The 72,089-nt window shown below is 41.0% G+C and overlaps 1 pseudogene; it reads left to right on the top strand.

Moving 5' to 3' along the window:
* The first annotated feature begins 37,319 nt into the window (after positions 1–37,319).
* On the top strand, positions 37,320–40,392 carry LOC110287341 (nucleolar and coiled-body phosphoprotein 1 pseudogene; annotated as a pseudogene).
* Positions 40,393–72,089: the final 31,697 nt, after the last annotated feature.

Genomic DNA, 72,089 nt, shown 5'->3' with positions numbered 1-72,089 from the left:
CAGAAAACATGATGATCTCAATGTCTATAAACAAGCCCCCTTTACCTTACTCAGTGACTGACAGTGAAGATATTTGCCAGCACTTTCTTCCTTCAAAGACACAGTCCCTCTTGTACCTAGATCTTTCTTTACCATACGCATGCTGCGTATGGATTTATGTAACTCTATCTAGAAACAAAAAGGTTCTCTGGTGGTATCTATATAGACTTGAGGACATCTAGACATACAACAGAGGACTCAGTTCTGTCTCTTGCCAGGATTCTAGTATCACACCATCATACCAACACCCTTTCCTTGGGCTGTCTCTTTGTCTCATTTTGAAAAACTCAAAAGAAACCTAATACTTTATCTTGTTTTCTCTTATGGATCTGAATACATGGAGAAGGACATTAGAAGAAGGAATGCTGTTTCAAATGCTCAGACAAACACATAATGACTTGTCATTAACATCACAAAACATTGTAAAAATAGAATGAAGACAGGAGTATGGGATGGAGCGAACAAGTGGAAAAGACCAATGCCTCAGAAGAAGGAGATGGAGGAAGGATGGGCTAAGGGAAGAAAAAGGGAAAGGAGGACTGACAGATATGTAAAAATGTTTGTAGAATATCTGGGGATCACCAAATCCATGAAGAAATCTCGAAATTCCAAAACCAGTGATTGATTTTATGAAGTGAGGGCTGGGTATAGATGAGGGTTCAAAAAGTAATCATGAAACCAGAGACCCTGTTGTGCTCATAGCTTCCTGGGCTCTCTACTTCTTGATGGTGGTAGGAGGATATGACAGAGGCAAAAGTCAGTTTACCACAAGTCCTTCAAGTCAGATAACTCCTGGTCAAAGAACTCTTCTGCACCTTGGCAAACATGGCTGACACAGGAACTCTAAGCTTGTATTTCCTTTGGCGCTGTCATTTTTGCCTTGAGACAGGGCATGCCTCAGGGACTGGCAAGAGAGTACACCAACAGGTAACCTAGACCCTGATGTACCACAGTACTGTGAGGCTAGCTAAAAACTCCTTCATTTCAATGTTGGGACCAGAGTGACCCTGTATCCACACTTCCTCATCCCCACACCATCTAAAACAGCACACTTAAGTGTTCTCAGAAACAGGAAAAGAATTCTGCTTGATGGCGGTATTGCTCCATGAACACAAAGGGACCCTTATCCCAGGATCTCTCCTCCTCTGCCCAACTCTGAGGAAAAAAACAGGCCAACAATTTGCCACAAGACTACAATGTGGCTGAGTTCAATCCTGGATTTTTTTGTGCAATGGTATGACTTCACATTTTTCTGAATGGACCCTACTGCAGTTCTTTTTAAGTACACGCATGTGCATGTGCGTGTGCGTGTGTATGTGTGTGTGTGTATGTATGTATGTATGTGTGTGTGTGTGTGTGTGTGTATGTGTGTATCAAACCCAGTTCCTCAGTCCAACTATTCAGTCTTTCTACCACAGGCCCAGGTTTTGACCCTGAAGATATAAACACCATATGGGAAAACTAAATTGGAAAATCCACCACTAGATGCAAATATTGTTAGAGCCACAGAGATAAAACTTTAGGAAGAAACTGGACTCAGGGTTAACACAGTCCCATCGTCCATACCCCGGGAGGAACATAATTAGCACATATGTACAGCAGCTTCAGTTAGCATCATGACTCTGAGGTCAAGGGTGATCAACATGTATCCAGAACTTTCCTAGTTGTACAGATATCCCATAACTGTGATACACTGAGCTTCAGGTTCAAGGTTAGCTGCCCTCTCCTCCCCCAACTCACTCAGGAGTCTCCTGACAGGGAGAGGAATAGATTTTTATCTGACAGAGGAAGGTTCCAAGTTGCACAGAGGACAAAAAAAAAATACACAGGAAATTTCCATTATGAGGTCTTTGAATCCTTAAGGCACTGTTAGGAGCAGACTAGAGGGGGCAGCTGCCAACCTAAAACTTTGGTCTTCTTGTCTAAACATCTCAACTTAAGGAGTCCATGAACCTGGCTTTGCATTCAAGTGGATATTCTGGGACATTACCACATACTGGGAAAGTTTGGGAATCGAGGCTCCCTTTTCGTTTACTGAAAGTTAGGGCTCTGGAGGATCCTCATCACGGGGCATAAAAATATCCATGGTAGAATTCTAATTCCATCCCAGGGGCTGCCAGCCTGCTAGGCCCTGGCTGAGGCTACAAACCATCTCTTCAGACCCATCTTGTTACCATTATGGTCTCACCATCACTAACCATCCCACCTGTTACCCCCACATATTCATTGTCAATCATGGCTTTCTGGGTATGACCTTTCTGAAACCTCCTATTTGTCCATTGTCCTCTGTGCATGATGGAGTCTAGTTGCAAGCATGGTTACATTGTACATCCTAGACAAGTTTGGGTGGCTGTCTCTCTTATGCCTACTTCCCACCTGATTTGAAGGTGAAGCTTTGTTGTGGCATGGCTAGAAAATGTCCTGCCTACATCTTACCTTTACAGTTAATTTCCAGGTCACTGAGTTGTGCCTGGGACCTGATTTTGTTGTTGAACCTTGGCTTCCAGGTTCAAGACACAGCTCTTCCAGCAAAACTCCTGAAGTACAGCAAAAGAAGGAAGGGAATGGAAAGGAATCCAAAGACAGGAAATACAGAAGGCAAGGGGGAGAAACAAAGCATCCACAACAGGCTGAGCATCTAAGCATGGAAGGAACAGAGGGAATGAAAAAGATTGAGGGAAGAAAGGAAGGAAGGAGGGAGGTGGGAGGTCAAGAGAGAAAGTGGGGTAGACAATATGATGAAGAAAGTAAAGGACTGATACATTTTTGACCTCTAGGTGGCATTTCTGGAGACCCTGAAGCTCATGAACAGAGTCCAGAATCTCATGGGCATTGGCTGATTCCAAGAAGTGCAGTATAGATAGGTGCCTTAAAAACAGGTCCAAGGCAATTGGGGAGATTCCTAACCTTGATAAAATCAAGTTACCAACATATCTGCACCCCCAGTTAATGAATCCAGGGCAGTGTTCCTCATCACTGTGCCAAACATGGCTGCCTCGAGATCACAAAGCCCATATTCCAGAGTAGCTGAATTTATGACTAGGAAACCAAACCCTGGCTAATGTCAGAACCAGCCAGTTGGCTGGAGCTACCTTCACTTGTTCACTGGTTGTTCATGGATTGAGTATTTGAACCAGAAGCCCCATGTATCCCTCAGTCCCAGACCTGCTGAGGAAAGGCATGTGGAATTTTTGTCAGGAACAGCAAAGCAGTTCCACTGGATGGCAATGTAGTATCAGGAATGCCAAGATACCCTTCTTCCAGGTTCACTTACCCGGCTCTTCTCTGAGGGGAAAAAACAATCTGAAAAAGGTCAACTTAATACTACACTCTGAAATATCTTAGATATTTCTTTGCCTCTTTCCCAATTCCTGTGGATTTGTGTCTTTAGTCACCCACTTTGGAAGCCTCTCCTGTTCTCTTCTAACCATTTCCCCTCCCCTCACAGGTGCATATGTTTCATTGCATACCAATACTATTGACTAGACCACACATGGAAGGGTTTAGGTCCATTTCTCTTTTTCAGATTTTTCCCCTGCACCTATTATCAAACTTTCCAGCCCATCCATCCTTGTAGGAGCCAGATTCATAATTTCACCTTTATGCAGGCTAAAAACAATATGAAAATGGATGTTGTTATATTATTTTTAGGGAAAGAAAATAAACTTTCCAAATACAAATGCATTTCCATATCACCAATGCCGATGCTGGGACTTGGGAACCATTAAACATAAATGGGTCCAGGGAAAATACATTGAACATTTGTTTCTTAAAAAGTTTTATAACTAAAATCAGGGACTAGATAAGGCTGTCCACTCTCTCCCTACCTATTCAACATTGTACTTGAAGTCCTAGCCAGAGCAATTAGACAACAAAAGGAGATCAAGGGGATACAAATTGGAAAGGAAGAAGTAGAAATACCACTTTTTGCAGATGATATGATAGTATATATAAGTGACCCTAATAATTCCACCAGAGAACTCCTAAGCCTGATAAACAGCTTCAATGAAGTAGCTGGATATAAAATTAACTCAAACAAGTCAATGGAATTTCTGTACACAAAGGATAAACAGGCTGAGAAGGAAATTAGGGAAACAACACCCTTCTCAATAGTCACAAATAATATAAAATACCTTGGCATGACTCTAACTAAGGAAGTGAAAGATCTGTATGATAAGAACTTCACCTCTCTGAAGAAAGAAATCAAAGAAGATCTCAGAAGATGGAAAGATCTCCCATGCCCATGGATTGGCAGGATCAATATAGTAAAAATGGCTATCTTGCCAAAAGCAATCTACAGATTCAATGCAATCCCCATCAAAATTCCTACTCAATTCTTCAACGAATTAGAAAGGGCAATCAGCAGACTCATCTGGAATAACAAAAAACCTAGGATAGCAAAAACTCTTCTCAAGGATAAAAGAACCTCTGGTGGAATCACCATGCCCGACCTAAAGCTGTACTACAGATCAATTGTGATAAAAATTGCATGGTACTGGTATAGTGACAGACAAGAAGACCAATGGAACAGAATTGAAGACCCAGAGATGAACCCACACACCTATGGTCACTTGATCTTTGACAAGGGAGCTAAAACCATCCAGTGGAAAAAAGACAGCATTTTCAACAAATGGTGCTGGCACAACTGGCTGTTATCATGTAGAAGATTTTGAATTGATCCATTTCTATCTCCTTGTACTAAGGTCAAATCTAAGTGGATTAAGGAACTCCACATAAAACCAGAGACACTGAAACTTATAGAGGAGAAAGTGGGGAAAAGCCTCGAAGATATGGGTACAGGGGAAAAATTCCTGAATAGAGAGAGCAGCAATGGCTTGTGCTGTAAGATCGAGAATTGACAAGTGGGACCTCATGAAACTGCAAAGCTTCTGCAAGGCAAAAGACACTGTCAATAAGACAAAAAGACTACCAACAGATTGGTAAAGGATCTTTACCTATTCCAAATCGGATAGGGGACTAATATCCAATATATATAAAGAACTCAAGAAGGTGGACTCCAGAAAATCAAATAACCCCATTAAAAAATGGGGCTCAGAACTGAACAAAGAATTCTCACCTGAGGAATACCGAATGGCTGAGAAGCACCTGAAAAAATGTTCAACATCCTTAATTATCAGGGGAATGCAAATCAAAACAACCCTGAGATTCCACCTCACACCAGTCAGAATGGCTAAGATCAAAAATTCAGGTGACAGCAGATGCTGGCGAGGATGTGGAGAAAGAGGAACACTCCTCCATTGTTGGTGTGATTGCAAGCTTGTACAACCACTCTGGAAATCCGTCTGGTGGTTCCTCAGAAAATTGGACATAGTACTACCGAAGGATCCAGCAACAACTCTCCTGCGCATATATCCAGAAGATGTCCCAACCGGTAAGAAGGACACATGCTCCATTATGTTCATAGCAGCCTTATTTATAATAGCCAGAAGCTGGAAAGAACCCAGATGCCCCTCAACAGAGGAATGGATACAGAAAATGTGATACATTTACACAATAGAGTACTACTCAGCTATTAAAAAGAATGAATTTATGAAATTCCTAGGCAAATGGATGGACCTGGAGGGCATCATCCTGAGTGAGGTAACCCAATCACAAAGGAACTCACACAATATGTACTCACTGATAAGTGGATATTAGCCCAGAAACTTAGGATACCCAAGATATAAGATACAATTTGCTAAACGCATGAAACTCAAGAAGAACAAAGACCAAAATGTTGACACTTTGTCCCTTCTTAGAATTGGGAACAAAACACCCATGGAAGGAGTTACAGAGACAAAATTTGGAGCTGCAAAGAAAGGATGGACCATCTAGTGATTTCCATATCCAGGGATCCATCCCATGATTAGCTTCCAAACGCTGACACCATTGCATACACTAGCAAGATTTTGCTGAAAGGACCCAGATATAGCTGTCTCTTGTGAGACTATGCTGGGGCCTAGCAAGCACATAAGTGGATGCTCACAGTCAGCTATTGGAAGGATCACAGGGCCCCCATTGGAGGAGCTAGAGAAAGTACCCAAGGAGCTAAAGGGAACTGCAACCTTATAGGTGGAACAACAATATGAACTAACCAGTACCCCGGGAGCTCCTGTCTCTAGCTGCATATGTATCAAAAGATGGCCTAGTCGGCCATCACTGCAAAGAGAGGCCCATTGGACATGCAAACTTTATATGCCTCAGTACAGGGGAACGCCAGGGCCAAAAAGTGGGAGTGGGTGGGTAGGGGAGTGGGGGGGGGGAAGGTATCGGGGACTTTTGGGATAGCATTGGAAATGTAAATGAGGAAAATACCTAATTAAAAAAATGTGAAAAAAAAGTTTTATAAATGAATTTTGTTCCTCACTCTAGGATCTATTTCTGCCTATTGATCTATCTATCTATCTATCTATCTATCTATCTCTCTATCTATCTATCTACATATATAAATATAGTAGATAAATATATATACATATATATATATATACACACACACACATACACACATATTTATGACAAAGCTTTCTCATCTTTGTTAAAATCCAGTTCATTTTTTTGAAGATGTGAAATCATTTTCTGCTTGTTTTGTTCTTTGTTTATCCCATACTAGAAACCAATATGAAAAGCAGTTATTTAAGGAATACAAAACTACACATAGAAGCCATAATCAGGTTTTCAGGTGTAGCTGTCTCAACTTGCTTGGTCACTGAGCTTCTCTTGGGCTAATTCCAACTGAAGACACTCAGATGAAGCAGAAAGTACAGATCCAGGCTAGCACTTTCCACAGCTGCCTCTACAGGGATTTTAACTTCATTAGGCTTATATCTTATTAATTTAAATATTAGTCATTTTAGGTCTGAATTATTTGTAAACGTTCCAGGAGTCTGAGCAGTGGACACAATGGTTTATCAGGAACTGCCCACAAACAACTGCCTGTGATGAATCTCCAGGACAATGGAGTGCTGGATCCTGTGGAGACACTCCCCAAATGGCTACTCCCCAACCCCCCTGCTCCTCAAACCAAGACACCTTTTTCCCTGTGGCCACCAGCAAAGCTTCTAGTGGCCTCAAGTGGGAATCCAGTTTCTAGGAATATCCAGCCATGCTGTGTAGGTCATAAACCTCAAACCTTGGTGCCTGCAAATGAAGACCCTGGCGGACCCAGGAAGTGCCTTTTAGAAGGGAAGTTCGCAGAAGGGAAGTTCAGCAAGAGCATGGAATCTGAATCTTCCTTGCCACACAGTTAGACACACTGCCACATCCTCCAGTCATAAACCCCAGTGCCAGCAAAGGAAGACCCTAGTGGACCCAGGAAGTCCCTTTTAGAAGAGCACTTCCCCAAGAGCACCCTGAATCTGAATGTTCTGTGCCATTGTAGCCATAACGCCACGCCTATCTATTTCGCGGCAAAGAACTGCCTGCTGGGAAAGCGCCCCTTCAACTTGCTGTAATCAGAGAGGCAGAAAGATGCCCTGCAGTTAAAAGCAGTGCATCAGGCTGCCAAAAAACAGTGAAGCAGAAAATGGCTTGAGAATCTCTGCGTGGGCAGAGAATGTGAAACTGAAGAAGTGAATCCATTTGTGGTGGTCTTCCCTATCAGGGAAAGATGGAGGGAGCTGGAATCCTTTCTGCCTGCTTAAAAGGCACAGAGTCTAAGCTTGGGGAGTCCAGGTGGACACCCTCATTGCAGGTTGCACAAAACTACCAGTTTGACTTTCAGGAGGCATGGCCAGCAATCTCATTTTCTGCTTGAGCAACGTCAAAGTCCTTTGAGAGGTGCTCGCTGTGGTCACTGAGCCCCTCTGTGGATACCTCCTCCAGAATGCAGAACACATGAAGCAGAATGTGCAGAATCAAAACTAGCACTGCAGGGCTGAATTTTCCATTAAGGTTCATATCTAACACATTCCTAAATATTTCCTTTTAATGTATGAATTATTCGTAAAATTTCCGGGAGCCTGAGTTGTGGACAGATTTGCTGCTCAGCAGATTCAGCAGGCACTGAGCCTGAACATCTGAACCTCCAGGACCTGAGATTGTGCGACCCTGCAATTGCCACATTCCCCTCCCCTAGAACCAGGTTCTCTGTCCATGGGGCAACTTTTTTTTAATAAACTCAGGTGGAAAGCCACTTTCCATGAAGCGCTCCCTGTGTTATCCAAATTATAAAACTCAGCGCCCCGAAATTCCAGATAGGATCTTACCTACAAGTTCTTTTTCGCGGGATATTCGCCAAGTGTTTCCTACCGCGGTAGCCAGGCTGTAGGATCTATCCTTTTTCCCAGTAGAGGGAAACATTCGTCATGATATACCTTATTAGCAGCAGGCAGGTCGACTTGCGGGCTGGAGATGCCCTGGAATTGGACTCACAGCCCATGTTTGCCAAACAGGTAAGGACAAAATACCAGTAGAACCTTATTCTGAAGATACTGCGAGCTGAAAATTATGGCTGCTTTGAGCTCTCAAGGGAATGGTTGCTTGGGAGGGGTTTAACAGGACGAGTACACTCTGCCCCTAGCGGTGAGCCTCCAAGACACCAGTGTAAATTGTCTTCATTTCCTTCTCCAGCCCCTGTCCCTCTTTTCTGATGTTTGGGGAGCACTGCAAGCTGAAACCTGTAGATGGGGAGGTTATGAAAATCTCTTTTGCAGTGATCTGTTCTCAGCCCAGGAGAAGGTGTGGGCAGACCTAGATATCTACATTATGGCTGCTATGTGAGGCAAGGAATTTCAGCTTGGGACAATCAGGTTTTCAACCACTAGTCCTTGCGGGTTGCAAAAGAGAACCATTTGGCTCTGTGCAGACAATTTCCTTGCTGGTAAAAATGGGAGTGTATGAACAAAACAAAAGTGACAAACAGAAACTGTAAAGTAGGAAAGGGAAGAAAAGGGAGCCCCTGTCTTTATCCTTTTGCAAATATCAATTCACACAGATTAAGACTGGCATGTCTGGTGTTATTAACTAAGGCCTTGTTCTAGCTGGTTTTGTATCTACTTGATAAAAGCTAGAGTCATCAGAGAGGAAGGAGCCACAGTTGAGGAAACGCTTCAATGAGATGCAGCAGTTAGGCATTTTCTCAATAAGTGATTGATGTGAGAGTCCTCCCTTTTCTAGGTGGTGCCATCCCTGGGCTGGTGATGCTGGGTTCTATAAGAAAGCAGGATGAGCAAGCCAGGGCAAGCAAGCTAGTAAGCACAGACCGGAAGGGGGCATTGCCTCTGCTGTAGTCGCAGGTAGTTATGAGGTATGTTGGTATTGTAAAATCTACCTGTTTTAAACTAAGAAACCAGTAGCTACTTATTAGCAGTTACCAGGAAGATGATACTATCTACCACCCAAACCCTCAAGGGCCTTCACACTATCTTCCTTCTACAATTCAGAATAGTTTGACAGCTGTTTTGTAAAGGAAAGTTTTAGCTACTCTAAAGTAATTTTCCATTCTTAATTAATTTAAACAATTACTACATATGTGTATTGTGATCCTTACTCTGTCAGTTTCTCACTTAGCCTTGCTATTTCTTGTCTATTCACAACTATTGCCTCTCCCATCCCATGTCGTGTGTGTGTGTGTGTGTGTGTACATGTGTGTTAAACCTCATCCAGGTAGCTAGATTTCTGTGTGTTTGTGATTGCACAGCCAGACAAGACAGCATTTCACTGTGTTTATCCCTATTCTCTGGCTCTTAAGAAGTTCTCTGTCCCCACACCCATGATGTCCCCTGGACCTCGAATGGAATGATATGGATATCTCAGTTAGGGCTGAGCACTCAACAGTCACTCTCAGTGTAAGGACATGACATCCATCCCTAAACTTATGGCGCTGTGTTTTTTCCTGCTCAGAAATGTACTGCTCCAATCCAGTAATTAGAGTGCTCATATCTGAGTTATAATTCACACATGTCCCCTGTGATGACTAAAGACACTTAATAGGGAGCCAGGCATTCCATAAGGGCCATTGACTTTTTGCTCTGAAATGCCTGGAAGAACCTAGTACACTGTAGGTGAGCTAAGAATAGGACAATGGGCTGTGAGGTCGCAACAGCTGCCTTTGCTTCTGTAAGACTTGCCCATCACTATGGGAAAGGGATGAAATGGTCTTTTCATTACTATATAGCAGGAAAGTAAGAAAAACCTAAGGGAAGTAAAACAAATTTCTTACCCAGCTGTGGATTTCATGGATAATTGTAAATAATGTATATCTTTGTGATTTCTGCCCTTAAAACCCTCCAACCTCCACTTCTGCAGAGTATGGTTTATTGGCTCTAAGGTTGCTGCCCTTCAGCAACAGTAAGAATAAAATCATCTAATCTAAGTTTGACTTGGATAAAAGTCATTGGTCTTTCACAGTGGATTTGAACACCACAACATCTGTACATTGTCCAGCTGTGAGATTTTTTATTAACTTACAAAAAGAAACTTCACTGACCCAGGCTGAGAACAGGTATAAACATAAACAGCCTCGTAGGACCTCAGGAGTTGACCTATCTGGGAAAGTAAAGGAATGAAAGAAAAAAAAAAAGACAAATATATGGACACAGAAAATCTCAGATCACATAAGCTAGACTCTGATGGAGAAGTCATAGCACCCCAGAAGTGCAGTGTATTTATTACATACAGTTAACAGGGAGGTGGCGTTATTGCATATATCTGAACATGGAGGCAAGGTTATTACATATAGAAGAAAAAGCAGGCAGAGTTATTTTATACAGCTGAATAAGGAGGCAGGGTTAGTTAATCTTAGTATGGGAACAGTCTTCAGGCTGCAAATATGAGGAGGTAAGAAAGCTACAGTGGAATTCTCTGTATATACTGTCAATATTTGCATTCAGATCCAAGGAAGGATTTGCCATCCCTCAGAACTTCATCTGAGGAAAGCTTTGCCGCTCCCATGCCAAACAATACTCCACTTGCTTCCTACAGTGAAATATTTAATATTTTAAAAGAAAGAATTCCACTCATTCCATGATTTTTAAAGTGCAGATGAGTTCTTAACATTTCTTTTAATTTATATGTTTGTGAGTAGACTGTCTTTATGTGCAGGTGTCACAGAAGGCAGAAGGCTACGGAAGATCACTATCTGGAGATGGAGGACAGGAGGTTATGAGTCTCCCGACTTGAGTGCTAGGAACTGAACTGATGTTCTCCTAAGAGTACAGGTGCTCTAAAGCCCTGAGCCATCTCTCTATTCCAGATACTGATTGATTGATTGGTTGATTGATTAATGGTTTCCTTCGTTAAAGCATTGCTTGTAATTTTCCATTTCTAAGCATGACATCACTTGCTACTTGAAACAGAATGACAAGAAGAAACAGCAGAAACAATGAGTCGTTGCCCTTTAACAACCTAACCACACAAACTCACACCTGTCAACTAGATGTGTTTAAAACAACTTAACTGCCATGCTCACTTCCGTAAAATCTGTTGCCTAGTCAACTCACCTGGTAGTTTTAGAGTATAAAACGAGAATGCAAACTGGTTATGAGGCAGAGACCTTTCAGGAGCTGTCATGGTTTGGATGCACTAGTGAACACATTTCCTCTTTTTTCCTCTCATCGGTATTGGGTGCTTATTCTAGAAAGATTCCTGCATCAGAATCATAGGACTAAGGGAACAGCTCTGTCAGGAACGTGCTTGCCTCACAAGCATGAAGACGAAAATTTGCTTTCAGTACCCATAGAAAAGCTGGGTGCAGCTGTGTACATATGTTATCCCAGCACTGGCCAGGCTGAGACAGAAGGATTCTGTCAAAATCAGTGAGTTCCAGGTTCAGTGAGAGAACAAAGTAGTCAGGGTTCCTGAAGATGACATCCAAGGTTGTCTTCTGGCCTCAACACACTTACATACCTGGATGCATATGTGCACCTGCACACACACACACACACAAATGGATGTGTAAAAATTAGGTGAAGTAATTTGACCTTTATTTATGTACAACTACATAATGGTGGGGTAATATTGAATTATAGGAGGCCTTGATTCTCTTGGGTGTAAAGTTAACATTCCGTAGGTGGGGGAATAGTTTTATAACCTACAATACAAAGCACATTAAATGACAATTTCTAGTGACAGTCTGCATTTAAAATATGGCATGATTTCTAAATTCTTTTGAAGATTTAATTTTTATGTATATGAATGTTTTACTTATGTATTTCTGTTCATGCTTTGTGACCACAGAGATCAAAAAGGCTTAATATTCCCTACAATAGAAGTTACAGATGTTTGTGAGTGCCTGTATGGGAACTGGGAACCAAACCCAGATCCTCTGCAAGAAAAAACACTTTTAACCCCTTTCTCTAAACCCATCAATTTTAAAAGTACTTCTCTTCTCATACTTTTACAGTAGAACTGTGTCCTTGACTGGTACTCAATCACAGCTGTGTGTTCTCTTACATTCTTGGTTATGACTGTTCAGTTTCTCTAATAATTCTGTTAATATGTTGTAAATGATACAAATTTGTTTATGTAGTGTATATGACATAAACCATAAATTGGCAGGACCTAAGTAGTAATGTAGCAACATTTGAAGACATTAGAACTTGCTATATTCTTGTACAAATCTTATCTCCAAGTTTGAAGATGCAAGTCAACTGGAACCATTGTCTAAATAAGAAAGAATATACATGGCCGTTAGACTTCTTAACAGGTTTATTAACAATTGTATATTGATAAGTACAGGTTTAATGTCACTTTGACTTCTGAAAACATAGTTAGAATTGAGAGCAGAACTTGTAGTTTAAGGTACTTACTTTCCAGAATTACTGAAAATATTCTAAATGAATTGTTTCTTATTATTTTGCCTCTTAGTTTGGCAAATTGAAATATACTTCTAACACTAAAACCAACCCTTTCCTAAGTTATGAAAAGCATATCAAGTATGTATGTATTTATATCTGAATTCAGTTGGTGAAACTGCAATAAAAATGTGATTATAAAACTGAAAAAAAAAGAATTGTATTTTGAGTGGGGGAAATGGTTCACTATGTAAAGTGCTTGATGGACAAGCGTGAAGGTAGGGCTTCAGATCTCCAGGGCCCCCATAATTGCTAGGCAAGTGTAGCAGTCTGCCTATAACCCCAGCACTCAGGAAGCAGAAGAGGAGATCCCTGGAGGAAGCTGCCTACCTAGACTAGCTAACTGAATGGGTTAACTCTGGGTTCAAGTGAGAGACCCTCCCTCAATAATCAAGTGATCAAGGGAATAACCCGCCATTGACTTCCAACTTGTGTTATAGAATCACAAATGTCAACTAGTACCCTTTCTGCCTATTTTGAATATAAATGTTTTATGAATTTAGTATATAATCGTTGGACTTCTGATTGAATGAAATTATAGAACTTTGTCCTAATTTAGTTTTGATTATATACTTGCATATATAAATAATTAAAATGTTATATTAAATATTACATACAATATAATGTATTTAGAATTTAGTTATTCTTCCCATAGCTAGAATTTTTAAGTTCAAAATCAAAAAATTGTAATTATATTATCTTTGGGGGCACAAAAGGATGTTACATATATGTATAAATGTGGAGTGATTAAATGAAAGTAATTAACATATCTATCATATCAATTTCTTCTAACTTTGGTGATGCAGATGTGTAAAATTTACTCTTTTGGGTGGGTGAGATGATTCAGCAGGTAAAGGGGCTTGCTGGATAACTGGCAGCTTCACTCCTGGGACTCACAGGGTTCAAGGAGAGAACTGACCCCCGAAAACTTGTCCACTGCTCCCTCTCCATAGTTGCTTGTATGGACTCCCCAGTGCACATAATAAGAAATGCTTTAAGGGAGTTGGTGAGATGGCTCTGTGGGTAAGAGCACTGACTGTTTTTCCAAAGATCCTGAGTTCAAATCCCAGCAACCACAGGATGGCTCGCAGTCACCCGTAATAAGATCTGATGCTCTCTTCTGGCGCATCTGAAGACAGCTACAGTGTACTTATGTATAATACTAAATACATCTTTAAAAAATGCTTTAAGGACTAGTTCAGTTGTGTTCCAGTATATAAAATGTGACAGGACAAACATTTCTCCATCTGGTTTCAGTTGGAGCCACTTAGGTTTAACCAGAAACGGAAACTTTCCCTTTTTCATACCCTCCCCCTGCCCGGCCACACTGTTCCCATGAAAAGAGCTTAGGAAAATTCCCAACCTTGTTCTAGAAACCTGGAGTCAAAATGCTCCAGCTAACTGCATGGTTTTGGTTTTTATTAAACTGCTTGCTTGTTTTCCTTCCCCTTGCAACTTCCAACTAAGATGTAGTTTCTCTGTGCTCTGTGCCTTTAAAAGCTCCCTGTAAGATGCTTTCTGGTGAGAAGAGTTTCTCACCACAGAAACTGTCACCAGCCAGCTTAATACAGACTGCTCATGCCCAGTGGTTTTGGGGTCATTACCTGGAAAACAAAACCAAACCAAAAGTGAGAACATGTGGTATTTGTTACTCTGTGCTGGTGTAATTCACTTGGCATAATGTCCTCGGAGGCTAAGGGAAATGACAAAATTTCTCAGTGTCTATGGCTAGGGCTTTCAGTAGTATACTGAAGGGAAGTGCAGAGGATGCATCCCTGACTTGCTCCTCAGTGAACAGCTTTCAGTTTCTCACAACTGTGTTCTTCGTTACCAGTGAGCTTGTCACATATGCCCTTTACCATATTGAGGTACTTAAATAAACAAGTCCTTGTTCCCTGCTTTGCATTTGCAGCAACTTATAACAGCAGTGGTTGATAGAAAGGAAAAAGGGCACCTTTAAACTTTTCTTAACCCTGCCTTCCAGGATTAATTATCAGCTATGTTGCCTACACTGGACTCCGATGTCCCCCTTACTTCTGTTTCCCATGTAGCTGAGATTGTAAGTGCTCAATACGGAGTTCAACTTTAGTTATGACAAGCCCATAAACTGGGTTGTATTTCTGTGACTGTGTACCTGATGACATCTTCCTGGTGATTCCCGATCTTTTTTTTTTTTTTTTTTCTGACAGCTTCTGCTTGTCTTTGGGTCTGTCGTCAGTACGCAGTCTTCTCTTTGTAACAGTGTCTCTGTGTCTCAGTTGATATTATTTAGATGTGCATCAGAACCTACTAGTTCAAAGGAGACTTAATCTTCTGAGTACCTGCTAACTGAGCACTACACTAGGGCTTTAATATGCAAATGGACGACAGCTTTCAACAGAACCCTTTACTTCCAACGTAGACATTTTGCATATCTTTGACAGTTGGCTAACCTTTGTGGGAAGTCTCAAGAGGAAGCTGAGAAGCTGAGGGGGGATATTCTGTTTTTTAGTTGAGTCTTTAAATCCTGTTTCTCTGTTGGACCCACTAAGCCATCTCGCCAACAAGCGTGTATTCTGAATTCTTTGAATTTTTCACCATGAACGTGCAGTACATCTGGGACCTAGCCCCTCTTTGCTCAGGAGTGTGTGTGTGTGTGTGTGCGCGCGCGCGCGTGCGTTTACTTTCTCCCCAGACAGGGAATGCAGCTGCACAGATGAGCTTGTGCAGCTTATCATGCCACAGATTCCCTGTAACCTTGCATGAGCTTTTTATGTGCCCCATTTTTATGCAAGTGCCCACAGAGGACATTCCATATCCTGGAATGGAAGTTACAGGCAGTTGTGAGCCACCAGATGTGGATTCAGGGAACTGAACCTATGTTCTCTGCAAGAACAATAAGAGTTCTTCACCACTGAGGATCCTCTCCATCGATGGGAAATCTTTATCTTCCCCCTCCCCCTAGCTATAGAAATTATTGTTCTTATTATCTTTAGTCCTATCTGTGGCAAAGGAGGACTGTCTTTCTCTCCCCCTTTTTGTTTTGTCTTTCAAAGCAGAGCTGCTCTGTGTGTTTTGGTTTTCAAGACAGCATTTCTCTCTTGGGCTGTACTCACTCTATAGACCAGGCTAGCCTTGAACTCACAGAGAGTCACCTGCTTCTGCCTCCCATGTGCTGTAATTAAAGGTGAGCATCACAACCCCTGGACTTGAGAACTCTCTTTCAAAAGCAAGACCTATATTTACTGTTTGGAGGCTGTTGCTACCATTCTAACAACTTCTTCCAAAGAGAAAATGAGCCTAGCACCTCTAACACAGAGACTTGATCATGATGATGCCCCTGCTTGACTGGATTTTCAATGAAGACTACTTGTCAATGAAGACAGTATTTTAGAAGGGGGGGGAAACTACCAAAGATTAGATCTCTGATGTTCATAAAGATTGTGGACCCACTGGAATTGTTCAATTTTATGTCATAAAAGGTGGATCTTGTGTTGGGGAGGTGGCTCGGTGGGTAAAGATGATTGCCATGCAAATGTTAGGACCTGCCTTTGATCCCCAGTACCCATGGTGTGGTGGGTCATCTCTAGCACCACAGCTGTCTGTCGAGCAGAGCCAGAAAGATTCCCAGAGTTCACTGGCCAGTTTAGCCACCCCATTTCCACCAAGTTCAGTATGAGACTGAAAAAATAAGGTAGAAAGTAGTAAAGAAACCTGACACCCAACTTCTGGCCTCCACATGTGCACCTGTAGGCACATGCACCGTACACATGCACACAGACACCACACTGAGCACATACCACTACCAACAAAAATAAGCTGTCAAACCAGAGGAAGCTACCCTTAAGCTTACATTTAAATGAACTTCTGAAGTGAGTACCACCAGCGCCTCTCTTTAACATTTCATGAAGAGTTGAGATACTATCCAGACTGCTTCCCATTCTACTGATGTAGAATCACCAGATAAAAGGACAAAGCTGATATTCAGTTTGTGTCTACAGAAGGACTCTATCTGGACAGGCTGTTCCATTCAAGACCCCATGGAACAGACAGATTCTAGTAGGCTATGTGCTAGGCCATACAAATCTTAGTGAGCAAAGGTGATGGGAGATGGGTCTCCATGTAATTAGCACTAAATTTCTTTTTCCTCCCATCCCCCTCCCATGTCTCCTCAAGGCAGAATCTTGCTATCTTGTAGCTGAGGATGCCCCCCTCCATGTTCCTACTACTTCAGTCTTCCTTGTATTGATATTACAGACATATGCTACCATGTTTGGCTTGAAAATGATGTTTCCTATCCTATCTTCTTTGTTTCCACATCTGTTTTGTTTGCTTTTCTTTTTCTTTTCCTTTTTAAAAAAGAGACAGGATCTTGCTGTGTCAGTCAGGCTGTCCTTCACCTCTGGCCTAGGCTCAAACAAACCTCCTCCCTGGCTGAACCTGCCATGTAACTGGGACCTCAATTCGACACTATGCCCACTTCTGTGCACCACATTTATCCATATTGTGAGTTCTTGATGTGCCTGCTTTGGTTATCCCTTGGAGGACAACTTGATTTAGTCACAGAACTTTTGTATGGAATGCATCAGGATTTGCCAAACAAATGACCGACTCTGGGGTTTGTAGACATCTGCCAATTGGCCTCTCACAAAAGGAGGGAGCTGTAGCCATATTATTTTCTGAGAGTTTTAGGGAGTGCCCATAGAACACAGTCAAGAAACTCTGATGCTCTGATTATACAAGAGGGGATACTCCAGAACATGCAAGGCAAGTATAGCCTCTGTCTGCAAACAGATGAATGTACCTAGTGCTAGTGCCTTAAGCCCTGGTAATGTTTTCTTTCACAGGGCCATATTCATTCAGGAGAAACTTGAAGCAGTAAAACTGACAGAAAAAAAAGAAAGATTTACTAGGAAACTTACTTAGGAAACATTAAGTTACACATAACAGAATTTACCTAAAGGTGCCCTGCCTTCATTTGACTGGAAGATAACTAGTGTATTAGCCAGGCTTGTTAAAACCTGTAAGAACAAGTTGTACTACAATGGATGCTTAGGTTTGCTGAGGAAGTTTTCTGCTAATGATCATTCACCAAGATTGCCCTCCAAGGTCGCTACATCCCCATAACAAAAGGAGAGGACTTAGAACTTACATTCAGCCAGTCAGCTAAAAGGGGCAGGACAATGTCCCAACTTTCAACAAGTCCTGGTCTGCCTTTAAGTTCCCCTTATCTGCCTTTAAGTGCTCTTATCAGGAAAAGCATAATTTTGTCAGGTGGGCAAGATGAACCTGGTAACAAGTATAGGAAACAAAACCAAAACAAACCAACCCCATTGTGCTGAAAGTTTCTTGTTCTGCTCTGTTTGGTTAATATCTCTGGGAGGCCTGCTCTTTTCTGAAGGAAACAAGAGCAGTGGATCTAGGGAGAGGGGAGGTGGTGGTGGGGAGCTGGGATGGGTGGAGGAAGGAGAGGCTGAAGTCTGGATGTATTGTATGAGAAAAGAATAAATAAAAAGGAAGAGGGAGAGGGAGATGATTCTGATATCTTTGCTTTGTAAATCTCTCATCTGCTTAAGTAGGCACAGTTGAGTTTTCTGTCTCTGTTTAAATTGTTCATATCTTGAGGCCCAGATCTGAAAGAGATTTAAGGAGGCCAGCATATGTAGAGTGCAGAGGCCTAAGCTGCATTTAAGTTAGTAAAATTTTCTATTCATTGTTGGCTTTTCTTTGAGTGTTAGCCAGAAGCAGACATAAGCTACTACTATTAGGTCTTTCCTTTATGAGTCTCTGTGTAGAGTGATTTCTCACTGCAAAGACACTCTATATAACAGTACTGCCATTCTGCCTGGCCCTGCCCCACTGAGAGCCCTATTTCAGAAACCCAAAGCTCTCTGAATAACCTCAGACATCAATTCTAATATAAGCACTCACTCCTCCCCATTGTTCTTTTCCCGATTCATAATAGTGACATTTTTCATCTCCTTGTATTACAAACAAATATTTTCCTAAGGGGATAGTTGTTCTTTATATTTACTGTCCATCAGGATGCTAAAACTCTCCAGCAATTTAGGGCCCCTTAAGACACTAGAACACATCATTGTTTTGCACACCTATCCTGTAAGTTAAAAAAGGGATTTCTTTAGCCATGTGTGTGGGGGTATAGTCCTGTAATTCCAGCACTTAAGAAGCCAAGGTTAATGGGATAATGAGTTAAGGGCCAGCCTGAACTCCATAAAGAGCTCAAAGAAAGCCTAAGATAAATACAAAGTTCTGCAATATGTAGTCTGTGATAAATAGTAAGACACTGGCTAAAACAAAAGGCACAACATGAGAGCAAATTGTTTTAATCCCAGTACTTAGACATCAGAAGCAGGAAGATTTCTATGAAGCAACCTGGTCTACAGTGCAAGTTTCAGGTCAGCCAGAGGTAAAGTACATCCTTTTAAACACAGCATAGGATTGGTGGGATGGCTCAGGGTTTAAGAGCACTGACTGCTCTTCCAGAGGTCCTGAATTCAAATCCCAGCAACCACATGGTGGTTCACAACCATCTGTAATGAGATCTGATGCCCTCTTCTGGCATTTAGGTGTACATGCAGACAGGACATCCCTAGGCTTAAAAATATATAAATTTGAAAAATTGATACAGGGCATAATGAGACTCACATCTGGAAGATCAAGTTCTCAAGTTCTCATAGCTCAGTTAGAACATTTTTTTTTTTTTTTTTTTTTTTTTGGTTTTTTCGAGACAGGGTTTCTCTGTATAGCCCTGGCTGTCCTGGAACTCACTTTGTAGACCAGGCTGGCCTCGAACTCAGAAATCCGCCTGCCTCTGCCTCCCGAGTGCTGGGATTAAAGGCGTGCGCCACCACGCCCGGCAGAACATTTTTTTTTATATCAAGCAATTATCAGTAATGTGTGAGCCCTTTAGTCTCCACACACACACACACACACCCCCCTTTACTGGAAGATATGCCTTTTCTCCTTTGCCCAAGCCACTGTTTCCTCTCCTGGGAATCCAAAGTTTCAGGAAGTGAACCTGTATATCTTCAATAATAATGCAGGATGGTGAATATTTCATAATATTGTTATTGATTAAAACAAAGTACCAGAAAATGTGGACTTCTATTTTGTTGTTTGGGATATGTTAATTACTATAGTTAGAAGACCAATCATCAATCATTCCCCTTCCCAGTATTGGAGGTGGAACTCTGGGCCTCGAATATGCTAATCAAGTATTCCACCATTGAACCAGACTCCCTTGGTTCCAACAGTTTCCCTTTGTATCCTACTATCCAAGTACTTAGGCTGGCTGGTAAAATTGAGGTTTCAGCTAGTGGCTTTCAAACTTTAAAATCCTAAGTCCTTCCCAACAATGCTTTCATTTTATTATTTTATTTTTAAAAATTATTTAATTTTTTATTGTATGTACATTGATGTTTTACCTGTGTGCATGTCTGAATGAGGTTGTTGGATCTCCTGGAACTGGAGTGTACAGTTGTAAGCTGCCATTGTGGGTGCTTGGAACTGACCTAGTAGAGGATGTTCAAATGCTTCTTAGAGGTATTCTTGTATATTACATGTAACCTATATATTTTATTCAGTATTTATTACTGAGGAATCCCAAATCCTATTTTTGTTTGTTTGTTTTTCTCTCTTCCTCTTTTTCCTCCCTTCCTTCTTCCCTCCCTCCCTCCCTCTCTCCCCTTTCCTTTCCTTTCCTTTCCTTTCCTTTCCTTTCCTTTCCTTTCCTTTCCTTTCCTTTCCTTTCCTTTCCTTTCCTTTCCTTTCCTTTCCTTTCCTTTCCTTCCCCTTCCCTTCCCTCACTCCCCCCCCTCTCTCTTTCTTTCTTTCTTCTTTCTTTCTTTCTTTCTTTCTTTCTCCTCCCTTTTTTTTTTAAGATTTATTTACTATATGTAAGTACACTGCAGCTGTATTCAGACTCCAGAAAAGGGCATCAGATCTTGTTACGGATGGTTGTGAGCCACCATGTGGTTGCTGGGATTTGAACTCAGGACCTTTGGAAACGCAGATAAACTCTGAGCCATCTCACCAGCCCCCTTTTGTTTTTTAAGACAGGGTTTCACTATGTAGCCCTGACTGTCCTGGAACTTACTCTGTAGACCAGGCTGGCCTCAAACTCAGAGATCTGCCTGCCTCTGCCTCCCAAGTGCTGGGATTGAAGGCATGCACCACCACATCTGGCTAGCTTTTTCAATTAACATGTGGTAATGTATAGCTTTATAAGGTAGAGTGTGATGTTTCACACATGTATACACAGTAGGAAAGTCAAATCAGGGTAGTCGACCTATTCACCCCCTCAAATATATTTTTCAAATATTTATTTATTTAGTGTGTATCTGTGCACATGCGCCTGCCACCATGTATATTTGGAGGTCAGAGGACAAATCTTGGGAGTCTGTCTCTTTCTGCCACCATGTAGGATGAGGGTTGAAACTTGGGTTTCCGGCCTGTTCATAAGTGCTTCTTCCTGCTAAACCAACTTGCCAATTCTCATCTCACTTATTTACTCTCTCTCTCTCTCTCTCTCTCTCTCTCTCTCTCTCTCTCTCTCTCTCTCTGTGTGTGTGTGTGTGTGTGAGAAGGATGTCAAAAACTCTCTTCTAGCTACTTTGTAATATGCAATGTATTGCTAACAATAGTTACCCTATTGTACAGTAGGACACTAGGAAGGATTCCTCCTATTGTGTCTGGAACATTATCCCCATTGACCTATCCTCGCTGCAGTCTTTGTATTGGAGTGATGCCACTTTTTAAGCTTCCACATACAAGTGAGTCATACATGCACTTTTTTTTTGAGGGTCTTTTTTAAAAAAATTTAATATTTTTTATTACGTATTTTCCTCAATTACATTTCCAATGCTATCCCAAAAGTCCCCCATACCCCCCACACACTTCCTTACCCACCCATTCCCATTCTTTTGGCCCTGGCATTCCCCTATATTGGGGCATATAATGTTTGCAAGTCCAATGGGCCTCTCTTTCCAGTGATGGCCGACTAGGCCATCTTTTAATACATATGCAGCTAGAGACAAGAGCTCCGGGGTACTGGTTAGTTCATCATGTAGTTCCCCCTATAGGGTTGCAGATCCCTTTAACTCCTTGGGTGCTTTCTCTAGCTTCTCCATTGGGAGCCCTGTGATCCATCCAATAGCTGACTGTGAGCATCCACTTCTGTGTTTGCTAGGCCCCGGCAGAGTCTCACAAGAGACAGCTATATCTGGGTCCTTTCAGCAAAATCTTGCTAGTGTACGCAATGGTGTCAGCGTTTGGAAGCTGATTATGGCATGGATCCCTGGATATGGCAGTCTCTAGATGATCCATCTTTTCATCACAGCTCCAAACTTTGTCTCTGTAACTCCTTCCATGGGTGTTTTGTTCCCAATTCTAAGAAGGGGCATAGTGTCCACACTTTGGTCTTCATTCTTCTCATACATGCACTTTTAATAGGTCATGTTTGAGTTAGCTATACTACTGTTTGATAAAAGTTGGGAAGTTAGGAAAATTGTATCTCCTTTCTAGATCTGGCTTTCTTTGCAACAGGACTCACATGTGAAGGTGTACCTAGGTACATTTGCACAGTACCCTGCCCACTGCAACACATGACTTGTGCTTTTTGTAAAAGAAGTTGTTGTGAGATTTTCTATGTAGAGATTATGTAGAATTTAAAGACTAGCCATTTTTATACATATAATCTCTTAATTGTTTTTGTTTCTGCAGACAGATTTTTAAAATTTAATTTAATCTTCTTTTTTTACAGTCCGAATTTTGTCCCCCTTCCAGTACACTCTCTGCCTGTTCCACATCCCATACTTCCTCCCCTGTCTCCACAAGGATATCCCCACCCCTGCACCCCCACCCCCACCCCACCCCACTTGACCTCTAAACTCCCTGGGGCTTCCCGTCTCTTGAGCATCTTCTCTGACTGAACACAGACCCGGTAGTCCTCTGCTGTATATGTGATGGTGGTCTCATGTCAGCTGGTGTAGGCTGCCTGGTTGGTGAGCCAGTGTCTGAGAGATCTCAGGGGTTCAGGTTAATTGAGACTGCTGGTCCTCCTACAGGGTCACCCTCCTCCTCAGCTTCTTCCAGCTTTTCCCTAATTCAGCCACAAGGGTCAGCAGCCTCTGTCCATTGGTTGGATATAAATATCTGCATCTGACTCTTTCAGCTGCTTGTTGGGTCTTTCAAAGGGTAGTCATGATAGGCCCCATTTTGTGAGCCTCAGTAATAGTGTCAGGCCTTGGGACCTCCCCTTGAGCTGGATCTCACTTTGGGCCTGCTGCTGGCCTTCTTTTCCTCAGGCTCCTCTCCATTTCCATCCCTGTAATTCTTTCAGACAGGAACAATTATGGGTCAGAGATGTGACTGTGGGATGGCAACCCCATCCCTCACTTGATATTCTGTCTTCCTGCTGGAGGTGGGCTCTATAAGTTCCCTCTCCCTACTGTCAGACATTTCATCTAAGGTCCCTCCTTTTGATTCCTGAAAGTCTCTTACCTCGCAGGTCTCTGATGCATTCTGGAGGGTCCCCTCACCTCCTACATCCTGAGGTTGCTTGTTTCCAATTTTTCTGTTGGCCCTCAGAGCTTCAGTCCTGTTCCCCCACCCAAAACCAGATCAGATTCCTGTCTTCCCCTCCCTTTCCTCTTTCCCACCCAGGTCCTCCCTCCCCACTTCCTGTGATTGCTTTTTTAAAACTCAAAAAATTATTTTAGATTTGTTATTTATTTATTTATTTAGTGTTTTATGAGCATTTTCTATGTATATGCACTATATGTGTGAATAGTGCCTGCAGAGGTTTGAATAGGGGGTTGGATCCCCTGGAGCTTGAGTTATTGATGGTTTTGAGTCACTATGCGGGTGCTGGATGTGGAATCTGAGAGCTCTGCAAGAGAAACCGGTACTTTCAACCAACGAGTCATCTTTCTAGTTGGCACTGCCAACTTTTGATGGGTGGAAAATTTTAGTTTAGGAGTTTGGGTTCAAACATGGAATTCCACCATTTCTTTCAGGTGGTTTGTAATGTGAGTCATAATAAAACATCATATGGGGGACTGTAGGTTCAAATCTTCTTTTCAGCTCAATGAAACGTGAAGACAGACTTGTAAAGAATACTGATAATCTACATCCATATTTGCTGTACACCCAGGAGAACATATAAGGTAGTGGAGGAACAGCATGATATATATTGAGCTACCCATGACTTACATGTTGTAGGAAGTACTATTCACATGTTTAATAGGACTGTGTTTAAAAGTGTATACAGCAGGATGGTAGTGGTGCACGCGTTTAATTCCAGCATTTGGGAGGCAGAGGCAGGCAGATCTTCAAGTTTGAGACCTGCCTGGTCTACAGAGAGAGTCCCAGGACAGCCAGAGAAATCTTGACTCAAACAAAATAAAACAAACCAAAGCAAAAGAAAACACGTACAATGAGTAGTAGCGGTGTGTTGATCTGTGAGGGATGCAGAGCCTCTCTGTGTTCTTTCCTGATGAAACTTTCCACTGGATAAAATTTTGGCTTCCCTCTCCCCTCTAGTTGTGATGTATGTGTCTACTAAATAGACATTTTATTTCAGCTTTACAAAACCTTAACAAAGTATGTCCTTTTGAAATAATTTAATGCCAAATAACTCTTCATGCTTTGAGAATTTGGAAGGCTCTTTTATCTGGGAAGCAAATGTATTTGCATTCATTTCTTTGATTTTCCTTTTTTTTTTGTTTGCTTGAGAAAGGTTTTAACCTATGGACCTGGCTGTCCTGGAGCTTGCTTTGTAGACCAGGCTGGCCTGGAACTCACACAGACCCGCCTGCCTCCTGAGTATTAGGATGAAAGGCAAGCACCACCATGCCCACCCGCCTCTTTGATTGTTCTTAACACCGACTGGTAGTTTCGACTTTGGCCATCTTGCTGATGTCACTCATGATTTGAGGCTTTAAAAATCCACGGGGCAAGTTAGTGCTTGGTCATTGAGAACTTGGTTTTTTTATTTTGCTCTGGGAAAAGTTAGAAAGACTTTTAATTTGGTCTTCAAGCTTACAGTGATTTTATATACATTAACACGGAAATTATGAATCTAGGTAGAAGGATAGAGTGTTATAGAAAAGATTTCTTTGTAATAAAAAAGGATATTTATTTCAGTTTTTACAGTCAAGGCTATTAAACCTCTGGACAGATTTAAAACTTGTACAATAATCTAGGCACATGCTGTCCTCTAGTGGCAATGTTTGATAATGCAAGATATTGCCTTGGTGACAAGATTAAAGTATATTGTTCCATGCTAGCTACTATAACAAAATACTTAAGCAGGATAATTTGTAAGCAACAGAAATTGCTTAATTTTTTGGGATTGGGAAATCTAAATTTAGGGTGCTAGCAGATTTTGTACCTGGTGTGGGATTCTCTCTTCTTTGAAGACAGTACCTTTTGCCATAGTGGAAAGGGTGAAAAGGACCTCTTAAAGCTGTTTGCCCCTTTCCCTTCAGAATTCTAATCTTATTTGTGAAAATAGAGCCCTTTCAAAGACCATGAAATCTTACTATTATAACATTGGAGGTTTAGTTTCATTTGGGCACGCAGCATACTCATACCATAGCATTATTTTATATGTAATAACTGCTTTGGATAAATGGCAGTAGAAAGCTATGTGTTGGAACACAAGGTAAGTATACTGTTCTTATTCTAGATATTATAGTAGGATTATCAAGAGAAGAAGCAAATAGAAGGCATCTGCACCTGGATCTGTTTGTTATATTGAATCACCTTACATGACTATTAATTAACTCATCTGTTTTTACTTGGCATTTACTAGCCTGGGACCCATTTGCTTCTAGTTAGTGCATTTGTATGTCTACCTGCAGTAAGGCTTGGTCTACAGAGAGGATTTTTAATAGCAAAATCTGGATTAATAAAGTTTCTACAGGGAAAAATAGAACTGATAGGATATGTGTATACATCCACATACATATATATCCACAAATACACTCATATACTTATATGGGATTGATTCACTTGAAAAGATACAGTTATCAAGCTGGAGAGCCAGGAGAGCCAAGAGAGTATGTGGTTCTAGCCCAAGTATAAAGGCCCGAGAATGGGAATGATAATCGTGTAGCTTTAGTTTGAAAGTCAGCAGGCTTTCAAACTATGATATTCCAGTTTCAGGGAAAGAGAAGGGCGATGTCTCAGCTGTAAGGCACACAAGCAGGAGGATTTGCCCTTTCCTGTGATTGTTTGCTACATCCAGGCTTTCAACTCCTTCCATGATGCCTTCCTTATTATGGGGGATGTTACAGTTAACACATGGTTTTAATGTCCGAATCTCTTGCTGTTTGATATCATACATCATCTCAAGACTCAGTCAGCAAGAAGGCTCCCACCAAATACAGACTTCCAACCTCTGGAACCACAATAAGTTTCCTTTCTTTCATACCTCAGTACATTTGTGATACTTTGTTATTAGCAATGGAAAATTAATTAACTACAAAAAATTGACTACAAAGGGCAATAATCTCATTCCAATAATCTCATACAGAGTATGTGGCTTTTTTCATTGTACTGGAATTATTTCACAACTTTAAAGTTCTGGACTACTTATATTATAGTAATGCCAAATCATTGTGGTTTATAGATGCTAGAGGGAGAAAGACTGTCCCAGTCCTTTTCTGCTTTTCTTTGTTTCCTGGCCACTACATCTTCCCTCTTCTATGTCTTGTCTCACTGCAGGCCCAAAGGCAATGGGGACAACTAACTATGGACTGAAATTAAAGAAAACCCGGGCTAAATAATTCTTCTGAGTTGATTATGTCAAATATTTTATCACAGCAATAGAAAGCTGACCAGTAATCTATGTGTGAAAACTTAGGCATGAGATTAACATTCCACCAAGTAGACTCAGTTAAGCAAACTTTCTGCTGTGCTAGCTCATTTTGCATATAAACTCAATTGTTGGGGCTAGAGTGATGGTTTAGTGGTTAAGAGTATGATTGTATGATTGTTTTCCCAGAGGATTTGGGTTCATTTTCCAATACTCCTAAGCAAGCATCTGTAACTGCAGACGATGTGTTGCCCTCTTCTGGTGTCTATGGGTACTACATGCATGTGTTTCACCTACATACATGCAAGTAAAAAAACTCGTACACAAAAATATATATCTAAAAAGAAAAAATATATTCGATTGTCCCCTTTATCCCATGATGAAAACCATTTAACTACTCAGTCCAATGCTCTAGATCTATGTCTGTGGCTTGATTCTTCTTTGAACTGTTTGTTTTGTGTTAAACAACCCTCCCTGGTTTACAGAGAAAACAATGGGTCCAACCAAGTCTTCACTATTTATACTTTTGTATCTTTCAGAATTGAATCAGGAAAAAAATCAGGCAAAAAACTAGAATTAAATTTTAATGTAGTAGGTAACAGAACTGGTTTTGTCGTCAGCCTCTATTTTCTTCTACAATAGATGACATCTTTATTCAGAATTTTGTTGAGGCTTTTGGGCTTAATTTCTCCACATTTCTTTGCATTCTCTTGTTTTTTTATTTTTTTTTATTTATTTATTATATGTAAGTACACTGTAGCTGTCTTCAGACACTCCAGAAGAGGGCACCATATCTCATTACGGATGGTTGTTAGCCACCATGTGGTTGCTGGGATTTGAACTCTGGACCTTTGGAAGAGCAGTCGGGTGCTCTTACCCACTGAGCCATCTCACCAGCCCCCCTCTCTTGTTACTTTTAGAAAGAAATATCACAGTCTGAATGTGAAAATTACTTCTTTGATATGTTCAATGATGGTCCAAATTTGCATAAGCTTCTACAAGGTGGGTCTTTTGTTTCTCAATGCTATATACTTAATTTGTGTAACAAATATAATTGACCTTGAGATAGCTTTACCAACGTATGATTATATACTTAATTACATTTTTTGAGGCGCTAGAAATCAAAGGAAGGCCACGAGCACACTAGATGAGTGCTTTAGTACTGAGCTATACCTACAATCCTGTGTATTGCAAAATCAATATCTTGTATGTAAGGTCTTAATCCAAATAAAAGGTACCATGTGTTGTATAATTAATAGATAATGGTAAAAAACATTCCAGGTCAGAGAGAAAGCCTTATATTTTTATCCTGGGCTGGAAGCAACTGAGTTATGTGAATGTACATGTGCAGCTATATTCATAATTAACATATTTCTGATAGATATCAAACATAAAAACTTTGCCTTAATTCAAATATTTTGTTACCTGTTTTATAAACCTTTGTTAACCCTAAGGAGATCAGGATAGTCTCCTAGAATTTTTTACACTTGATCTTAGCCAAAAGGCTGAGAAGGGATCCTAGAATTTTAAAAATTACTTAATTTAATCCACACCCTGACTACAGTTTCCCTACCCCCCTCCTATTCTTTCCCTCCTCACGAACCTCCATCCACTCCTCCTCGCTTTTCAGAAAAGGGGAGGCCTCCCATGCATATCAGCCTGTCTTCCATTTCATGTTGCAGTAAGATGGATGAGGTACACCATCTTCTATTGAGGGTAGACAAGGCAGCTCAGTTAAGGGAGAGGGATCCAAAGACCAAGGACAAGAGAGTCAGACAAAGATATGTCCTGCTCCTATTGTTGAGGAGTCACACATGAAGACCCAGTTGCATAACTGTGACATATGTGCACAGGGCCTAGATCAGTCCCATGCATGCTTGCTGGTTAGTTGTTCAGTTCTCCGTGAGCTCCTATCTGCTCGGGTTAGTTGATTCTGTAGGTTTTATTGTGGTGTCTTTGACCTCTCTGGCTCTTTTAGTTCTTCTTCACCTCCTTCCGTAGTATTACCCAAGCTCTGCCTGATGTCTTTCTGTGGATCTGTTTCTATCAGTTACTGGAAGAAACCTCTCTGATCATGGTTATGCTAAGCTCATGTCTGCAAGTATAGCAGAATATCATAACAGTGCCAGGGGTAGGCTTTTTCACAGCATGGGTCTCAAGCAAATCCAGTCATTGGTTGGCTTTTCCTTCAAATTTTGCTTCATCTTTTATCCCTGCACATCTTGTAGGCAGGACAAATTGTGGGTCTAAGGTTTTGTGGTTGGGTTGGTGTTCCAAACCCTCCATTGGAAGTCTTGGCCTGGTTATAAGAGATGGCCAGCTCAGGCTCCATATCCATCATTGCTAGGAGTCTTTGCCAGAGTCACCCTCAGATTTCTGGCAGTTTCCATTGGCCTAGTTTTCTAGCTCGTCCCAGAGACACCACCACCTCCATCTAGTAATCTCTCCCAGTACCCTCTCTGTCTGTTCTCCACCAAACTCATCCCTCCAGTTCCCATTCCCTTGCCCATCCATACTCTGGTCTAGTCCCCTCCCCTCTGTAGAGGGGAGGAAATAGATATGTATCCTATTTCCCTTTCTTAGTGAGATTCATGAACCCTGCCCCCAGCCCTCCTTGTTACTTTGCTTCTTTGGGTCTGTGGATTATAGCATGGTTGTCCTTTATGACTAATATGCACTTATCAGTGAGTACACACTATGTCTTCTGGGTCTGGTTTATCTCACTCAGGATGATATTTTCTAGTTCCATACATTTGATGTCTTTGTTTTTCATAGTTGAATAGTATTTCCGTTGTGTAGATGTGTCACATTTTCTGTATCTATTCTTCAGTTGAGGGTTATTTCCCTCATCTAGGTTATTTCCAGGTTCTGTCTATTGTGAATAAAGCTGCTATAAATATAGGCAAATGTTCTTGTGGGATGGTGGAACATCTTTTGAGTATATGCCCAGGAGTGTTATAGCTGGGTCCTGAGGTAGAGCGATACCCAATTATTTTATTTATTTATTTATTTTTTGCCTAAAAAAGAAAAGTTTTTTTTTAATTAGGTATTTTCCTCAATTACATTTCCAATGCTATCCAAAAAGTCCCCAATACACCCCCCCCCCAGTCCTCCACCCCCCCACCCCCACCCCTTGGCCCTGGCATTCCCCTGTACTGGGGCATATAAAGTTGGCAAGTCCAATGGGCCTCTCTTTCCAGTGATGGCCGACTAGGCCATCTTTTGATACAAATGCAGCTAGAGTCAAGAGCTCTGGGGTACTGGTTAGTTCATAATAATGTTCCACCTATGGGATTGCAGTTCCCTTTAGCTCCTTGGGTACTTTCTCTAGCTCCTCCATTGGGGGCCCTGTGATCCATCCAATAGCTGACTGTGAGCATCCACTTCTGTGTTTGCTAGGCCCCGGCATTGTCTCACAAGAGACAGCTATATCTGGGTCCTTTCAGCAAAATCTTGCTAGTGTACGCAATGGTGTCAGCGTTTGGAAGCTGATTATGGGATGGATCCCTGGATATGGCAGTCTTTAGATGGTCCATCCTTTCTTCACAACTCCAAACTTTATCTCTGTAACTCTTTCCATGGGTGTTTTGTTCCCAATTCCAAGAAGGGGCACAGTGTCCACACTTTGGTCTTCGTTCTTCTTGAGTTCCATGCGTTTAACAAATTGGCAATACCCAATTCTTATATTTTTGGTTGTGAGCCCAGCCTTTAACAGCTGAGCCATCTCTCCAGCCCAGATATCCAATTCTTAATCTTAGAGTGTGAGCCATTTGTGTTCTGTTCAAGTTGTCACCTATATCAATGAGTTTGAGGCTCTTTCCTACTTTCTCTTCTATTAGATTTAGTGTATTTAGTTTTATGTTGAGTTCCTTTATCCAGTTGGGCTTCTACATACAGACATTCAGTTAGACGAACACCATTTGTTGAAGATGTTTTATTTCTTCCATTGTATTGTTTTGGCTTCTTTGCCAAAAATCAAGTGTCCATATGTGTGTGCGTTTATTTTTAGGTCTTCTATTCTATTCCATTCCATTGATAAACCTGTATATTTCTGTGCCAATACAATGTGTATTTTATCACTATTTCTCTGTAGTACAGCTTGAGGTCAGGGATGGTGATTCCTCCAGTTCTTTTATTGTTTAGGATTGTTTTGGCCATCCTGTTTTTTTTCCATATGAAATTGAGAATTGCTCTTTCAACATCTGTAAAAAATTGTTCACACCTTTCATCACAAACGGTCAAGTTAAAGGTTGTAGAAGGAAGTATCCATGTTTGAAAGTGATGTCTGATTGGCAGACAAAGTGATAAATCAGAGAAAGATTTGACAGAAAGGATATGCCCAATGCTCACAAGAAGAGAGAGGAAGGTAAGCCACTTTGGGGATTTGCAGAGAAAGAAGAAGGCAGTTTTACTGGGAGACTTTTACAGAGATAGATTGAAGAGAGAACAAGCTGGACACAGGTGAAACAGAATGAGCCAGAAAGTGAGTAGGGGCTAGAAGATTAGAACATATTGCCAGAGTTAGTTTGAGGCCAAGCAATAGAATTCAGGAAAGGCCAACAGAGAAGCCAGGTTGAATCAGTTAGCATGGAGAGGAGTTTGAGTCAGAGCAGCTGAATTGGCCAGCCTTCCAAAGTTAAGAGAAAACTAGAAAGGTGAGTTTATTCAGCAGTAAGTCTTAGTGGCTGAAAATATTCCAGGTCTAGATTAGATGGCATAGAGGCTAGAAGCTTCCAGGACTAGGCCTGGTTTAGCAGACTGGGGCAGTAAACATCTGAAATGACAATTACATCAGGCGAATAAATGTAATTTTTATTCAATTACATTTATATTGTTTCATTAATTATTTGTATCATTTTTGTTTCTTTTTCTTTTCCTTCCTTCCTTCCTTCCTTCCTTCCTTCCTTCCTTCCTTCCTTCCTTCCTTCCTTCCTTCCTTCCTTCCTTCCTTTCTCTCTCTCTCTCTCTCTCTCTCTCTCTCTCTCTCTCTCTCTTTCTTTCTTTCTCTTGTGTTTTTTTTTTTTGAGACAGGGTTTCTCTGTGTAGCCCTGGATGTCCTGGAACTCACTCTGTAGTCCAGGCTTGCCTTGAACTCAGAAATTCACCTGCCTCTGCCTCCCACATGCTGGGATTAAAGGCATGCGACAACACTGCCCGGCCTCTATTTTATTGACTTCAGCCCCGAGTGTGATAATTTCTTGCCATCTACACTTCTTGGCTGCGTTTGCTTTTTTGTTGTTGTTGTTCTAGAGGTTTTACGTGTGCTGTTAAGTTGCTAGTGGATAGGCATGCCCCCCCCCCCCTTTGAGGGATAGGGCCACCCACCTATCTCAAATATTTTAAGCCAGAATTGTTCCTGTCTAAAGGAAATGAAGGGACAAAGAGTGAAGGAAAGGACATTCAGAGACTGCTCCAATTAGGTATCCATCCCACGTGCAGACACCAAACCCAGACACTATTGCTGATGCCATTAAGTGCTTGCTGACAGGATCCTGGTATAGCTGTCCTCTGAGAGGCTCTGCTAGACCCTGACAAATACAGAGGTGGATGCTCATACCCACCATTGGATTGAGCACGAGGACCCCAATGGAGGAATTAGAGAAAGGACTGAAGAAGCTGAAGGGGTTTGCAACTCCATAGGAAGAACAACAATATCAACCAACCAGACCCCCCAGAGCTCCCAGGGACTAAACTACCAACCAAAGAGTACACATGGAGGGACCTATGGCTTCAGATATATATGTAGTAGAGGATGGCCTTATCTGGCATTAATGGGAGGCCCTTGGTCCTGTAGAGGCTCCATGACCCAGTGTAGGGGAATGCTAAGGCAATGAGGCAGGAGTGGGTGGGTGGATGGGGAAGCACCCTCATAAAGGCAGGGGGATGGGCTGGGGGTTTGTGGAGGGCAAACCAGGAAGGGGGACATTTGAAATGTAAATAAATAAAATAACCAATTAAAAGTTGCTACTATGAGGTCTCTCTAATTTCTTTATGAAGGCACTTAGTTCTATGAACTTTCCTCTTAGCACTGCTTTCATTGTGTCCCATAAGTTTGGGGTATGCTGTCTTCATTTTAATTGAACTGTAGAAACTCTTTCTTTCTTTCTTTTCTTCCTTTCCTTTCCTTTCCCTTTCCCTTTCCCTTTCCCTTTCTTTCCTTTCTTTCTTTCTTTCTTTCTTTCTTTCTTTCTTTCTTTCTTTCTTTCTTTCTTTCTTTCTTTCTTTCTTTCTTCCCTGACCAAGTTATCATTGAGTAGAGTTGTTCCGTTTCTATGAAATTGTAGGCTTTCTGTTGTTTCTGTTGTTGTTAAAGTTCATCTTTAACCCATGGTGGTCTAATAAGATGCATGGTGTTATTTCAATCTTTTTGTATCTCTTGAGGCTTGCTTTCTGTCCGATTATATGGATGATTTTGGAGAAGGTTCTGTAAGGTGCTGAGAAGAAGATATATTGTTTTGGTTTTGGGTGGAAGGTTCTGTAGATTTCTGTTAAATCCATATGGCTCACAACATCTATGACTTTCACGGTGTCTCTGTTTAATTTCTGTTTCAATGGTCTTTCCATTGGTGAAAGTGTGGTGTTGAAGTCTCTCACTATTATTGTCTGGGATTTAATGTGTTTTGAGCTTTAGTAAAGTTTCTTTTATGAATGTGGGTGCCCTTGCATTTGGGGCATAGATGTTCAGATCTGAGACTTCATCTTGGTGGATTTTTCCTTTGATGAGTATGTTTTGATAACTTTTGGTTGAAAGTCCATTTTATTGGATATTAATTCTAATATCCAATACTTCTTGGATCCACTTGATTGGATAATCTTTTTCCAGCCCTTTACTCTGAGATAATGTTCATCTTTGTCGCTGAGGTGCATTTCTTGTATGCAGCAGAATGATGGGTCCCATCTATTATGTTAGCCTGTGTCTTTTTACTTGGGAATTGAGTCCATTGATGTTGAAAGTTATTAATGACCAATGATTGTTAATTCCTGTTATTTTGGTGGTGGTGGTGGTAGTGTGTAAAATTATTTCTTGTGTCTTCTTTTGTTTACTTAACATGCTTGGGTTGGAGTTTTCCTTCTAGAATCCTCTGTTGGGATGGATTAGTGGGAAGATATTGTTTAAATTTGGTTTTGTTATGGAATTGCTTTTTTCTCTGTTGATCGTGATTGAAAGTTTTGCTGGCCTCTTTGAGCTCTTAGAGACTGTAAGACACCTGCCAGGCCCTTCTGGTTTTTAGAGTCTCTGGTGAGAAGTCAGGTGTAATTCTGATAAGCCTGCCTTTGTATGTTACTTGACCTATTTTCCTTGCAGTCTTTCTGTAAATTTAGTATTTTGATGATTATGTGGCAGGGGATTTTCTTTTCTGTTCTAATCTATTTGATGTTCTGTAAGCTTATTGTACATTTATAGGCATCTCTTTCTTTAGATTAGGGAAATTATCTCCTATGATTTTGTTAAAGATATTTTCTGGAACTTTGAGCTGGGAATCTTTTCTTTTTCCAATTTCTATTATTCTTATGTTTGGTGATTTCATAGTGTCTCAGATTTACTGTTTTTTTTTTTTTTTTTTTTTTTTTTGGTCAGGAACTTTTTAGATTTAACATTTTCTTTGACTGATGCATCAATTTCTTTTATCATATCTTCTGCACCTGAGATTCTGTCTTCCATCTCTTGTATTCTGGTGGTGATGCTTGCATCTGTAGTTCCTGTTCTCTTCCCTAGGTTTTCTATCTCTAGGATCCCCTCAGTTTGTGTTTTCTTTATTGCTTCTATTTCCATTTTTATGTTTTGAACACATTTATTCATTTCCTTCACCTGTTTGATTGTATTTTCCTGTAGGACAGCTGGGATCTGGTGGTGCTATATTGCCCTGGCTGTTGTTTCACTTCGTACGTTGGCATCTAGTGAACTTGTATTTTTTGGGGGGGGCGGTTATTATAGGTTTAAGTGCTGATTTCTGAGTTATTTTTTATGAGAGAGTTTTTTTTTTCTGATGTTTTCCCCTTGGTTTCTGTTTCCTCTCTGACTTCTGGCCTGAGTGGTCTGGGTTTCTGGTGGTTAGCAAGTCTTCAGGTTCAGTAGGGTGTCTCTGATTTTTTTTTTTTTGTGTGTGTTTATGTGTGTGTGTGAGAGAGAGAGAGAGAAAGAGAGAGAGAGAGAGAGAGGGAGAGGGAGAGGGAGAGGGAGAGGGAGAGGGAGAGGGAGAGGGAGAGGGAGAGGGAGAGGGAGAGGGAGAGGGAGAGGGAGAGGGAGAGGGAGAGGGAGAGGGAGAGGGAGAGGGAGAGGGAGAGGGAGACTTATATGACATCTGGGATTTTGGCTGCCAATGTTGCCTCTGTGGTTACTAGTACCTGCATGGTTTATGGGAAAGCAGTCATGTTCTGCCAAAGTTATGGGATATACAGTCCAGGGGATATTGTGCAGTTTGCATGTATTGGATGTGCTTTAAGAGGAATTGGGGCATAGGGCATGGAGTGGGCTCTTACATGGGGGCCCTAGTGCTGGCATGGCCTCCAGGAAATCTAGTAATTTAAAAAAAGTGTGTGTGTAGTCTGTTACATTTTAATTATTTTCCCAGGTTTATTGAGTATAATAATAACTAAATAACACATGTTTCAAGAATGCAATGTGATTGCTTGATTGCAGTACAATTATTGGCACAATCAAATTAGTGGGTATATACATCATCTTTTTAGAGGGGCAGTGAAACATGGTCTCTCTATGTAGTTCTAGCTCTTCTGGAATTTGCTATATAAACCAGGCAGGCTGGCCTTGAACTCAGAGAGATACACTTTCTTCTACTGGGATTAAAGGTGTGTCTGGTATTCTGTTACTTTTCTCTGTACATGTACGCTGAAAATATTTAAAATCTCTACACAAGATTTTAAGTAGATAGCATTATTATTAACTATTACTATCATTACTATTATTCATTTCTTTCAAGAAAAGGGTTTTTCTCTATAACCATGGTTGTCCTGGAACGCACTCTGTAGACCTGAATGGCCTCAAACTCACAAAGATCTAGCTGCCTCTGCTTCCCAAGTGATTAGATTAAAGGCCTGTGCTACCACTGCTCAACAAATGCATAGCATTATTAATGTGAGTCATTTAATAACTAAAAATTTGTAGCATCTGCCTAACATTTTCTTACCTTTCCTCAAGCCACAGTTCTTGCAATCATCATTCTACCTAGCTTCTATGGCACCTGACTTTCATTATTAGTAGTAAAACATTTATTTTTATTTTATATGTATAGGTGTTTTGCCTGCATGTATGTACACCACGAATCTGCCTCTGAGGAGGTCAGAAGAAAGTGTCTCATCCCTTGAAACTGGATAACAGAAAGAATATTTTCCCAATTCAATTTATGAAGCCACAGCCACCCTCATACCTAAACCATACAAAGACTCAACAAAGAAAGAGAATTACAGACCATTTCCCCTCATGAACATTGGTGCAAATATACCCAATAATGTAATAATGGCAACTTCCTGCCTATTTTAAGACAAATTGCTCGGGAGAGGTCTTGTGGTCACTCTAAAGGTGAAATTGTCCAGCCCCTACTGAACTTGGCTTAGAGTCTCCTTCCTCCACCATGCCCATGATGTGGTTCAGACTTCCAAGGGTATAGGGGAGGAGCTAGAGACTTCTTTTTATAGCAATTGGACCTTTGAGAGTTCGTTCTCTTTTAGTTTGGAAGAGCCTTCATAGAAGGAGCCCTGGGTAAGAGATAGGATTTTTTGGGGGGAGGGGGCTTACAGGAAAAACAGGGAAGCAACTGGCAGGACACAAGTAAAATAGTATTCTATGAAAGAGAGTAAGGAAGCCCTCTTGGATTTGGGGAGCTCGTGAGAAAGGTAGATACAGATAGAGATTTCTAAAGAGCTAGCAGTTTAGTTGTAGAATCAGGTTTGTAAATAGACATTTTGTATATAGCTAAGAAGGTAAAATTACCTCACAAAGCTAGCAGATTTTTAATCTCCATTTATGACTCTCCTGTCTTCATTAGCATAAATATTAGATAATTTAAATGGATATGCATCGCAAGAGCAAGTGGGAGATAGCCTTGAACTCACTGGTACAGGAGACAGCTTTCTGAACACTAATAGCACAGGCTCTAAGATCAAAAATTAATAAATAGGACCTCATGAAACTGAAAAGCTTCTGTAAGGCAAAAGACACGATCAGTAGGACAAAAAGGCAGCCTACAGAATGGGAAAAGATTATCATCAATTTTACACCTGACAGCGTGTTCACATCTAAAATATAAAAAGAACTCAAACTAGATATCGGAAAACCAAATAATCCAACTAAAAATGGGGCACAGATCTAAATTGAAAATTCTAAGTAGAGGAATCTCAAATGTCTGAGAAACAAAGAAATGTTCAGCATCTTTAGCCATCAGGGAAATGCAAATAAATCATGGGTGGGTAGGGGAGTGGGGGGCGGTATGGGGGACTTTTGGGATAGCATTGGAAATGTAATTGAGGAAAATATGTAATAAAAAAAAAAAGAAAGAAAACTACGTTGAGGCCACTTTCCGCTGCGCGCGCGCGCGCGCGCGGAGTGACGTGATGACGACACTGGGCCCCCCTACCCTGGTCGTGCTTTGGAGTTCCTAAGTCGTGCCGTGCTGCGAGCGAGCGCAACGGTAGTGACGCGTTTTACTGGGAGTATGGCGGATACTGGCTTGCGCCGCGTGGTACCCAGCGACCTTTATCCCCTTGTGCTCGGCTTTCTGAGAGACAACCAACTCTCGGAGGTGGCCAGTAAATTTGCAAAAGCGACAGGCGCTACGCAGCAAGACGCCAATGCCTCTTCCCTCTTGGACATCTATAGCTTCTGGCTCAAGTCCACCAAAGCCCCAACGGTGAAATTACAGTCAAATAGACCAGTGACCAAGAAGGTTAAGAAAGAGACTTCTTCCAGTGACAGCAGTGAGGATAGCAGTGAGGAAGAGGACAAAGCCCAAGGACTTTCCACACAGAAGGCTGCTGCACCTGCCAAGCGAGCCGGTGTGCCTCAGCGTGCTGGGAAGGCAGCAGCCAAAGCTTCAGAGAGCAGCAGTAGTGAAGAATCCAGTGATGACGAGGAGGAAGAGGACAAAACGAAAAAGCATGTCCAGCAGAAAGCAGTTAAGCCCCAAGCCAAGGCAGCCAGACCTCCTCCGAAGAAAGCAGAGAGCTCTGAGTCCGAGTCTGACTCAAGCTCAGAGGATGAAGCACCACAGACTCAGAAGCCAAAGACAGCTGTGGCAGCTAAAGCTCCGACTAAAGCCCCAGCCAAACAAGGTACACCGGCGAAAACACAGCCTAAAGTAGCCAATGACAAAGCAGCCAGAAGCCACAGCCGCCGCCGCTGCAGCAGCAGCAGCAGTAGCAGCAGCAGCAGCAACAGCAGTGATGGCTCGCAGGAAGAGAAGGCAGCCGCACCTCCAAAGAAAACTGCACCTAAAAAGCAAGTCGTGGCCAAGGCACCAGTGAAAGTAGCTGCTGCCCCTACCCAAAAGAGTTCTAGCAGTGAAGATTCATCCAGTGAAGAGGAAGAGGAACAGAAAAAAACCATGAAGAAAAAAGCAGCTCCCTACAGTTCAGTTCCACCGCCTTCTGTTCCTTTACCAAAGAAGTCCTCCTCGGGAGCCCAGGCTCCAAAGAAAGCTGCTGCACAGACAAGGCCTGCAGACAGCAGTGATGAGTCTGATTCAAGTTCTGAGGAAGAGAAAAAACCTCCAGCTAAGACGGTGGTCTCCAAGACACCTGCCAAACCAGCTCCGGTGAAGAAGAAAGCAGAGAGCTCTTCCGACAGCTCAGATTCTGACAGTTCTGAGGATGAAGCTCCTGCCAAGCCAGTCAGTACCACCAAGAGTCCCTTAAGCAAGCCAGCTGTCACTTCCAAGCCATCTGCAGCAAAGGCCATGGCAACTCCTAAGCAGCTAGCTGTCACTCCCAAGCCATCTGCAGCAAAGGCAGTGGCAACTCCTAAGCAGCCTGCAGGAGGTGGCCAGAAAGCTCAGAACAGGAAGGCCAATAGCAGCTCCAGTGAGGAGGAGGCCACCAAGAAAAGTGTGACAACCCCCAAGGCCAAGGTGACTGCTAAAGCAGCACTGGCCAAACAGGCTCCTCAGGCTGCTGGGGACAGCAGCTCTGACTCAGATAGTTCCAGCAGTGAAGAGGAAGAAGAGACACCTAAGCCTCCAGCTAAGAAGACAGCCGTTCCCAAACAAGCCCCTGGAAAGAAAGTGGAGAGCAGCTGCAGCAGCTCCTCAGAAGACTCCAGTGAAGAAGAGAAAAAGAAGCCCAAGGGCAAGGCTACGCCTAAATCCCAGGCAAGCAAGGCCAGTGTCACTCCAACTTCTCAGAATAGAAAAGCAGGCAAGGAAAGTGAGGAGGAGGAGGAGGAGGAAGAAGAAGAAACAGAAGAGAAGAAAAAGGCAGCCTGGACCAAGCCAGGTTCAGGCAAGAAACGGAAGCAGAATGAGACAGCGGTTGAAGCAGCAACTCCTCAAGCGAAGAAAGTTAAGCTCCAGATACCCAATGCGTTTCCAAAAAGGAAGAAGGGAGAAAAAAGGGCATCTTCCCCTTTCCCAAGGGTCAGGGAGAAGGAGATTGAGGTGGGCTCTCGAGTAGCAGACAATTCCTTTGATGCCAAGCGAGGTGCAGCTGGAGACTGGGGCGAGCGTGCCAATCAGGCTCTGAAGTTCACCAAAGGCAAGTCCTTCCGGCTTGAAAAAATGAAGAAGAAGCAGCGAGGCAGAGGCTCCATCTCCGTCCAGGTCAATTCCGTCAAGTTTGACAGTGAGTGACCTGTGGTCATCTTGGCAGAGGAAGGGTGGTGTTGAGAGGTTGGCACTCACCTCCAATGGATCCAGAAACTCAGTGTTATTAGGAGAGAATTGTGGCAAGGACAGTGTGGAGCAGGTCCTGAGGCATTCCAGTCTGCAGTCATCTCATGCTCCTACTTCTGGACAGGTTTGTTTTTGAGTATTGATTGTCAAGGATAATCAAGGATTTTATTTATTTTTTTTAAAGAAATCCATTTGCTTGTCAATTGCCTTCCTGTTTTGTGGGTCTTCATACTGAGAAATCTGTATATTTTATATTAAATCATGTCATACAGATTTTTGTTGTGATTTTCAGAGATGAGTTCCACAGATTACAACCTTAGCTATTGCCTAAAGCAAAGCAAAATGTCAGGTGGTAATGTTTCCCTACTGGAGAATTCTATTTATGTGAGTGCGCAGACCCATATTTGATCCCTCCTCCCTTCAAGTGGTACCAATGTCAGTCAGTCTTGTGATGTTTGTCTGCTAAGCATGCCCTGTGCTCATCTTCCTCAATTGGGCCTGACAGAAGCTTCCAGAAGCCTCGTGGATCTACCAACTTCGGGGGATACAATTGCAGTTCTTGGTACAGTATCCTACTAAGTGACAGGCAGGATTCTCCAGTGTGTGAGTTCCATGCAACTGTCTTCGTTTTGTTCTCAGTAGCTATTACTGCTACATGTTTACAGTACTTTTTAGTTTTAATTTCAAAGTAAGCTTTTCTGACATTGAGAGGCATTTGCAACAACTTGACTGTTACTTGACTGTTGGATATTAAGTTCCTGAATGTATTTGATTCTTTTTTAAACATCATCAAGAGCAGAATGGTAAATTCCTGCATGGTTGAGTCATGGTCAAGGAAGTGGAACTGACTAACCTCTGAGTCTTGGTGTGAAATAGGTGTAGTGGATACATCCTGTGAACCTGTGGTGGTGGTAAGGAGGAGGAGGAGAAGGAGAAGGAGGAGGGGAGGGAGAAGGAGAGGGGGAAGAGGAGGGGGAAGGGACGAGGCAGGAGACAGAACAGTGAGGTTGGGAGGGGTCTGAGCAGGACTGTTTTGTCTTGAAGTTGGTACATGGAAGTAATTATGTCCTGTTTAAATTGGTCCACTGAAATGATTATTAGTATCTTAACTATGGTGATACTGGTATAGACTAGCCAGGGGGCTGGGAGGCATAGCTGAGTGACAGTGTGCTCCCTTGGCATTCATAGACCAAGTATGATCTCCACCACGGCAGGAAGTGAATGAGCAGAGAAATTCCTGGGCAAAGGGAGTAGATTATAAAGCCATAGGATGTGACCACTGGCAGAGCTCAGATAGAGTGAGGGAAGGGATAGGGGAGAGCACTCTAGTTGGCCGGTGAGAACAGACACCAGGTTTCATGTATGAAAAATAAAGGCACCACATGTCGCCTCCCTTGTTTGGTTTCCATGGTCACCTGGTAACCTGCTAAAAGCTGTCTGTCTGTGGCAGGTCCTTGAGGAAGTCTGCATGGTCAAATCTCTGTGTCTTAATAAAATACAATAAAATAAAATAAAATAAAATAAAATGAATGGTTCATGAAAAAAAAAAGACTACCTTGAGATTCTTACACCTGTTAGACTGGCTAAGATCAATCAAACAAATGAGAGTTCATGCTGGTGAGAATGTAGAGCAAGGGGAACACTCATCCATTGCTGGTGGGATTGAAAATTTGTACAGTCACTATTGAAATCAATATAGCAGTTACTCAAGAAGATTGGGTATGGCTCTACCTCAGGATCCAGATATACCACTCTTGGGAATATACCCAAAAGATGTTCCATCCTCAACAGAAGAATGGATAAAGAAAGTATAGTACATTTGTACAGGCAAATGGATGGAACTTGACTGAGGTAACTCAGACCCAGAAAGATGAATGTACATGTGGACATTAGCTGTTAAGTAAATGATAACGAAGCTACAATCCATAGAACTAGTGAGGTCAGCCACAGAGGAAGTGTCTGAAGTTGGGAGGGTCCATGTATCTTCCTGGGATGAAAAAAATCAAATAGATTTTATGGGGGGACTGGAGGTAAGGGGGTCCTGGAATGTGAGGATTAGGTGGGAATGTGGAGTGAATGCCAGGACAGATAGATAGAATCGACATGCAGTACAGGGGTTGTATGGAAATCTAACACAGTGGAAACTTCCTAAAATATATGCAGGAGAGCCTATGAAGTCTCTAAATAATGAGCGAGACAGAAACTCACTCCTGACTTTTCAGGAGATTCTTTGTATAAGCATTACAATGCCATATCTGCATTGAAATAAAATATAAGGGCAGAGAAATCAGCATTTGAATAACACAAGGGTAAACTTTACACAGTATAAAAAACCATTATGGCTACACAGGAGTAGGCAACCAATGTTTGATTTGATTTAAGGTCCACTCCATGAGATGGAGCCCATACCTGACACTGCTTGTGTGGCCAAGAACCAAAGACTAGATAGCACAGAGATCTAGGGTACATTCAAATACTACTGATGTAAACAAACAAACAAATAAACAAACAGTAGTGATAACTCCTAAAGATATTCTGCTCTATCCATAGATTGGTGTCTTATTCAGGCACCATCAGAAAAGCTTCCGAATGCAGCAGATGGGAACAAATACCCACAGCCAGACATCTCACATGCATGCGTGACACACACACACACACACACACACACACACACACACACACACACGGAGGTCTCCATCAAATTCCTCCCTCAGAGCTCCCCATGGAAGAGGAGGTAGAATGAGTGTAAGAGCCAGAGGGATGGAGGAGAGCAGGAAAACAAACCCTCTAAATCAATTGTGCATAGTTCACATACACTCGTAGTGACTGAAGCAGCAACACAGGGCCTGCACAGATCTGTGCCAGGTCCTTAGTGTATATTATAGCTTTCAGTTTAGTGTTCTTGTGGGACTCCTGAGTGTGTGAGCAGGTGGGTCTATGATTCTTGTGTCCTCTTTTGGATTCCTTTCCTTCTGTTGGTTTGTCTTGTCCAACTTTGTGTGATGGTGTTGCTTCATCTTACTATATTTTATTTTGTCTTGTTTGGTTGTAATCATTTAGAAATCTCTTCTTTTTCTAATGAGAGAAAGAAAGGGAATGGATCTAGATGAGAGGAGAGTAAGGGAGAAACTGGAGGAGTAGAGGGAGGAGAAATAATTTATTTTCAATAAAATGGAAAAAACCCGTAGGTATGCAACCAACCCTGTTGTATGGTGATTTTATTCATCCATCCATACACACACACACACACACACACACACACACACACACACACACACATACACACACACACACACATCCAGGCATGGATATAGGAGACAGTGATCCTTACTTCATAATAAAAATACTGAACAATCAGAGTAGTAAAAGTGAAACAGGTCATATTTTGATATTGCAAAGTTAGGTATTCCAAAAGAAAAGGCAAGAGTGGCTGGCACATGGGTTTGGTATAAAATCGTGATTGGTGTAGTCCATGAACACAGAAAAAGTCTGCCCTCTTTTTTTGTTTGTTTGTTTGTTTGTTTTTTTGTTTTGTTTTGTTTTTTCGAGACAGGGTTTCTCTGTATAGCCCCGGCTGGCCTGGAACTCACTTTGTAGACCAGGCTGGCCTCGAACTCAGAAATCCGCCTGCCTCTGCCTCCCAAGTACTGGGATTAAAATCCTGCATTACCACGCCCAGCAGTCCTGTCCTCTTTTGTCAGTAGTCACAATCTCAGTAACGTACCACAGTCCCCACAATAAATAAATCCCCCATCCTTCTTGTCTTTCATGATACATAGACTCAGTACTTTAGTAGACTCTAACTTTTCAATAATACGACAAACTAAAAAGCAAGCACCAAGGTTGACACCTGCTAGCTGGCAAGACAGTTAGGGGTCTAGCCTAGTATCTTTGGTTTATTTGTGATTCATTAATGAGCTCTTAATGCACTTTATACTGAAAGTGACTATAATGATTTCCTCTTCTTCCTCCTCTTCCTCTTCTTTTTAAATTTACGTTTTTGTTTTTTTGTTTTTTTTTTTAAGATGTAGGACTACTCTGTCTGTATGTTCACCTGCATGCCAGAAGAGTGCTTCAGATCCCTTCATAGATGGTTGTGAGCCACCATGTGGTTGCTGGGAATTGAACTCAGGATCTTTGGAAGAGCAAGCCAGTGTCCTTAACCATTAAGTCATGTCACGACTCCAAAGATTTATTCTTATATTGGCTCATTATAGAATTTTTGCTTTTGCCCGGCGGTGGTGGAACCTCCCTACAGGTCTTCCTACTGGCTGGACTAACTAACATATTGCTACTATTAGTGAGTATGAGAAATATGGGCCCTTTCTTCATAATAAGAGCACTAGACAGTCAGAGTAGTGAAAGTGAGGCAGTTTAACTTATGACTTTATAAAGCCTAGAATGGCGGGTGCCCTGATTAGATGAAGAGTATAGCTTATAACTCAAACACAACTCCTTTCTCCATTTCCTCATTTGCTGAGTAATAAAGCGTATGACCTGACAAGTTATCTAAGTCACATCTTTCCCCCTTGCCACGTCTATTTGTCCTTTCCTTAACCACAATAAAATCTGTGTATTAATCTCCATATTTTACCCCTTATGTCGATTTGAAAACTTATCAAGTGTATGCTCTTGTGATGCTTGCAGGTTGTTATTCTTTTTTTTTTTTTTTTTAAGATTTATTTATTGTTATATGTAAGTACACTGTAGCTGTCTTTAGACACACCAGAAGAGGGCGTCAGATCTCATTACGGATGGTTGTAAGCCACCATGTTGTTGCTGGGATTTTAACTCAGGACATTTGGAAGAGCAGTCAGTGCTCTTAACCGCTGAGCTATCTCACCAGCATGCAGGTTGTTATTCAAGTTTGGCTGTTAGTAACTGTGTCTACTTGAAACTTGTTCTATAGGTTAGAAGCTAGTGTATCAGGCTCCCAGGGTTTTCTGTTCATCTGTAATGGAAATAAAAAGACCCAGAACACTTATATTTGGAAAACAATCTATCAGATTTCATTTCTTGCAACAAATAAGGGTTCTTCTGCCCAGATCCTTGCCAATATTCCCTACTTTTCGTTTTCTGGATGTTGAGGGAGGAAGTAGTCTTCTGTGGACAGTAAGGGAAAAGGGATTCCAGTAAAACCTACAAGCTACTAACGTGTTACAGTAGGAGTGAATGTTAGAGTTAAAGGGGGATGTTATGGTTAAAGTTGTGGGGCCAGGAATCTAGGGATGAAAAACAAAGTGATTTAGACTTATTTATGTGACAAATATCTGTTCATTTCAGTTGCCTATTTGTTGACTAGGTTGTTCTTTTTCTTTTTGTTTTTAAATTTATCCTTGTTGTTAATCCCCTGATGGATACATCATCTCCCCCCCCCCCATTCTTCTTCTTTTTAAAAAAATCATTGTTTTAGAGAAGACCTCACTATTAGATTAGGCTGGCTTGGAACTCAGGATTCTTGTGCTTCTCCCGTGCATTTTAGGTGGGTCTCACTATGACTCACTAAAACACAATTTTTGACTACTATTATTTATAATTAAAAGGAATAAAGAAAAATATACAGAATGGAAACATTTGGTAGTCTGAAGCAAGAATTTAAGAAGAGTGTGAAATCAAGGAAGATTTATAATTCTATGATTAAGTTCTTGATAGTGTAACTTGGTTTCTAGTATATATTTGGTCTTTAATGAACTTTACAATTATATAAAAGGTGCCACCTATAATTTTATGAGTAACACTCATTATAGAAGCTAAGGTTTTAACACTTATGCATATAGAATTATGTTTGTATTGTTAAAGTTAACAAGCACATAATGTTAAAATTATCATAGTAATGTCAATATGCTAACCAAACCTGTGAAACACTTATTTTCTTTTAGATATTTTCTTTATTTACATTTCCAATGTTACCCCCTTTCCTAGTTTACCTTCCAAAAACCCCCTATCTCCCCCTCCCCCTGCACAACAACCCACCTACTCCTGTTTCCTGGCACTAGCAGTCCCCTATACTGGTGCATAGAACCTTCACAGGACCAAGGTCCTCTCCTCCCATTGATGATCAACTAGGCCATCTTCTGCTACATATGCAGCTAGAGCCATGAGTCTCACCATGTGTACACTTTGGTTGGCGGTTTAGTTCCTGGGAGATCTGGGTGGTACAGGTTAGTTCACACTGTTGTTCCTCCTATGGGGCTGCAAAGCCCCTCTCTAGCTCCTTCACTGGGGACCCTGTGCTCTGTCCAATGGATGGCTGTGAGCATCCACTTCTGTATTTGTCAGGCACTGGCAGAGCCTCTCAGGAGACAGCTATATCAGGCTCCTGTTGGCATCCACAATAGTGTCTGGTTTTGGTGGTTGTCTATGGGATGGATTCCTAGGTGGGGCAGTATCTGGATGGTCATTTCTTCACTCTCTGCTTCACACTTTGTCTCTGTAACTCCATCCATCGGTATTTTGTTCACCCTTCTAAGAAGGACTGAATTATCCACAGTTTGCTCTTCCTTCTTCTTGAGTTTCATGTATTTTTCGAATTGTATCTTGGGTATTCCCAGCCTCTGGGCTAATATCCACTAATCAGGGAGTGAATATCATGTGTGTTCCTTTGTGATTGTGTTAACTCACTCAGGATGATATCCTGCAGATACATTCATTTACCTAAGAATTTCATAAGTTCATTGTTTTTAATAGCTGCATAGTACTCCATTGTGTAAATGTACCACATTTTCTGTATCCATTCCTCTGTTGAGGGACATCTGGGTTCTTTCCAGTTTCTAGCTATTATAAATAAGGCTCCTGTGAACATAGTGGAGCATGTGTCCTTATTACATGTTGGAACATCATCTGGGTATGTGCCCAGGAATGCAATTGCTGGATCCTCCAGTAGTCCTATGTCCAATTTTCTGAAGAACTGCCAGACTAATTTCCAGAGTGGTTGTACAAGCTTGAAATCCCACCAACAATGGAGGGGTGTTCCTCTTTCTCCACATCCTCGCCAGCATCTGCTGTCACCTGAATTTTTGATCTTAGCCATTCTGACTGGTGTGAGGTGGAATCTCAGGGTTGTTTTGATTTGCATTTCCCTGATGATTAAGGATGCTGAACATTTTTTCAGCTGCTTCTCAGCTATTTGGTATTCCTCACTTAAGAAATCTTTGTTCTAACCGAATTCAAGAACACATCAAAACAATCATCCATCCTGACCAAGTAGGTTTCATCCCAGGAATGCAGGGATGGTTCAATATACGGAAATCCATCAACGTAATCCAGTATATAAACAAACTCAAAGACAAAAACCACATGGTCATCTCGTTAGATGCGGAAAAAGCATTTGACAAGATCCAACACCCATTCATGATAAAAGTCTTGGAAAGATCAGGAATTCAAGGCCCATACCTAAACATGATAAAAGCAATCTACAGCAAACCAGTAGCCAACATCAAAGTAAATGGTGAGAAGCTTGAAGCAATCCCTCTAAAATCAGGGACTAGACAAGGCTGTCCACTTTCTCCATACCTATTCAACATTTTACTTGAAGTCCTAGCCAGAGCAATTCGACAACAAAAGGAGATCAAAGGGATACAAATTGGAAAAGATGAAGTCAAACTATCACTTTTTGCAGATGATATCATAGTATATATAAGTGACCCTAAAAATTCCACCAGAGAACTCCTAAGCCTGATAAACAGCTTCGGTGAAGTAGCTGGATATAAAATTAACTCAAACAAATCAATGGCCTTTCTCTACACAAAGAATAAACAGGCTGAGAAAGAAATTAGGGAAACAACACCCTTCTCAATAGTCACAAATAATATAAAATATCTTGGCGTGACCCTAACTAAGGAAGTGAAAGATCTGTATAATAAAAACTTCAAGTCTCTGAAGAAAGAAATTATAGAAGATCTCAGAAGATGGAAAGATCTCCCATGCTCATGGATTGGCAGGATCAACATTGTAAAAATGGCTATCTTGCCAAAAGCAATCTACAGATTCAATGCAATCCCCATCAAAATTCCAAATCAATTCTTCAACGAATTAGAAAGTGCAATCTGCAAATTCATCTGGAATAACAAAAAACCTAGGATAGGAAAAACTCTTCTCAAGGATAAAAGAACCACTTGTGGAATCACCATGCCGGACCTAAAGCTCTACTACAGAGCAATTGTGATAAAAACTGCATGGTACTGGTATAGTGACAGACAAATAGACCAATGGAATAGAATTGAAGACCCAGAAATGAACCCACACACCTATGGTCACTTGATCTTCGACAAGGGATCTAAAAACATCCAGTGGAAGAAAGACAGCATTTTCAACAAATGGTGCTGGCACAACTGGTTGTTAACATGTAGAAGAATGCGAATCGATCCATTCCTATCTCCTTGTACCAAGATCAAGTCTAAGTGGATCAAGGAACTTCACATAAAACCAGAGACACTGAAACTTATAGAGGAGAAAGTGGGGAAAAGCCTTGAAGATATGGGCACAGGGGAAAAATTCCTGAATAGAACAGTAATGGCTTGTGCTGTAAGATCGAGAATTGACAAGTGGGACCTCATGAAACTACAAAGCTTCTGCAAGGCTAAAGACACCATCAATAAGACAAAAAAAACCACCAACAGATTGGGAAAGGATCTTCACCTATCCTAAATCAGATAAGGGACTAATATCCAATATATATAAAGAACTCAAGAAGGTGGACTCCAGAAAGTCAAATAACCCCATTAAAAATGGGGCTCAGAACTGAACAAAGAATTGTCACCTGAGGAATACCAAATGGCAGAGAAACACCTGAAAAAATGTCCAACATCCTTAATCATCAGGGAAATGCAAATCAAAACAACCCTGAGATTCCACCTCACACCAGTCAGAATGGCTAAGATCAAAAATTCAGGTGACAGCAGATGCTGGCGAGGATGTGGAGAAAGAGGAACACTCGTCCATTGTTGGTGGGATTGCAAGCTTGTACAACCACTCTGGAAATCAGTCTGGCGGTTCCTCAGAAAATTGGACATAGTACTACCTGAGGATCCAGCAATACCTCTCCTGGGCATATATCCAGAAGATGTCCCAACCGGTAAAAAGGACACATGCTCCACTATGTTCATAGCAGCCCTATTTATAATAGCCAGAAGCTGGAAAGAACCCAGATGTCCCTCAACAGAGGAATGGATACAGAAATTATGGTACATTTACACAATGGAGTACTACTCAGCTATTAAAAAGAATGAATTTATGAAATTCCTAGCCAAATGGATGGACCTGGAGGGCATCATCTTGAGTGAAATAACACAATCACAAAAGAACTCACACAATATGTATTCACTGATAAGTGGATATTAGCCCAAAACTTAGGATACCCAAGATATAAGATACAATTTGATAAACGCATGAAACTCAAGAAGAATGAAGACCAAAGTGTGGACACTGTGCCCCTTCTTAGAATTGGGAACAAAACACCCAGGGAAGGAGTTACAGAGACAAAGTTCGTAGCTGTGATGAAAGGATGGACCATTTAGAGACTACCGTATCCAGGGATCCATCCCATAATCAGCTTCTAAACGCTGACACCCTTCTCAATAGTCACAAATAATATAAAATATCTTGGCATGACTCTAACTAAAGAAGTGAAAGATCTGTATAATAAAAACTTCAAGTCTCTGAAGAAAGAAATTATAGAAGATCTCAGAAGATGGAAAGATCTCCCATGCTCATGGATTGGCAGGATCAACATTGTAAAAATGGCTATCTTGCCAAAAGCAATCTACAGATTCAATGCAATCCCCATCAAAATTCCAAATCAATTCTTCAACGAATTAGAAAGTGCAATCTGCAAATTCATCTGGAATAACAAAAAACCTAGCATAGCAAAAACTCTTCTCAAGGATAAAAGAACCTCTGGTGGAATCACCATGCCGGACCTAAAGCTTTACTACAGAGCAATTGTGATAAAAACTGCATGGTACTGGTATAGTGACAGACAAATAGACCAATGGAATAGAATTGAAGACCCAGAGGGCCACAGGCCTCATCCGGCCGGATCAGCACCGGGGTAGCTAGAGCGCAGGTTTGGCTGACACTCGCCAGCTACCCACAACACCCGCCACAGGATCTTAAGACTTCTGGTGAGTGGAACACAGCTTCTGCTCCAATCCAATTGCGCGCGGGACCTGAGACTGCATTAGTTAGGGAAGCAGAAAACCAGCCTGAGTAGGACCACAGGCCTCTTCCAGCTTGACCAGCACCGGGGTACCGCCAGCTACCCACGACCCCCGCCACAGGATTTTGAGACTGCTGGTGAGTGGAACACAGCTTCTGCTCCAATTTAAAAACAGTGACAACGACAACAACTAACCCCAGAGATTACCAGATGGCGAAAGGTAAACGTAATAATCTTACTAACAGAAACCAAGACCACTCACCATCATCAGAACCCAGCACTCCCACTTCGCCCAGTCCAGGGCACCCCAACACACCGGAAAAGCTAGACACGGATCTAAAAGCATATCTCCTGATGATGGTAGAGGACTTCAGGAAGGACTTTAATAACACACTTAAAGAAATACAAAGGAACACTGGTAAACAGGTAGAAGATAGTAAAGAGGAAGCACAAAAATCCCTTAAAGAATTGCAGGAGAACACTGCTAAAGAGTTACAAATCATTAAAGAAAAACAGGATAACCTAATCAAACAGGTAGAAGTCCTTAATGAAAAACAGGAAAACACATCCAAACAGATGACGGAAATGAACAAAACCATACTAGACCTAAAAAAGGGAAGTAGACACAATAAAGAAAACCCAAAATGAGGCAACACTGGAGATAGAAACCCTAGGAAAGAAATCTGGAACCATAGATATGAGCATCAGCAACAGAATACAAGAGATGGAAGAGAGAATCTCAGGTGCAGAAGACTCCATAGAGAACATCGGCACAACAATCAAGGAAAATGTAAAATGCAAAAAGATCCTAACTCAAAACATCCAAGAAATACAGGACACAATGAGAAGACCAAACCTACGGATAATAGGAGTGGATGAGAATGAAGATTTTCAACTCAAAGGACCAGCAAACATCTTCAACAAAATTATAGAAGAAAACTTCCCAAATCTAAAGAAAGAGATGCCCATGAACATACAAGAAGCCTACAGAACTCCAAATAGACTGGACCAGAAAAGAAATACCTCCCGACACATTATAATCAGAACAACAAATGCTCTAAATAAAGATAGAATACTAAAAGCAGTAAGAGAAAAAGGCCAAGTAACATATAAAGGCAAGCCTATCAGAATTACACGAGATTTTTCACCAGAGACTATGAAAGCCAGAAGATCCTGGACGGATGTTATACAGACACTAAAAGAACACAAATTCCAGCCCAGGCTACTATACCCAGCCAAACTCTCAATTAACATAGATGGAGAAACCAAAGTATTCCACGACAAAACCAAATTCACACATTATCTCTCCACGAATCCAGCCCTTCAAAGGATAATAACAGAAAAAAATCAGTACAAGGACAGGAACCACGCCCTAGAAACAACAAGAAGGTAATCCCTCAACAAACCTAAAAGAAGACAGCCACAAGAACAGAATGCCAACTTTAACAACAAAAATAACAGGAAACAACAATTACTTTTCCTTAATATCTCTTAATATCAATGGACTCAACTCCCCGATAAAAAGACATAGACTAACAAACTGGCTACACAAACAAGACCCAACATTTTGCTGCTTACAGGAAACTCATCTCTGAGAAAAAGATAGACACTACCTCAGAATGAAAGGCTGGAAAACAATTTTCCAAGCAAATGGTATGAAGAAACAAGCTGGAGTAGCCATTCTAATATCTGATAAGATTGACTTCCAACCCAAAGTCATTAAAAAAGACAGGGAGGGACACTTCATACTCATCAAAGGTAAAATCATGCAAGAGGAACTATCAATCCTGAATATCTATGCTCCAAATACAAAGGCAGCCACATTCATTAAAGAAACTTTAGTAAATCTCAAAGCACACATTGCACCTCATACAATAATAGTGGGACACTTCAACACACCACTTTCACCAATGGACAGATCATGGAAACAGAAACTAAACAGGGACACAGAGAAACTAAGAGAAATTATGAATCAAATGGATCTGGCAGATATCTACAGAACATTCTATCCTAAAACAAAAGGATATACCTTCTTCTCAGCACCTCATGGTACCTTCTCCAAAATTGACCACATAATTGGTCACAAAACAGGCCTCAACAGATACAAAAATATTGAAATTGTCCCATGCATCCTATCAGATCACCATGGACTAAGGCTGATCTTCAATAACAAAATAAATAATAGAAAGCCAACCTTCACGTGGAAACTGAACAACACTCTTCTCAATGATACCTTGGTCAAGGAAGGAATAAAGAAAGAAATTAAGGACTTTTTAGAGGTCAATGAAAATGAAGCCAAAACATACCCAAACTTATGGGACGCAATGAAAGCATTTCTAAGAGGAAAACTCATAGCTCTGAGTGCCCCCAAAAGGAAACTAGAGAGAGCACACATTAGCAGCTTGACAACATACCTAAAAGCACTAGAACAAAAGAAAGCAAATTCACCCAAGAGGAGTAGACGGCTGGAAATAATCAAACTCAGGGGTGAAATCAACCAAGAGGAAACAAGAAAAACTATTCCAAGAATCAACCAATCAAGGAGCTGGTTCTTTGAGAAAATCAACAAGATAGATAAACCCTTAGCCAGACTCACTAGAGGGCACAGGGAAAGCATCCTAATTAACAAAATCAGAAATGAAAAAGGAGACATAACAACAGATCCTGAAGACATCCAAAACACCATCAGATCCTTCTACCAAAGGCTATACTCAACAAAACTGGAGAACCTGGATGAAATGGAGAAGTTCCTAGACAGATACCAGGTACCAAAGTTGAATCAAGATCAGGTTAATGAGCTAAACAGCCCTATATCCCCCAAAGAAATAGAAGCAGTCATTAATAGTCTCCCAACTAAAAGAAGCCCAGGACCAGATGGGTTTAGTGCAGAGTTCTATCAGACCTTCAAAGAAGATCTAATCCCAGTTCTTCACAAACTATTCCACAAAATAGAAACAGAAGGTACTCTACCCAACTCATTCTATGAAGCCACAATTACTCTGATACCTAAACCACAAAAAGACCCAACAAAGATAGAAAATTTCAGACCAATATCCCTTATGAATATTGATGCAAAAATCCTCAATAAAGTTCTTGCTAACCGAATCCAAGAACACATCAAAACAATCATCCATCCTGACCAAGTAGGTTTCATCCCAGAGATGCAGGGATGGTTCAATATACGGAAATCCATCAACGTAATCCAGTATATAAACAAACTCAAAGACAAAAACCACATGGTCATCTCGTTAGATGCGGAAAAAGCATTTGACAAGATCCAACACCCATTCATGATAAAAGTCTTGGAAAGATCAGGAATTCAAGGCCCATACCTAAACATGATAAAAGCAATCTACAGCAAACCAGTAGCCAACATCAAAGTAAATGGTGAGAAGCTTGAAGCAATCCCTCTAAAATCAGGGACTAGAGAAGGCTGTCCACTTTCTCCATACCTATTCAACATTTTACTTGAAGTCCTAGCCAGAGCAATTCAACAACAAAAGGAAATCAAATGGATACAAATTGGAAAAGATGAAGTCAAAATATCACTCTTTGCAGATGATATCATAGTATATATAAGTGACCCTAAAAATTCCACCAGAGAACTCCTAAGCCTGATAAACAGCTTCGGTGAAGTACCTGGATATAAAATTAACTCAAACAAATCAATGGCCTTTCTCTACACAAAGAATAAACAGGCTGAGAAAGAAATTAGGGAAACAACACCCTTCTCAATAGTCACAAATAATATAAAATATCTTGGCGTGACTCTAACTAAGGAAGTGAAAGATCTGTATAATAAAAACTTCAAGTCTCTGAAGAAAGAAATTAAAGAAGATCTCAGAAGATGAAAAGATCTCCCATGCTCATGGATTGGCAGGATCAACATTGTAAAAATGGCTATCTTGCCAAAAGCAATCTACAGATTCAATGCAATCCCCATCAAAATTCCAAATCAATTCTTCAACGAATTAGAAAGTGCAATCTGCAAATTCATCTGGAATAACAAAAAACCTAGGATAGCAAAAACTCTTCTCAAGGATAAAAGAACCTCTGGTGGAATCACCATGCTGGACCTAAAGCTCAACTACAGAGCAATTGTGATAAAAACTGCATGGTACTGGTATAGTGACAGACAAATAGACCAATGGAATAGAATTGAAGACCCAGAAATGAACCCACACACCTATGGTCACTTGATCTTCGACAAGGGATCTAAAAACATCCAGTGGAAGAAAGACAGCATTTTCAACAAATGGTGCTGGCACAACTGGTTGTAAACATGTAGAAGAATGCGTATCGATCCATTCCTATCTCCTTGTACTAAGGTCAAGTCTAAGTGGATCAAGGAACTTCACATAAAACCAGAGACACTGAAACTTATAGAGGAGAAAGTGGGGAAAAGCCTTGAAGATATGGGCACAGGGGAAAAATTCCTGAATAGAACAGTAATGGCTTGTGCTGTAAGATCGTGAATTGACAAGTGGGACCTCATGAAACTACAAAGCTTCTGCAAGGCTAAAGACACTATCAATAAGACAAAAAAACCACCAAAAGATTGGGAAAGGATCTTCACCTATCCTAAATCAGATAAGGGACTAATATCCAATATATATGAAGAACTCAAGAAGGTGGACTCCAGAAAGTCAAATAACCCCATTAAAAAATGGGGCTCAGAACTGAACAAAGAATTCTCACCTGAGGAATACCGAATGGCAGAGAAGCACCTGAAAAAATGTACAACATCCTTAATCATCAGGGAAATGCAAATCAAAACAACCCTGAGATTTCACCTCACACCAGTCAGAATGGCTAAGATCAAAAATTCAGGTGACAGCAGATGCTGGCGAGGAGTGGAGAAAGAGGAACACTCGTCCATTGTTGGTGGGATTGCAAGCTTGTACAACCACTCTGGAAATCAGTCTGGCGGTTCCTCAGAAAATTGGACATAGTACTACCGGAGGATCCAGCAATATCTCTCCTGGGCATATATCCAGAAGATGTCCCAACCGGTAAGACGGACACATGCTCCACTATGTTCATAGCAGCCTTATTTATAATAGCCAGAAGCTGGAAAGAACCCAGATGTCCCTCAACAGAGGAATGGATACAGAAATTATGGTACATTTACACAATGGAGTACTACTCAGCTATTAAAAAGAATGAATTTATGAAATTCCTAGCCAAATGGATGGACCTGGAGGGCATCATCTTGAGTGAAATAACACAATCACAAAAGAACTCACACAATATGTATTCACTGATAAGTGGATATTAGCCCAAAACTTAGGATACCTAAGATATAAGATACAATTTGATAAACGCATGAAACTCAAGAAGAATGAAGACCAAAGTGTGGACACTGTGCACCTTCTTAGAATTGGGAACAAAACACCCAGGGAAGGAGTTACAGAGACAAAGTTCGTAGCTGTGATGAAAGGATGGACCATTTAGAGACTGCCGTATCCAGGGATCCATCCCATAAGCAGCTTCTAAACGCTGACACCATTGCAGACACTAGCAAGATTTTGCTGAAAGGACCCAAATATAGCTGTCTCTTGTGAGATGATGCCGGGGCCTAGCAAACACAGAAGTGGATGTTCACAGTCAGCTATTGGATGTATCACAGGGCTCCCAATGGAGAAGCTAGAGAAAGTACCCAAGGAGCTAAAGGGATCTGCAACCCTATTGTTGGAGCAACATGATGTACTAACCAGAACCCTGGAGCTCTTGTCTCTAGCTGCATATGTATTGAAAGATGACCTAGTCGGCCATCAATGGAAAGAGAGGCCCATTGGACTTGCAAACTTTATATGCCCCAGTATAGGGGAATGCCAGGGCCAAAAGAATGGGAATGGGTGGGTAGGGAAGTGGGGGGCGCTATGGGGGACTTTTGGGATAGCATTTGAAATGTAATTGAGGAAAATATGTAATAAAATTTTAAAAATTAAAAAAAAAAAAGAATTGAAGACCCAGAAATGAACCCACACACCTATGGTCACTTGATCTTCGACAAGGGAGCTAAAAACATCCAGTGGAAGAAAGACAGCATTTTCAACAAATGGTGCTGGCACAACTGGTTGTTAACATGTAGAAGAATGTGAATCGATCCATTCCTATCTCCTTGTACTAAGGTCAAGTCTAAGTGGATCAAGGAACTTCACATAAAACCAGAGACACTGAAACTTATAGAGGAGAGGTGGGGAAAAGCCTTGAAGATATGGGCACAGGGGAAAAATTCTTGAATAGAACAGTAATGGCTTGTGCTGTAAGATCGAGAATTGACAAGTGGGACCTCATGAAACTGCAAAGCTTCTGCAAGGCTAAAGACACCATCAAGGAGGGACCTGAGACTGCATTAGTTAGGGAAGCAGAAACCGGCCTGAGTAGGGCCACAGGCCTCATCCAGCCGGGGTAGCGGGAGCGCAGGGTTGCCTGACACCCGCCAGCTACCCACGACCCCCGCTGCAGGATTTTGGGACTGCTGGGGAGTGGAACACAGCTTCTGCTCCAGTCCAATCACGGGGGACCTGAGACTGCTCTGGTTGGGGAGAGAGAAATCCGGCCTACATAGGGACACAACCCTCTTCCGGTCAGAAAAGCACCAGGGCAGCTGGGGCGCAGGGTCGGCTGACACTTGCCAGCTACCCACAACACCCGCCACAGGATCTTAAGACTTCTGGTGAGTGGAGCACAGCTTCTGCTCCAATCCAATTGCGCGGGACCTGAGACTGCATTAGTTAGGGAAGCAGAAACCGGCCTGAGTAGGGCCACAGGCCTCATCCAGCCGGATCAGCGCCGGGGTAGTGGGAGAGCAGGGTTGCCTGACACCCACCAGCTACCCACGACCCCCGCCACAGGATTTTGAGACTGCTGGTGAGTGGAACACAGCTTCTGCTCCAATCTTTAAACAGTGACAACGATAACAACTAACCCCAGAGATTACCAGATGGCGAAAGGTAAACGTAATAATCTTACTAACAGAAACCAAGACCACTCACCATCATCAGAACCTAGCACCCCCACTTCGCCCAGTCCAGGGCACCCCAACACACCGGAAAAGCTAGACACGGATTTAAAAGCATATCTCCTGATGATGATAGAGGACTTCAAGAAGGACTTTAATAACACACTTAAAGAAATGCAGGAGAACACTGCTAAACAGGCAGAAGACAATAAAGAGGAAGCACAAAAATCCCTTAAAGAATTGCAGGAGAACACTGCTAAAGAGTTACAAATCCTTAAAGAAAAACACGATAACATAATCAAACAGGTAGAAGTCCTTACAGAAAAACAGGAAAACACATCCAAACAGATGATGGAAATGAACAAAACCATACTAGACCTAAAAAGGGAAGTAGACACAATAAAGAAAACCCAAAATGAGGCAACACTGGAGATAGAAACCCTAGGAAAGAAATCTGGAACCATAGATACGAGCATCAGCAACAGAATACAAGAGATGGAAGAGAGAATCTCAGGTGCAGAAGATTCCATAGAGAACATCGCCACAACAATCAAGGAAAATGTAAAATGCAAAAAGATCCTAACTCAAAACATCCAAGAAATACAGGACACAATGAGAAGACCAAACCTACGGATAATAGGAGTGGATGAGAATGAAGATTTTCAACTCAAAGGACCAGCAAACATCTTCAACAAAATTATAGAAGAAAACTTCCCAAATCTAAAGAAAGAGATGCCCATGAACATACAAGAAGCCTACAGAACTCCAAATAGACTGGACCAGAAAAGAAATACCTCCCGACACATTATAATCAGAACAACAAATGCTCTAAATAAAGATAGAATACTAAAAGCAGTAAGAGAAAAAGGCCAAGTAACATATAAAGGCAAGCCTATCAGAATTACACGAGATTTTTCACCAGAGACTATGAAAGCCAGAAGATCCTGGACGGATGTTATACAGACACTAAAAGAACACAAATTCCAGCCCAGGCTACTATACCCAGCCAAACTCTCAATTAACATAGATGGAGAAACCAAAGTATTCCACGACAAAACCAAATTCACACATTATCTCTCCACGAATCCAGCCCTTCAAAGGATAATAACAGAAAAAAACCAATACAAGGACAGGAACCACGCCCTAGAAACAACAAGAAGGTAATCCCTCAACAAACCTAAAAGAAGACAGCCACAAGAACAAAATGCCAACTTTAACAACAAAAATAACAGGAAACAACAATTACTTTTCCTTAATATCTCTTAATATCAATGGACTCAACTCCCCGATAAAAAGACATAGACTAACAAACTGGCTACACAAACAAGACCCAACATTTTGCTGCTTACAGGAAACTCATCTCAGAGAAAAGGATAGACACTACCTCAGAATGAAAGGCTGAAAAACAATTTTCCAAGCAAATGGCATGAAGAAACAAGCTGGAGTAGCCATTCTAAAATCTGATAAGATTGACTTCCAACCCAAAGTCATTAAAAAAGACAGGGAGGGACACTTCATACTCATCAAAGGTAAAATCCTCCAAGAGGAACTATCAATCCTGAATATCTATGCTCCAAATCCAAAGGCAGCCACATTCATTAAAGAAACTTTAGTAAATCTCAAAGCACACATTGCACCTGATACAATAATAGTGGGAGACTTCAACACACCACTTTCACCAATGGACAGATCATGGAAACAGAAACTAAACAGGGACACAGTGAAACTAAGAGAAATTATGAATCAAATGGATCTGGCAGATATCTACAGAACATTCTATCCTAAAACAAAAGGATATACCTTCTTCTCAGCACCTCATGGTACCTTCTCCAAAATTGACCACATAATTGATCACAAAGCAGGCCTCAACAGATACAAAAATATTGAAATAGTCCCATGCATCCTATCAGATCACCATGGACTAAGGCTGATCTTCAATAACAAAATAAATAATAGAAAGCCAACCTTCACGTGGAAACTGAACAACACTCTTCTCAATGATACCTTGGTCAAGGAAGGAATAAAGAAAGAAATTAAGGACTTTTTAGAGTTCAATGAAAATGAAGCCACAACATACCCAAACTTATGGGACGCAATGAAAGCATTTCTAAGAGGAAAACTCATAGCTCTGAGTGCCTCCAAAAGGAAACTAGAGAGAGCACACATTAGCAGCTTGACAACACACCTAAAAGCACTAGAACAAAAGGAAGCAAATTCACCCAAGAGGAGTAGACGGCAGGAAATAATCAAACTCAGGGGTGAAATCAACCAAGTGGAAACAAGAAAAACTATTCAAAGAATCAACCAATCAAGGAGCTGGTTCTTTGAGAAAATCAACAAGATAGATAAACCCTTAGCCAGACTCACTAGAGGGCACAGGGAAAGCATCCTAATTAACAAAATCAGAAATGAAAATGGAGACATAACAAAAGATCCTGAAGACATCCAAAACACCATCAGATCCTTCTACCAAAGGCTATACTCAACAAAACTGGAGAACCTGGATGAAATGGAGAAGTTCCTAGACAGATACTAGGTACCAAAGTTGAATCAAGATCAGGTTAATGAGCTAAGCAGCCCTATATCCCCCAAAGAAATAGAAGCAGTCATTAATAGTTTCCCAACCAAAAAAAGCCCAGGACCAGATGGGTTTAGTGCAGAGTTCTATCAGACCTTCAAAGAAGATCTAATCCCAGTTCTTCACAAACTATTCCACAAAATAAAAACAGAAGGTACTCTACCCAACTCATTCTATGAAGCCACAATTACTCTGATACCTAAACCACATAAAGACCCAACAAAGATAGAAAACTTCAGACCAATATCCCTTATGAATATTGATGCAAAAATCCTCAATAAAGTTCTTGCTAACCGAATCCAAGAACACATCAAAACAATCATCCATCCTGACCAAGTAGGTTTCATCCCAGTGATGCATGGATGGTTCAATATACGGAAATCCATCAACGTAATCCAGTATATAAACAAACTCAAAGACAAAAACCACATGGTCATCTCGTTAGATGTGGAAAAAGCATTTGACAAGATCCAACACCCATTCATGATAAAAGTCTTGGAAAGATCAGGAATTCAAGGCCCATACCTAAACATGATAAAAGCAATCTAAGGCAAACCAGTAGCCAACATCAAAGTAAATGGTGAGAAGCTTGAAGCAATCCCTCTAAAATCAGGGACTAGACAAGGCTGTCCACTTTCTCCATACCTATTCAACATTGTACTTGAAGACCTAGCCAGAGCAATTCAACAACAAAAGGAGATCAAAGGGATACAAATTGGAAAAGATGAAGTCAAGATATCACTTTTTGCAGATGATATGATAGTATATATAAGTGACCCTAAAAATTCCACCAGAGAACTCCTAAGCCTGATAAACAGCTTCGGTGAAGTAGCTGGATATAAAATTAACTCAAACAAATCAATGGCCTTTCTCTACACAAAGAATAAACAGGCTGAGAAAGAAATTAGGGAAACAACACCCTTCTCAATAGTCACAAATAATATAAAATGTCTTGGCGTGACTCTAACTAAGGAAGTGAAAGATCTGTATAATAAAAACTTCAAGTCTCTGAAGAAAGAAATTATAGAAGATCTCAGAAGATGGAAAGATCTCCCATGCTCATGGATTGGCAGGATCAACATTGTAAAAATGGCTATCTTGCCAAAAGCAATCTACAGATTCAATGCAATCCCCATCAAAATTCCAAATCAATTCTTCAACGAATTAGAAAGTGCAATCTGCAAATTCATCTGGAATAACAAAAAACCTAGGATAGCAAAAACTCTTCTCAAGGATAAAAGAACCTCTGGTGGAATCACCATGCCGGACCTAAAGCTCAACTACAGAGCAACTGTGATAAAAACTGCATGGTACTGGTATAGTGACAGACAAATAGACCAATGGAATAGAATTGAAGACCCAGAAATGAACCCACACACCTATGGTCACTTGATCTTCGACAAGGGATCTAAAAACATCCAGTGGAAGAAAGACAGCATTTTCAACAAATGGTGCTGGCACAACTGGTTGTTAACATGTAGAAGAATGCGAATCGATCCATTCCTATCTCCTTGTACTAAGGTCAAGTCTAAGTGGATCAAGGAACTTCACATAAAACCAGAGACACTGAAACTTATAGAGGAGAGGTGGGGAAAAGCCTTGAAGATATGGGCACAGGGGAAAAATTCCTGAATAGAACAGTAATGGCTTGTGCTGTAAGATCGAGAATTGACAAGTGGGACCTCATGAAACTACAAAGCTTCTGCAAGGCTAAAGACACCATCATTAAGACAAAAAAACCACCAACAGATTGGGAAAGGATCTTCACCTATCCTAAATCAGATAAGGGACTAATATCCAATATATATAAAGAACTCAAGAAGGTGGACTCCAGAAAGTCAAATAACCCCATTAAAAAATGGGGCTCAGAACTGAACAAAGAATTCTCACCTGAGGAATACCGAATGGCAGAGAAACACCTGAAAAAATGTTCAACATCCTTAATCATCAGGGAAATGCAAATCAAAACAACCCTGAGATTCCACCTCACACCAGTCAGAATGGCTAAGATCAAAAATTCAGTTGACAGCAGATGCTGGCGAGGATGTGGAGAAAGAGGAACACTCGTCCATTGTTGGTGGGATTGCAAGCTTGTACAACCACTCTGGAAATCAGTCTGGCGGTTCCTCAGAAAATTGGACATAGTACTACCGGAGGATCCAGCAATACCTCTCCTGGGCATATATCCAGAAGATGTCCCAACCGGTAAAAAGGACACATGCTCCACTATGTTCATAGCAGCCCTATTTATAATAGCCAGAAGCTGGAAAGAACCCAGATGTCCCTCAACAGAGGAATGGATACAGAAATTATGGTACATTTACACAATGGAGTACTACTCAGCTATTAAAAAGAATGAATTTATGAAATTCCTAGCCAAATGGATGGACCTGGAGGGCATCATCTTGAGTGAAGTAACACAATCACAAAAGAACTCACACAATATGTATTCATTGATAAGTGGATATTAGCCCAAAACTTAGGATACCCAAGATATAAGATACAATTTGATAAACGCATGAAACTCAAGAAGAATGAAGACCAAAGTGTGGACACTGTGCACCTTCTTAGAATTGGGAACAAAACACCCAGGGAAGGAGTTACAGAGACAAAGTTCGTAGCTGTGATGAAAGGATGGACCATTTAGAGACTGCCGTATCCAGGGATCCATCCCATAATCAGCTTCCAAACGCTGACACCATTGCATACACTAGCAAGATTTTGCTGAAAGGACCCAAATATAGCTGTCTCTTGTGAGACGATGCCGGGGCCTAGCAAACACAGAAGTGGATGTTCACAGTCAGCTATTGGATGTATCACAGGGCTCCCAATGGAGAAGCTAGAGAAAGTACCCAAGGAGCTAAAGGGATCTGCAACCCTATAGTTGGAACAACATGATGTACTAACCAGAACCCCGGAGCTCTTGTCTCTAGCTGCATATGTATCGAAAGATGGCCTAGTCGGCCATCAATGGAAAGAGAGGCCCATTGGACTTGCAAACTTTATATGCCCCAATATAGGGGAATGCCAGGGCCAAAAGAATGGGAATGGGTGGGTAGGGAAGTGGGGGGCGCTATGGGGGACATTTGGGATAGCATTGGAAATGTAATTGAGGAAAATATGTAATAAAAATATTAAAAATCAAAAAAAAAGACACCATCAATAAGACAAAAAAACCACCAACAGATTTGGAAAGGATCTTCACCTATCCTAAATCAGATAAGGGACTAATATCCAATATATATAAAGAACTCAAGAAGGTGGACTCCAGAAAGTCAAATAACCCCATTAAAAAATGGGGCTCAGAAATGAACAAAGAATTCTCACCTGAGGAATACCGAATGGCAGAGAAACACCTGAAAAAATGTTCAACATCCTTAATCATCAGGGAAATGCAAATCAAAACAACCCTGAGATTCCACCTCACACCAGTCAGAATGGCTAAGATCAAAAATTCAGTTGACAGCAGATGCTCGCGAGGATGTGGAGAAAGAGGAACACTCGTCCATTGTTGGTGGGATTGCAAGCTTGTACAACCACTCTGGAAATCAGTCTGGCGGTTCCTCAGAAAATTGGACATAGTACTACCGGAGGATCCAGCAATACCTCTCCTGGGCATATATCCAGAAGATGTCCCAACCGGTAAAAAGGACACATGCTCCACTATGTTCATAGCAGCCCTATTTATAATAGCCAGAAGCTGGAAAGAACCCAGATGTCCCTCAACAGAGGAATGGATACAGAAATTATGGTACATTTACACAATGGAGTACTACTCAGCTATTAAAAAGAATGAATTTATGAAATTCCTAGCCAAATGGATGGACCTGGAGGGCATCATCTTGAGTGAAGTAACACAATCACAAAAGAACTCACACAATATGTATTCACTGATAAGTGGATATTAGCCCAAAACTTAGGATACCCAAGATATAAGATACAATTTGCTAAACGCATGAAACTCAAGAAGAATGAAGACCAAAGTGTGGACACTGTGCCCCTTCTTAGAATTGGGAACAAAACACCCAGGGAAGGAGTTACAGAGACAAAGTTCGTAGCTGTGATGAAAGGATGGACCATTTAGAGACTGCCGTATCCAGGGATCCATCCCATAAGCAGCTTCTAAACGCTGACACCATTGCATACACTAGCAAGATTTTGCTGAAAGGACCCAAATATAGCTGTCTCTTGTGAGATGATGCCGGGGCCTAGCAAACACAGGAGTGGATGTTCACAGTCAGCTATTGGATGTATCACAGGGCTCCCAATGGAGAAGCTAGAGAAAGTACCCAAGGAGCTAAAGGGATCTGCAACCCTATAGTTGGAACAACATGACGTACTAACCAGAATCCCGGAGCTCTTGTCTCTAGCTGCATATGTATCGAAAGATGGCCTAGTCGGCCATCACTGGAAAGAGAGGCCCATTGGACTTGCAAACTTTATATGCCCCAATATAGGGGAATGCCAGGGCCAAAAGAATGGGAATGGGTGGGTAGGGAAGTGGGGGGCGCTATGGGGGACTTTTGGGATAGCATTGGAAATGTAACTGAGGATTAAATAATTAAAAAAAATAAAAAATAAAAAAAATAAAAAAAGAAATCTTTTTTTAGCTCTGAATCCCATTTTTTAATAGGGTTATTTGAATTTTTGGAGTCCAGCTTCTTGAGCTCTTTGTATATATTGGATATTAGTCCCCTATCAGATTTAGGATTGGTAAAGATCCTTTCCCAATCTGTTGGTGGCCTTTTTGTCTTATTTACAGTGTCTTTTGCCTTACAGAAGCTTTGCAATTTTATGAGGTCCCATTTGTCAATTCTTGATCTTATAGCACAAGCCATTGCTGTTATGTTTAGGATTTTTTCTCCTGTTCCCATATCTTAGAGGCTTTACCCCACTTCCTCCTCTATAAATTTCACTGTCTCTAGTTTTATGTGGAGTTCTTTGATCCACTTAGACTTGAGCTTTGTACAAGGAGATAAGAATGGATCAATTTGCATTCTTCTACATGATAACCACCAGTTGAGCCAGCACCATTTGTTGAAAATGTTGTCTTTTTCCCCACTGGATGGTTTTAGCTCCATTGTCAAAGGTCAAGTGACCATAGGTGTGTGGGTTCATCTCTGGGTCTTCAATTCTATTCCATTGGTTTACTTGTCTGTCACTATACCAGTACCATGCAGTTTTTATCACAATTGCTCTGTAGTACAGCTTTAGGTCAGGCATAGTGATTCCACCAGAGGTTCTTTTATCCTTGAGAAGAGTTTTTGCTATCTTAGGTTTTTTTTTTATTATTCCAGATGAATTTGCAAATTGCCTTTTCAAACTCAGTGAGGAATTGAGTTGGAATTTTGATGGGGATTGCATTGAATCTGTAGATTGCTTTCGGCAAGGTAGCCATTTTGACTATATTAATCCTGGCAATCCATGAGAATGAAAGATCTTTCTATCTTCTGAGATCTTTGATTTCTTTCTTCAGAGACTTGAAGTTCTTGTCATACAGATCTTTCACTTCCTTAGTTAGAGTCACACCAAGGTATTTTATATTATTTGTGACTATTGTGAAGGGTGTTGTTTCCTTCTCAGTCTGTTTATCTTTTGTGTAGAGAAAGGCCACTGATTTGTTTGAGTTAATTTTATATCCAGGTACTGCACTGAATCTGTTTAAGAGGTTAGGAGTTCTCTGGTGGAATTTTTGGGGTTACTTATATATACTATCATATCATCTGCAAAAAGTGATATTTTGACTTCTTCCTTTCCAATTTGTATCCCCTTGATCTCCTTTTGTTGTCTAATTGCTCTGGCTAGGACTTCAAGTACTATATTGAATAGGTGGGGGCAGGGGAGAGAGAGAGAGAGAGAGAGAGAGAGAGAGAGAGAGAGAGAGAGAGAGAGAGAGAGAGAGAGAGAGAGAGAGAGACCAGCTTTGTCTAATCCCTGATATTAGTGGGATTGGTTTAAGTTTCTCTCCATTTAGTATGATGTGGGCTACTGGTTTGCTGTATACTGTTTTTATTATGTTAGGTATGTGCTTTGAATTCCTGATCTTTCCAAGACTTTTATCATGATTGGGTGTTGGATTTTGTCAAATGCTTTCTCAGCATCTAATGAGATGATCATGTGTTTTTTTTTCCTTTGAATTTGTTTATATAGTGGATTACATTGATGGATTTCTGTATATTGAACCATCCCTGCATCACTGGAATGAAGCGTACTTGATCATGATGGATGATCATTTTGATATGTTCTTGGGTTTGGTTTGCAAGAATTTAATTGAATATTTTTGCATCGATATTCATAAGGGAAATTGGTCTGAAATTCTCTTACTTTGTGTGGTTTAGGTATCAGAGTAATTGTGGCTTCATTGAATGAATTGGGTAGAGTACCTTCTGTTTCTATTTTGTGGAATAGTTTGAGGAAAATTGGAATTAGGTCTTTTTTTTTTTTGGTTTTTTGAGACAGGGTCTCTCTGTGTTTGTAGACCAGGCTGGCCTTGAACTTAGAAATTCGCCTGCCTCAGCCTCCCGAGTGCTGGGATTAAAGGCATGCGCCACCACGCCTAGCTAGGTCTTTTTTTGAAGGTGTGATAGAATTCTGCATTAAACCCATCTGGTCCTGGGCATTTTTTTTGGTTGGGAGACTATTAATGACTGCTTCTATTTCTTTAGGGGAAATGGGACTGTTTAGATCATTAATCTGATCCTGATTTAACTTTGGTACCTGGTATCTATCTAGAAAATTGTTCATTTCATTCAGGTTTTCCAGTTTTGTTGAGTATAGGCTTTTGTAGTAGGATCTGATGATTTTTTTTGGATTTCCTCAGATTCTGTTGTTATATCTCCCTCACTTATTTTCTATGAGCTTGTTGACCCCATTAAAATGTACTATATTACAAATTACATTGCATAATATAATGTAAACCTAATCACTTCTGTCTTGGTCCACTCAAGATGCTACAAAGATGCTGTTTGGGATGTTAAGACTAGCTAAAACAGCAGAGACCCATTGCTCATAGTTCTGGAGGCTGGGAAGTTCAAGATTAATTTACAAGCAGATTTGATATTTGGTGAGAGCTGTTGATTATGGAAGGAAGGCATATCTCTATTGTTACATAGTGGACATGATTAGAAGTTTTAAAAAACACTTTATAACTAAATTGTTAAGACCTAAGTTAAAATATTAAGGCCTACATGAAATGTTAAGACCTAGGTAACTGTTATTTATCTAGCCTGCCATTTTGTGCTATTACTAATATTATAAGGAAACTTTCTCATATGTTGTTTCCGTTGTTACTAGGAAACTTTCTCATGCCAGTTGATTGCATATTCTGCTATATTCTGTGCTGTTAGAAACTAATCATGATAGAAGTCAGTAGAACTGTTTTGTATAGTTACCCACAATAAAGTTGGACCTGAACTAAATACCTAGCAGCACTTCCTACACCTGTGTATAAGCTTTTATGTTTTTTACATTTATAAGCTTCCCCTGGGTTGGACCTCAAAATATGAAAGACATCTGCACCAATACAATAAACTGTTTGGAATGAGACTTCCATTTTGAGTAGAGGTTGAGTAAAGTTTAAATTCCCAAGACCTCCCTGGAAACAGACATCCTTCTTGGCAGAAGGAGGCATGCACATGGGTAACTGACATTCTAGTTGGCAAGTTAAGACATGAGTGTTAGACAAGGCAAGTTTCCTGCCACAGTTGAATACCCCAACCAATGGGAACAGGATAAGTGTACAACAAAGACATGTTCCAAAAGGAAATCCCCTATCCGTAAAACTTGATTGGTGGAATAACTTGGAACAGATGTTTGTGGATTTCAGGTTGAAAAAGCTGTATAGGATCTTAACTTGAGGTCATGATTCTGCTCCCAAACCTGTATTGTGTCCATAATCAATCAGAATTGGAGTGTGACATTCAGTAAACCATCCTATTTGACTGAGATTTGTGTTTGAGTGTTTTTTTTTTTTTTTGTGGCAATTCTTTTTTTGTGTGTGTGGCAATTCTGAGATCCCCAACATAAATAATTTTACTCAAGGCAGAATGATCAAGATCTAAATACTACTCCCCAAATCCCTTATGCTAGTTAGTTTTAACCTTCAACCTGTTATAACCTAGCTTCAACTAGGAAGAATGTCTTGATAAGAAATTATCTAGATCAGATTGTCCCATAGGCATATCTTTAGGGGATTGCTTTTGTTATTAACTGAGATGGGAAGAACTTCTCTGAATGTAGGTGATATCTCATGTGCTGGGCCTTAGATTATATAAAAACAGAGAAAATGCCAGGCAGGCATGGTGACACATACCTCTAATTCCAGTGCTTAGGAGTCAAAGGCAGGCAGATTTCTATAAATTGGAGGGTAAGTCTGCTCTATGTAGCTAGTTCTAGGTCAGCTGGTGCTACAAAGTGACATGCTACCTCAGACGACAACAACAACATCAACAAAAAAGTAGCAGCAACAACAGAATAGAGAAAGCTGGCTGGGCAGTAAGCAAAACATAAGCATGCAGGAATCTACACATCCTCCCCTTGTTCTTGACTGTGGATGTGCCATGACTAGCAGCTTGAGTTCCTGCCTTTACTTTCCCAAAATGATGGATTCTAACTCAGAATTATAAGCCTCAAAGCCCTTTCATCCCCAAGTTGCTTTCTGTCAGCACATTTCATTCACAGTAACAGAAACTACTAAAAGCCTCATCTCCAAGTATTGTCCTCAGAGATTAGGTTTCAGTCTATGAATTTTGGGAAGACACAAACAATTGTGCCACAGCATCCACTATACCTAAGATTAAAACATCATTCTCAATAAATGTTCTCTATCAGATAAAACAACGCACTCCTTCCCTCCCTGTATCAACCCCTCATAACTTCTGTTATATTTTATGTCTTCAGGAATTGCTTATTTAAAGTACCTTATCATAGAATTTTGTCCTCCGGTTCCAGGCTTATTTCACTTAGCATGATATTTTCATGATTCATCCATGTTGTAGCATATATCAACATGTGATTTTTTTATGGCTGAATAATATTTTTTAGTTGTTATACCATATTTTTGTCTGTTTATCTGTTGGTTTGAAACATTATTTCTGCATTTTGTCTTTTGTGGCTGATACTGTTGTGAACATTAGCTTGCATGTATTTGTTGAGCTATATAATTGAAATTCTTTTAGATATAATAATTTTGATATAAGAATGGAATTACTGGTTCATTTTTAACTAGCTGAGTAACCATGGAACTATTTGCAAGTCACTACAGGTTTGTCTGTATAACCCAGGCTGCGGTGGAACTCACTATGTAGACCATTGTGGAGGCATTACATCCAAAGACCTTCTATGTCTATGTGATCCAGCTGGAATGATACACCTTTAATTCCTCTGGCTGGAATACAGATATGCCTTTGGTACAGACCTTTATTCCCAAACAAGGTTAAGGTTAGTTTGTAGAAGGAAGAAATTTGAAAGAACATCTAATTGGTGGAAGGAAGTTCACTGAATGAAGTTCAGTTGAGTTCAGGAAATGCAGTGAAGTTCAGTTCACTGTAGTCATTTCAGTTTATGGTTCATGGAATTCAGAGTTAGTTTTCCTAAGCAGAACAATTCAGGAGAGGCCAAAGAGAAGCTAATTTGAACCAGTCAGTTTGGAGAGGAGTTTTGAGCAAGAACAGTTAAGTTCAACCAGCCAGCCAGAGATCAGAAAGAACTAGAAAGGGTGAGCTTGTTTAGCAGTAAGCCTCCAAGATGACAATTATATCAGGTGAATAAAAATTACTTTTATAGACCAGACTGTTCTTAAATTCACAGACACGTTCAGCATGACTCTGTCTGCTGGTATTAAAATTTTGGGATTAAAGGTGTGTACCACCATGACTTGTAGACTGAACTATTCTTAATGTCCTCAAGGATATGTCTCATTTTATAAGGATATTCACCTTAATAGATGGGAATAAATAGATGATTATAATTTTGATTTGTATTTTCCTAATGAATAAGAACATTTAAAAATCATGTGCATTTTGAACATTTGCTTATTTTCTATGGAAAAATGTTCACTCAAAGTATTTGTCTAATTTTAGAATTGTATTACTTAAGTTATTTTTATTGAGTTTTTGAAGATCTTTATATATATATATATATATATATATATATATATATATATATATTATTAACTCCTTATTGCACACATTATTTGCAAATATCCTGTACTATCTAGAACAGTGGTTCTTAACCTTCCTAATGCTGCAAAACTTTAAGTACAGTTCCTCATGTTGTGGTGACTCCCAACCATAAAATTATTTTTGTTGCTATATTTTGACTGTAATTTTGCCACTGTTATGGATTGTAATGAAAATCTCTGTGTTTTTTTTCAATGGTTTTGTGGTTTGCAATCCACAGGTTGAGAAACACTAATATAGAAGGATGCTTTTTAACTTTCTTGACAACACTTTTTGATGGACATCAGTTCTTTTTTTTGTTTGTTTTTGTTTTTATTTTTTGTTTGTTTGTTTTTTTGTTTTGTTTTGTTTTGTTTGTTTATTTATTTATTATATGTAAGTACACTGTAGCTGTCTTCAGACACTCCAGAAGAGGGCGCCAGATCTCGTTACCGATGGTTGTGAGCCACCATGTGGTTGCTGGGATTTGAACTCTGGACCTTCGGAAGAGCAGTCGGGTGCTCTTACCCACTGAGCCATCTCACCAGCCCAACATCAGTTCTTAATAGACTAATGGATCAGAATGAAGAACCCAGAAATAAACCCATTTTAATATGGTCAAGTATTCTTTAATGAGGAGTCAGAAATATACATATAATAAAGGGTAGCCTCCTTACTAAATAATGTTGTGAAACTGGAGGATCAGTGATGCTCTGTGCCCCCTGGTAGCAGTGCTTGCCAAATCCTAGGGCTGGAAGGTGCGGCACAGGAAATGTGACATATGGAAGGCTCAGGCCCTGGTACATAGGGCCTGAACCTTCTTAGAGTTGCATTGCTTAGGAATGCAGCCAAAGTGAGTGGTTTGGCTTTCCCTTAACCTGGCCAGACTTCAACACCAGTTAAAGGTAAGTAGAAACACTTGGCTTATCACCAATTTCAATGTGACTGGATGACAGGCCACTAATTTGGTCAATTAGGCAGCAACAGATATCAAGAAAAAAATACAAAGGGTTGAGAGTACAGAGGAGAAACAAATGAGAACAGATAAAAGGAGAGTAGAGACAGATGAAAGAATCGAAGCAGCAGACTGGAGATCTGGCAATGCCTAAAACAGATGACTTTCACAGAAGGATATAAAGGGGGCTCCAACAACAGAGAGTGCCCCACTTAAAAAATGCTAAAATAAAATAGAGGAGAAGCACACCAGCTTCCCTAAGTTAATAAAGCTCAACATTCTGTCTTGCTAAAGCCTAAAGATATTCTCTTCTGAGAAATCCTGGGCCCAAGGGCAACAGGAATTAAACAATACTTATAGACTACCCAAAGAACAGCGGACTTAGGAATGGGCAGGGTAACCCACACATTTCTTGTAGATCCAGAGGGGAAGCCTATCTATGTCCCAACCACCACTCAAGCTGAGCCTCTACCCACCTCAGAGGACAAAATGACTACTTGGCTAGATCGCTTCCCCAACACTTTTGCAGAGAAAGGAGTAGTCAGGATAGCTAAACACTGGACCCCAATTTAGATTGAGATCAAGCCAGGGGCAGAGCCTGTATATAGGTCTGACAGTACCCCATGCCCCTAATTGCCATGGAAGACATAACCCATTATATCAGGAGGTTATTAAATGTGGGGATCCTGAGACCATGTCAATTGATCTAGAACACCCATCTGCTGACAGTCAGAAGCCCGGAGATAGTGATTATGGAGTGGTATAAGACTTAAGAGAAATAAACAAATGGGTTATGGATATCCTATCCAGCCAATAGTCCCTAATTCCTACAACATTTTGAGTACTGTTCCTCATGAGCACCAATGGTATATGGTGCTATATTTAAGGGATGCTTTTGGCAGCTTACCCTTGGCACTCAAGAGCCTTCAAGACCTCTTTGCCTCTGAATGGCATGATCCAGAACCCAGGTTTAGCAGACAGCTGACTTGGACCTGCCTTCCCTAAGGATTTAAAATTTGCCTACCATCTTTGATGAGGCCACCCATAAAGATCTGAGTGAGTACAGAACCCAACAGCACCCTAACCTGACTCTTTTGCAATATATAGATGAACTCCTGGTGGTAGCCGAAACCAAGCAAGAATGCCTAGAGGGGACCCAGGACCTCTTGGAGGCCCTGGGAAATTTGGACCATCAAGCCTTCACTAAGAAGGCCTAACTCTGCCAACCTCAGGTGACCTATCTAGGTTACCATCACCAATGCCAAGATGACTCATTACCAGCCTCTTCTCTTAAATCCCCCTAGGATAACTTTTTAGACCTCAGCTGCCCTAAGCCCAGCTACCCTGCTACCTGACCTAGATCTTGATGGGCCTCTACATGACTACTCAGATGTTTTAGCCCACATCCATGAGATCAGATCTTCAGGATACCCCCTTGATGGATGAAGAGCTAACATGGTTCACCAATGACAACAGCTTCATTCAGGACAGACAGAGTTACTCTGGAGCAGGAGTGATCTCAAACACTGAGATCATATGGATGGAGCCACTCCCTGCAAGAATGTCAGCCCAGAAAGCCGAACTACTAACCCAGGATTGCTCCGGTCTAAAGGAAATGCAGGGACAAAATGTAGAGCAGAGACTAAAGGAAAGGCCATCCAGCTCTAACCAAGGCATTAGAGCTGAGAAAAGACAAGAGACACAGATAGCTGATATGTGTTGACTACCACTCATGTCCATCGGGCTATTTATAGGGAGAGGGAGAGAGGACTTCTGACAGAGAGGTAC

The sequence above is a fragment of the Mus caroli genome, unplaced genomic scaffold (assembly GCF_978045245.1).
Source record: "Mus caroli unplaced genomic scaffold, Mus_caroli_1 scaffold_5, whole genome shotgun sequence".
Taxonomy (NCBI): Eukaryota; Metazoa; Chordata; class Mammalia; order Rodentia; family Muridae; genus Mus; species Mus caroli.
The sequence above is the reverse complement of the archived record's forward strand: the minus strand, read 5'-3'. Positions and strand labels throughout refer to the sequence as shown.